Raw genomic sequence first — 60,107 nt, 5'->3', positions numbered from 1 at the left:
GGTCAGCCTGATGGGGAATCTTGGGATGATAGCGTTAATCATGGTTGAAACCCAACTTCATACCCCCATGTACTTTTTCCTAAGCCAGATGTCCATTGTAGATATTGGATATTCCACAGCCATAGCTCCCAGGCTGCTATGACCTTGGTAGCAGAGACGAAAACCATTCCTTTCATTGAGTGTGCGGCACAACTATTCTTCGTCTGTTTCTTTGTGACCAGTGAATGTTGTCTCCTGGCTGTGATTACGTATCACTTTCTCGACTGTAACTGTCACGACTACTTTCCTGGATGTCCTAATATCCTACATGTGCATCCTCGTGGCCATTCTCAGGATCCATTCCGCCAAGGGGAGACGCAAAACCTTTTCCACCTGCACCTCCCACCTGACAGTCGTCACTATGTTTTATGGGACACTGATATGTATATAGTTAAAATCCAGTTCCAGCTATTTGATGGACCAAGACAAGGTTACCTCTGTGTTTTATGTCCTTGTGATCCCCATGTTGAACCCCCTGATCTACAGCCTGAGAAACAAGGAGGTAAATTTCAGGTTTCAGAGTAGCAGCCGTGTTAGTCTGTATTCGCAAAAAGAAAAGGAGTACTTGTGGCACCTTAGAGACTAACCAATTTATTTGAGCATGAGCTTTCGTGAGCTACAGCTCACTTCATCAGATGCAAGGAGGTAAATGATGCCTTTAAAAGGGTGTTATATAGGAAGATTTGTTCTTGGTAATTATAATCATTATTATATTTTAACCAATAAACAGCAGATGGCAGAATGAATTCTCTGTATCATTATCCTTAGTTCTCTGACTCAGCTACTCTATGTGACGTTACATTCTATTGGACTGCGTACAGAAAATATAATGTTAGAAATTGCTGTTTTCAAGATCCACGAATGAGGGTCCGTGACACTACGTAGAATTGGCAAGATGCTCTGGCATTTGGCTTAAAGGACAATTGCTGTTGGTCCCAAAACCGATCCCTGGGGAACTCCACTGGTAACTCCCTCCAGCCTAACAGTTCACCTTTCAGTATGACCCGCTGTAGTCTCCCCTTTAACCAATTCCTTATTTCTTTCAATTTTCATATTGATCCCCATCTTTTCCAATTAAACTAATAATTCCCCATGTGGCACCATATCAAACGCCTTACTGAAATCTAGGTAAATGATAAATAGCGTGGAGGGAGAGGAATTATTTAAACTCAGTACCAATGTGGACACAAGAACAAATGGATATTGTGGAAGAAAACAAGTTCATTCTTTTAGTTTGGATGCAAGAAGTTAGAGAGAGTTTTATTTTTAGGCAATTGCAAGAAGGAAGACAGCCGTTTGGACAGGGTGTCTGTTTTTTATGCTAATTTTTAAAGTATAAACACAGTAAAGCAAGTATTAATACCGTTTTATTCACATAAAGCTCTCCTTTGTTTATACATTTTTAAAAATATTTTATTTCTTTTAAACATTTTTTACTACAATTACATTTTATTATTTTAAGGCAAGGTTAAAAACAGCTTTGCTTTGCAATTTTTGTTCGCTTACACCAGTTTTGCCTTGATAAGTTTTATGTTATTAGGGGTTAGAGTTAGCCTGACTTTTGCTTTTTTTTTTTTTTTTTAACGGAACTAAGATGGCTGCCCTTAAATCCTCTTTTTTTTACTTTCACACTCCCACCTTTAGTGCTTTTAGCACAACCATCATTTTTAAACTTTTATTTTTTAGACCTTGTATTTTTGATTTTAGATTAAAAGGATCAGGTTTAGCCCCATAACTTTTGGTTGGATGTAACGATAATGCGTAATTAGTATGAACATGAAAGGTAGTTTTGTTCTTTTTTATAACAACATATTTTTAAATTAAACAAAAACATTGTTTTTATTGTAATAGTATGCTGGGGTTATTTTGTAGACCTTAGTTACATAGCACAATACATTATAATTAGTTCATTAGATAAATGCTTTATAGACGGTATGAAAGGCATGTTTTTTTAATTTGATATATAATTTGAAGCACATGGATTTGGCCTTGTAATTTAGGGATTTTTCTGAAGCTTTGGTAGGAGAGAGTGTAGGTTTTGGAATTAGTCGGGTATTAAGGTGGCTTAATTAAAGGGTATTTAAAGCCTTAGATTTAATTATAGGACTTTATTTGCAGGCCAATAGATAATGATTTTTTGCAGCAGTGGTGAAATTAAAATGTATGTTTTGCAAAATGGTGACCTTAACATTTACACAGCTGTAATTAGCTTGGAAGAGCAGGTGTTTTGTTAGGGTCGCTTTTTGTTTTCTACTTTTTTAACAAACGCTGTTATAAACCATGACAATTTTTTTTGGCTTTAGCTTTTGTGCGCACTGAGGCTGTGGGGGCTTTAAAGACTAAAAATGTTTATTGGCTTTTTATTTTTATGTAAACACTGGGTGTTATTTTAGGAGCACTGACTATAAATTGGCTAGGCATACCAGGGGAATTATTTTTTTTAATATTATGGTGAATTGTTTCATGTTATATGCGTTTTTTTACGGACCCGCAGGGTTTGGTATCCTTTCACCGGCCCGTAGGCTTGGAAGGAGCACTGCGCGTGCCTGCAACATTACCCTGAAAACGTTTAAGTTTGTTTTTACAGCCACAAGTTAGATGGCACTTTTGAAGCACTAGGAAGGGCAGTGGGCCAGGCCTGATGCTTAAGGTCACTTTGAATGGCCGTTAGCTGGTTATTTAGGAAATTTTGAATTTTTGAACATGCCAGATTTTACTGCAATTTTTTTTTTGCCTTAGTGATATTTAATACCATTTTTATTAACAACTTTTGGGTTATTAATCTAAGGGCGGAGATTACATGTAATTTACCCATTTTAGCTTGTGCTTGGGTTAACTGTGCTTTAGTAAAAAGACATGTGGCCTTTTTTAAGTTGCCCTGATTTTTTATTATGTTGTTGGCTTTTATAAATTGCTGCTGCACTATTGGCACCATTTGACAGGTTTTTTGACGAGTACATGTCGCAGGCACAAAGAACCCTGAAAGCATAAAGATCTTTGGCCCAGAAACATCACGCAGGTACAGCCATGTAGGCCTCATTCCTAATATTTCTGGGGCTAGCAACCCCACACAGCAACTAGGTCTTAAACGTACAGGAGAATCCATACTGTTGCTAACCTGGAGACCATCAGCTCTAAAGCCTTCTGGACAGCCTCTGCTGGTTCCTTCACTCGTGCCATTTCTTAAGTGTATCCTGAGGCCTAATAATTTTTAGGTGAGCGACACCACACAGGTACTCCCCTACAGGCTTGAAGCTTTACAAACCTTAGGTGCACTTACCGCACAGTGGTGCCGACTCTCAAAATGCTATCAGTGAATAAGATTAATTATTACACAGTAATTATGTGGTGTTAGCAACTGAACAATTACTAGGCCTTATGCCTCTGTATTACACTGGCTTTGTGTGTGTGTGTGTGTGTGTGTAAGCACACGCGAGCATGAATGTACGACCTTCCAGTAGCAGGCTTGGGGAGCAGTAGCAGTCAAGCCATGGATTAAAGTTAAAGGGAATCTCATTCAGCTCAGATAGTATGGACCTGAGGATTGGCAGAAATGGTGCCAGGATGGGCAGGAATGGGATCCCTAACCCTCTGTTTGCCAGAAGCTGGGAATGGGTGACAGGAGATGTATCACTTGAGATGACCTGTTCTCGTCATTCCCTCAGGGGCACCTGGCATTGGCCACTGTTGGAAGACAGGAGACTGGGCTAGATGGACCTTTGGTCTGACCCAGTCTGGCCGTTCTTATATTTTAAGAGGAGACACACGCGCTTTGCTCTGCTAACCGAATGGCAGCTTTTTTGGAGCAGTTGGGATAGATATAAGTGACCTGAAAGCTAAACAGGGGCAGAGTCAATTTTATAGTTTTTAATATAGCATTAATTACTATTACTTGGTATTTTAGCACATTTCTTTTAGTAAAGTACCATACCACATTTGTTGTTTAAATAGTTTTATATACTTTTAAGAAGCATCGACATGAATAGCATAGGAAGGGGTATATTGCAATACAGTACAGATTAGGTTATTAATTACTGGGACTATTTTAGTACAGGTAAATTTTTGGTGGCAGAGCACACTTTCCTTAAAATATGAATTTGATTATTTAATATTTGGGTAACCAAAAACAATAAGGACCCCTTTTTTATATATATCTACTACAGACCACTGGAATGACCATTATATTATTATAAAACCCAGTAATTTTAATTTTACATTTTTTAGGCTTATTTGTAGTAATATGATATACTTTTATTTTTATTGACCAGTTTGTTTTTTATTTAATTGTTTGCTTATATGGGATATTTTGAACCTTAAAAATATTTTTAAAAGCAATGTTAAAATAGGTGTCAGAGTAACAGCCGTGTTAGTCTGTATTCGCAAAAAGAAAAGGAGTACTTGTGGCACCTTAGAGACTAACCAATTTATTTGAGCATAAGCTTTCATGAGCTACAGCTCACTTCATCGGATGCATACTGTGGAAACTGCAGAAGACATTATATACACAGAGACCATGAAACAATACCTCCTCCCACCCCAATCTCCTACTGGTAAGAGCCCATCCAAAGTGACCACTCCCTTTACAATGTGTATGATAATCAAGTTGGGCCATTTCCAGCACAAATCCAGGTTTTCTCACCACCCCCTTCCAAAAACCACACACACAAACTCACTCCACAAACTCACTCTCCTGCTGGTAATAGCTCATCCAAAGTGACCACTCTCCCTACAATGTGCATGATAATCAAGGTGGGAAATTTCCAGCACAAATCCAGGTTTTCTCCCCCCCTACCCCCCCCCCCCGCACACAAACTCACTCTCCTGCTGGTAACAGCTCATCCAAACTGACCACTCTCCTTACAGTGTGTATGATAATCAAGGTGGGAAATTTCCAGCACAAATCCAAGTTTAACCAGAACGTCGGGGGGGGGGGGGTAGGAAAAAACAAGGAGAAATAGGCTACCTTGCATAATGACCTCGCCACTCCCAGTCTCTATTTAAGCCTAAATTAATAGTATCCAATTTGCAAATGAATTCCAATTCAGCAGTTTCTCGCTGGAGTCTGGATTTGAAGGGTTTTTTTTGTTGTAAGATAGCGACCTTCATGTCTGTAATTGCGTGACCAGAGAGATGGAAATGTTCTCCAACTGGTTTATGAATGTTATAATTCTTGACATCTGATTTGTGTCCATTTATTCTTTTATGTAGAGACTGTCCAGTTTGGCCAATGTACATGGCAGAGGGGCATTGCTGGCACATGATGGCATATATCACATTGGTGGATGTGCAGGTGAACGAGCCTCTGATAGTGTGGCTGATGTGATTAGGCCCTGTGATGGTGTCCCCTGAATAGATATGTGGGCACAGTTGGCAACGGGCTTTGTTGCAAGGATAGGTTCCTGGGTTAGTGGTTCTGTTATGTGGTATGTGGTTGTTGGTGAGTATTTGCTTCAGGTTGGGGGGCTGTCTGTAGGCAAGGACTGGCCTGTCTGCCAAGATTTGTGAGAGTGTTGGGTCATCCTTCAGGTCAATTAGGTCATCCTTCATGTTTAAATAAGTTACTAAAGTGGGAAGGCCTTGACCATTGGATGTTAGACTATATGGTATTGTCTGTACTTAGATGTGTTACGGGGTGATAGTATAGTGGAGAAAATGGCGGGGGCAGTGGCAACAAGGTGTTTTTGGTATTTGTTATTTAACAGCCAATCAGAAAGGACAATACATGCTGAAGATACTTATTTAAAAATACAGGGCGCAGCCTGTGGAATAAAGCCCCACATTTAATTAATACCACATTTTTAAGCATGGGTTTTACAAGGTTCTTTTGGCCAGTGTATAATTTTTGTTTTTTTTACCAGGGTTACTTTTTAATTTTTTTTGTAGTTAGGAATTTTTGGATTTGGGCAGTTTTGGCAGAGCGACCTTTTTTGTTGTTGTTGTTGTTGTTTGTTGTTTTGAAGCAGTTGTGGTTTAGTACCATACAGGGGAGAGGTTACCAGCACGTTACCCTGCAGTGGGTTGGTTTTTTTAGCAAATGCTGGCTGTATGGTAATTTCATTAGTGGACAAGGGAGAGGTTACTGGCACTTCACCTTGTTGGTTTTGTTTGTTTATTTGTTTGTTTTTTGCTGTCCAGAAGGAGGAAAAGCAATACCAGAAGGAGGGACAGGCTGATTAGTAGTTGAAGTGGAGTTATTTTGAGGCCGAGGGGCTTTTTTGCAGGGAGAAGCATGGGTTCAGGCAATGAGTTCCTGGCAGTGTTGGTAGTTAGCAGGACTTGCTAAGGTCCTTTTTAGGGTGGAGCCAGGGCAGTTTTGCGTTTGATGGACCTGTACGTAGACCCAGTTACCTGGTTTTTAACCAATGGCAGGTTGTTTGAGGTTTCTTGGAGCAGGACTTTTTTTACCTGTGAATACAGAGACCTAACGCATTTTATTAATGCCTGGCAGTGTTCTGCAGATTTTCTGGCTGTTTGGACCCATTTTAAGCTCCCACTTTTTTCTTGGGGCAGTTAGGTTTTAATAAATCCCCTTATGTATTTTAGCTCATTTGACTAAAATGTTTATGGCTAAATGATTTTAATTAAATCACTTTTTTGCCTGGATTTATTTGCAGACCTTTTTTGGGGGAAGGGCCAATTTTTTTTTTAGACTGGCTGCAAAAAAACCAAGAATTTCTTTTTTTTTTCAGCATTTTGTAAAATTTAACTGCTTAATTTTTTTAACAATTATATAGTTAACTTTAGTTTTTTAAAATTACTTATTGTTTAAAATGACTCAACTTAGATTTTATGATTTTAATTATTGTTTTAGGGATTTAAATTTTTGATGAATATAATTAGCTATGCTTTTAAAGTTTTTAACTTTTTTAAAGACAATTTTGTGTTGCTTGCTTGGGCCCGATTTTGCTTTTTTTGTTGAACCGTTCCTTTTTATGGGCACAAGCCTTGTTTTACTACCACTTTAGCAAGGAGGGTGGACTTTTTAACTAGCCCCCACCTCTTTGGGTTATTTTTTTGGAAACATTTTTATTTCTAAGGGCTACCCGAGTGGTGGCATGTGAGGCTGGCCACCTGGGCAGAACGCATGGCCAATTGGCGTTTGTCACTGTTTCATGTTTTTTACGGCAGACACACGGCCATTGAGGCATATGCTGAGCACACATGGTTAAATTTTCACATGTTCCTGAAGGGCTGGTACTTGCTTAGCCAGGGCTTTCAGGCGGGCGCGTTCTGCTTTTTTTGCCTGGAAGTTTTGTTTTAAGGCTTGCAACTTGTTTTGGGCGGAGGTTTGAGTTGCTGCTTGGATAGTGATTTATGCTTTTAGTTGCTTCATTTTTTTTGAGCTGTTGGGTACACATTTTTTTAAATTTTTTTTGTATTGCTTAGTTTTGCTATGACTTGGGGTAGACCCACCTGCACCCTTTGTTTGCAGCCCGGGGTGGAGAGAGGAATGCTAAACCATTTTTTGGTTTTTAGGCATACTACAATGGAGAGTGGGGCTTATTTTTAATTATGCAATTTTTAACCTGTAATACCAACAGTGCCAAACAAAGCAAACGTGAAATAACAAGGATAAAACAGATAGATGGTGTGCACTGTTCAGGGCTTTTTCCCTTTGCAATTTTTTCTTAAACGGTCTCAGATTTTTTGCTACCAATTTGCTTGTGCCTTAGTTAATTAGGCTAAGACCACAGGATCGCAGGGGCAGAGATGAAGAGCACACACCATGTGACTGAATTTTAAATCTTTAATAATAAAATAATACAGTGGTGAGTGCAGGAACTGCTTTTATGTTACTTAAAGGAAGAAAAAATGGTAATACTTAAACCCTGACCCACTTTTATAGGTGTACACACGCTGCCCGGGCTGGCCAGCCCTGGGGGTAGGAGAGAGAAAGAGAGGTGGATGGTAGGTTGTTTTGTGTATAGATTGTTCAGAGGTACGTTGCAAAATTCTGTAACTTGCTTTTCCTTTTGGGAGGGATTTTTATGCCCTGGGTTTTTTGGGGCATTCCTTTTAGAGATCTTTGCTTGGTATTTTAGTTTAGGCCGGCTGTTTGTGGCCTTTTTAGCGTTTTCAAACCATTCTGGCTTTAGGGTTGTAAAGGCAGACTGTTGGGTTTTACTAGGCGGCCAATCTTTGCAAATGTAATTTTAGGTTTGCAACTTATTTGCTTTTGTTTTATGTGTGTTTATATTTTTTTTTTACAGCCAGCTGGTGCTGAAAGCAGTTTTTTGTGCTTGGCTTGGTCTCTGTTTGATTTTTGAATGCAGGGCAGTTTTTTATATTTTTAGGCCAAATTGAATTTTTAAATTAACCCTTCCCCGTGCCCCTCCCCCCCCCTTTTTTTTTTTTGCATTTAGCTTTAACTAATTGGGGATATGAAAGAGCTGAGAGGGTTAACAATATACTTTGGGTAGGGAGGCATTTGGTTGCATTACATTTAGTTTTTAAATTTTGTACTTGAGTTTTTAATTTGGGGCGGGGAGTTTTTTAGCTTTTGCACTTCGTTACGAATTACACCTGGTAGGACACACACGCAAATGCTGCGAATTATACCTGATAGGTCACGCACAGTTCGAATCTAGGCTGAGGCACATAAACAAAGTTCACAACTGCAGAGTTCCCAAAAGACACAAAGTTTATTATGCTCGAGCGTGGTGCCCCCCTGCTAGCCAGGAGGGGACCCTGAATACAGATTATACAAAGGTTATATACTTTTTAGCAAAGCATGATGCCCTTGTGCATCGGAAACCTTAGCCAATAAACAAACCCTTGTCTTATCTACCATCTATCCCTGCTTGGTGCATTCCTCATGCTATACCAGTATGTCAATTACACAGCATTGTCCTAAAGCCATGCATCAGGAACCTTTATTATCGGGATGGGAGGCCTCACATCAAGGCCAAGAGACAGGGAGTTAGAGACTGACAAAAACCAGATACTGGGAGCCAAGGCAGGCTGGAGACAAGGAGGAGGATTTTCACAGGGATTCAGTATCTAAGGATCATTTCTCCTGGTGTATGATGTGCTGGCATTTAAACAATGGTGGGCCCCAAACCAAAATGAAGTCACATGTGCTAACTTTTCCTTCACAACTTGAGACTTATGGAGGTTTTTGTAGCTTTTTTGGGGTGTATGATTTTATTTAAATTGATGGTACCTTTTAGTGGGAATCGTTTAGAGGGATTATTATGTAAACATTTTAATTTTAATTACACAAGGGAGTATTTTGTTCACTTAGCGGCTTATAAACTGGGGAAACTATTTTATTGTGTTTGCTGCGTTGCGGCTTATAAGCTAAAAAGATTTTTACATACATTAGAGAAAGGGTTTGCAGGGTAGCAGCTGATAAGTAGGAAAGGCTTTTACTTTTTTGCACTGTTTGCTGGGTCATGACGTTTGGCTCACACCCCCCCCCCCCGCCCCATTATGTTTAGAACTTTTTTACTTAGAGAGTGAGGGCCCTGGTGTGCCTGAAGTTAGCTTAAGTCCCAGACCTGGATAGCGGCATTTACTTTTTACACATTTATTATTTACTTTTATTGATTGATGGATTGATTTTATATTTAGATGCTATTTTTTAAACTACAACCTTAATCTTTTAAGTTTGGATGTAATACACCCTTATTGAGGCAGCAAAATTTATTAGCGTTGATTAGGTTTGACCTTAACCTTATATTGGGGCATGGAAAAAAGTTTTTCAGCACCACTTTGCATTTGGCCTTGATGCATAATGAATAAGTTTGCATGGCGTGAGCCCAAAGGGACAGGCGGCCCCTTGGTTACTTTTTGTTTTGTTTTTATACCCCAGTATAGATTTTTAAAGGTTTTTTACATTTTGTTTGGCGCTTTGGGGTTTGAAGGGGAACGGTTTGTCATAGTTGCTGCTGTTTTAGTTGGGCGTTGCTATCCGAATCACGGCACCAAATTGTGGAAGAAAACAAGCTCTTACTTTTAGTTTGGATGCAACAAGTTAGAGACAGTTTTATGTTTAGGCAATTGCAAGAAGGAAGACATCCGTTTGGACAGAGTGTCCTTTGGCAAATTTTTAAGGTATAAATAATGTAAAGCAAGTATTTATAGCTTTTTATTATTTATGTAATAATAAAGCTTTGTTTTGTTTATACTTTTTTATATTTTATTTGTGGCAAAAATGTTAAATAATTACAGTTTATTGTTATTTTAAGACAAGGTTAAAACCAGCTTTGCTTTGCAATTTTTATACGCTTACACCAGTTTTGCCTTTATAAGTTTTGCGTTAGAGTTAGTCTGACTTTTGCTTTGTTTTCAACAGAACTAAGATGGCTGCACTTAAATCCCTTTTTCTTACTTCCACAGGAAGTTTAGACTTGAAATTAGACGAAGGTTTCTAACCATCAGAGGAGTGAACTTCTGGAACAGCCTTCCAAGGGAAGCAGTGGGGGTGAAAGACCTAGCTGGCTTCAAAATTAAGCTTGATACATTTATGGAGGAGATGGTATGATGGGTTAACATGATTTTGGCAATTAATTGATCTTTGACTATTTGTGGTAGATGGGGCCCAGTGGCCTGGGATGGGATGTTGGATGGGATGTGAGTTACCGTGAAAAGAATTCTCCTTCGTATCTGTCTGGTGAGTCTTGCCCACATGCTCAGGGGTCAGCTGATTCCCATATTTGGGGTCAGGAAGGAATTTTCCCCCTGGGCAGATTGGCAGAGGCCCTGGGGTTTTTTTGCCTTCCTCTGCAGCATAGGGCACGGGTCACTTGCTGGAGGATTCTCTGCACCTTGAAGTCTTTAAACCATGATTTGAGGACTTCAATAGCTCAGACGCAGGTGACAGGTTTATTGCAGGAGTAGGTGGGTGAGATTCTGTGGCCTGCACACAACACTCACCGTTAAAGGCATGTGTTCCGTATGGCTGATGTCAGGTGTGCAGTCCAGAATAACAGGATAATATCTTGCTGAGTTAAAATCTCCCACAATCTCCTGTTTGACTTTTGTTGCCAGTAACTTTATGATCTCATTTTGAATTGTTTTCCAAGGCAGTAGTGTGTGTACATTTCTTGGGTGATGACACTTCTTAGAAGCTCCTGGAGTACAGCACCAAACTCAGCCATCAGCTCCACAATTTTAAGGAAGTTTCCATTGTTTGGCACATACAGCTGATCTGAAATGCCACGCAGTGCTAAGTTTTAGGTAGCAAGCATTTTCACAGTGGCAATGAGCCTTTTCCGAACATTTTGCCAGTAGAGAGAGACTGATGCAATCTTCTCTTGATGCTGATCATCTATGGTGGCCTTTAGCCTTAGTCTCATCTCAAGCTCTTTCCACCTATGGAATGCTCTCTGGTGATTTGCTGCCTTCTCATGGCATGCCAGATTTCCAGCCAGATTTTTCCAGTCCTTTGTTTCTGTAGAACCCAACGTGGCTGGAACATTAGACCGGAAGAGTTTGCAACAAAAACAGTGTGCAGCATTCTCGGTTTTTCAATACATAAGTCCTGGCCTCTCCACTTTGTCACCATTGGGGATTTCATGCCAGTAATGTGTTGGATGGAAACTACTGTTTTCATTGTCTTTTTGGGAACATGAAGTTTTTCACTTGCTGTGGCCCAAGCAGTACAAGGAAGTCCCTCAGGCTACTGCTCAAGTGGGTCCACAGTCTTGGATCATGTAGACTTAAGGAACTCAACTCAGCAGCAGCAGTTTCTTGCGCCTCCACCACACTCTTCTCTGATCTACACTTTTCTTCAGGAACATGCATGGTTACATCCATTGGAGATGCAGATATGGATGCTGCAGTAGCTGCCAGGTCACCTGCACTCTGACTAACTGGAAGATCAGGTATCTCCTCACCACTCACACCCTTACTGGGGCCGGAAGGCTCACTGTGAACATTTGTGTCTACGTATTTCAGGAGAGCTCCTTCCTGCTTAGGTAAAGAAAGCAAAAGAAGCTTTTCTCTTTTTCTGAATGCTGCCTCAGAGGGACGTTTTCTTCTTTCACTCATGACTGCTGTTCTGTGCCAGCTATAGTGGCTCTCAACACTCAGTTGAAGGGGACAAATAAGCAGGCTGGTAGCAGGGCCTGAGTGAGGGAAGATATCAGCGTCTTAAGGGCCTAACTGGCTCAAAGCTGACTTCCTGTTCTCCTCAAGTGGGTTCAGGGAAGCAGCAGGAAACAGGAAGCTCCCTGAGAAGCTGGGGTTAATCAGTCCAGGCTCCTGGGCATGCTAGAGAGGTACATAAGAGGCTCCTCCTCCTCTCTCTCCCTGCAGCTCCTGCTGCTTTCTGTGATTCTCTCTCACCTTTTCTCCTGCCTGCCTGTTATGTCTCTTGTACCCTCCTTCCTCCAGCACAGCACTCCACCCTCTCTGTGCATCTCGAGCAGAGAGAATCCACATGCACCAGCAGCAGACACAGTTTTCTACACTCTGGGTCCTAGTGGCCTTGTGATGTGAGGCACGGGTCTGAGACTTAGGGCTCCTGGGTTCTGTGACTCTGGAAGGGGGTGAGGTCTAGTGGGTGGAGCTGGATTGGTTGACAATGAGTGAGCAGAGTTTGTGCTGAAGGACCCTGGTTCAATCCCCCCCCAATTCCTGTGGTGTCTACATGTGGCCATGACTTTACTTACCTATCAGTGTAGGTTGTTCAGACTATTCCTGGACACATGTCTTACATGTGCTGCTAGCCATCCCTGAGATGTAGGTCCTTCATCCACAAAAGGACATGGCATATCAAGGTCAATCCAGCAGCTCCCATCTGGTCTTCACCTCCACAATGGATGGCAAGCCCGAGCCCGACGAAAGAAAGACAGGGTGGTGTTATTCAGGGGTATCTGCTGGAGCTCCTGTCTCCCCCGCTCTATCTCACTCCCCCGCAAACAAAGGAATTTCCAAAGATACCACTAATCATGGATGAACAAAGCAGCCAAGATGAGGTCAGTGTGGCTTGATTTACTGAGGAGACTGGTTCTAAGGGAAGAACAGGTTTCTCCCCTGCTCTAGGGAGATTCCCATCGGAAAAGTATCTGATGGCGGGGGTGGGGGCAATGCAAGCCCCCAGCCCCTTGAATGGCAGGAAATCAGGACTCGGGGAGTTAAGGGGTGTCTCTGTCCTGCTGCAGGGAGCAGGCCTGGAGAGCAGAAAGGGCACTAGTGACGTTGTAGGAAAGACAGTGACTTCTACCTGTAAAGGTGTCTGAAGCTTCTTGCAGACACTAGAGTCAAAGATCCTCACACCTCCTTTGAGGATCCTTTTCCCTAGGAATAAAATAAGGAGAATGACGTGTGAAGCCCAGGTCTGGGATCCAGGGAACAGGCAGGATCTCAGCCAGGCTACGCACCAGGAACCTGATCTTTATCCCAAGAACCACAATTACCCAGATGAGGTTTTCTTCCCCATTTGCTTTCAGGTTATTTACTCACAGGATTCATTCGTTTGCTTTGCCATGTTTCCACTCTCTGCATCTGTTCATTGGTTTAAGTAACATTCTTTCAGTTTGTGCTTCTGTTTCCTCTTATTACAGGGTAGCATCTGCTTAGCACCTTCAAAAAATAAATTAAACACAAAATCCTGATTCTACAAGAGGAAAGTTTCTGAGAATTTGGCTGCAGAACTTTAGTGTCTGCATATTTCATTCACTATTGTTTATTCCGGTGCAGGTCTGATGCAATCTGCCCACCCAAGAATGCCCCCATGAAGCACAGGGTGCCCTTACAATACCAGTTAAAAGAGAGGAAGAGAGTAGATTAATAGCAGGGAGAAAAAATCCAGTGCATCAGCACTTCTCTGCATCGTTGCAGCACCAGTCTCGGGAGCAATACAGGTTAAAAATCCCCATTGTTCTTTCCTCCTCGAACCACATCCGAGGAGAAAAAGGCCTTCAGACAATTGTTTCCTTACACTCTAAATGGGTGAAATTCAGCCCTGTGCAGACAGCCAGGGAAAGGTCTGTGCATCACAGAGGGTTTAAGTGGTACTTCACTGCACAAGTGCTGTGAGAGGAGAGGACGTACCCCAAAAACTCTGTGGAGAGTTGGCCGGAGGTAGGCTTTTCCAATTCTGTGTGGAGACCATGCTGCCGAAACCTCTCCAGGTTCGGGTGTGGTGAGCATGCTGCTCTCGGTTCTCCAAAAAAAGAAGTCTGTCACATGAATAGATGACACGGTGTGGATCCACAATGTCACCAAATACATCACTGATGAAGTGTTGCAAAGGCAGGGGACCGTTAGTTAGCTCAAATGGCATATCAGACAGTTAAAATGTCCAGAGTGTGCTTTGAAATCTGTCTTCTATTTGTGCCCTGCCTGATGAGTGTTAGATTGTAAATCCTCGCAGATGAAGTTGGATGAACAACTTTGCAGATTTCCTGCGAGCCAACAATTGTGGGATTCCCAGCAGGGGGTTATGATTCCAAATGATCATTTTTTTCAGGGGCTGATTGTCTAGAGAGGTGTAGTAGAGTCCCACATTTCTTCTTCCCCAAAAGGCCCTGGGCACCCCTGCGAAATGCTTATTTGCTCATAAACTCTGAGGACCAGTTTTCAGGCCTGTACGCAGGGAGAGCCACTAATTCTGGTTCCACCAATGTACAAATACTAGTGAAGGCAACTTTCAAGCAAGGTTGCAGGTCAAGAGAGCAGTCATAGTCCTGGTACAGAGGCAACAAGTCCCCATTTCTTTCAAAGGTATCCATGTAATCCAGGTATTGATCAGGAATGCCGGGTGTCCGAGACAAGAAGGTGGAGTAGGTCCAGGGGCGGAAGCTGGTTCAATGAACCCCCGACATTTTCAGTCATTTCTGTTGCGCAACTCCAGCAGGGACATCATCAGGTGAGGCTCATGTAATGAGGTCATTGTTCACATCTGGTGTGGTGTGACCCTGTTGCATACAGGCCACTTACTTGCGGAGATCCTGCTTTTCTCCAAAAAGTTGCACCACCTAATGTCACGTACTGCACCTGATAATTAGGCACAGGGGTTGGAGCGCAGGTCACAGCGAGGTGCAGGATAGGCTGAGAGTAGTGCTAGAATCAAGGTCCAGGGACACACCACGGTCCAAACCAAGATCAGAATCCATTGACAAAGCAGAAGCAGAACCAGAGCCAGAGTCTAAATCCCTGCCAAAGGTCAGAGCCGGATAGTCAGAGAGCAAAGATCCGCCAAGTCAATGTCAAGCCAGAGTCCAGATACAGGCCGAGGGTCAAAGTCGGGTAGCCAATGTCCAAGTGCTTGAGGAAAATCAGGAGGAGAAGGCAATGCTGGAGTGGGTCGGTGGAGGGCCTGGAGCAGGGCTAGAGAAGGGCAAGGAGAATATGGAACCAGGATGGGTAGCCAACATCTGGAGCTAAGAAGGGTCAAGCCAAAGTCATAATCAGAGACCGGAGCCAAGGGTCAAGCCAGAGTCAACAGAGTCAACAGAGTCTCCCGGAGGAGAGGGCAGGACAGGGTGGTGCATGCAGGCAGGAACCAGGATGACTTACAGGTTCTCCTAGGCTCTGCCCAGCTGGATCCCTAGAGACCCCTCATTGGGGCGGGGGGTCTCCCTTTCTAGGAATAAATGGAGAGCAAGATGTCAAAGATGTCTCTGGCCCTAGGATCCAAGCCAAGGGGAGCTACCACCCAGGCATTGTGCTAGGACCCCATAAACCTCCCTGTTCATTTCACACTCAGAGACCCCCCCAGCAGGAGGGGAGAATAAAGGGCAGAAACTGAAGTTGTCCCTCGGGGAAAGGGACTAGCCTGGGACCCAGTCCAGTTCCCAGATCTACCCCCAGGAGTGTGTGACCAGGATCTCAGCCCTTCCTCTGTGTCTCATACCCCACCTCCCAGATGGGGAGGATCCTTCCTTGCCCCAAGGTGCTAGGGGGGAGTTTCATTTGTGGATGGGAAGGGTTCAGATACCATGTGTGTGTCTTGGGCCCCAGGTGGGGGATGGTCAGACATTCACTGCAACGGGGTGACATGGGCCATAGGGAGGTATGATCAGTGATGACAGGGAAGGGGCCCCACATCGGCCACCCCTCCCAGACTGCAGTGGTTACTGAGGATAACCCCTGGCCCTGAGGATGCTCTCATTTCTGGGCCAGCCCCACAGCCCTGACAGCTTGATGCTTCTGAAACTGGCCTCTGGGCATGGGGGAGGGTCCATATCTGGCCTGGCCCCAGATCCAGGGATCTGGGTGGGACATGGTGACAAGAGCGAGGTGCTTGGCCTGGGTTTCTCTCAGTGCTGTGGGGTTTATGTCCACTCCCTGCAGCCCTTCTCCCCCAGGCCCAATGAGAAATAGCAGTACCTGCGGCAGGGAGTGGGAGCTTCTGGACATGGGAAGGGGGGGGCCTTCAAGGCTGTCCCACTCAGCACAGCCCCTGCAGCGCTTTGGAACCTGGCGCAAGCACCGGATATAGAAGAGGTGGGCCATTATCATCGCTGTAACCTCCTCCTGCTGCAAGGGAACAAGAATCAGTCAGAGATTCTGACATACATGGCAACGAAGGACATTAACAGCAAAGTGAACCATCAAAATTTCCACCCCAACTTTCCCCATGTCTGAGGGATGGATTCTCTCACTCAACCCCCGAGACTACATCTTGTCTCCTCCCTAGTGACCTCCAACCCCTCTCCCACTGTTGTGGAATGAACTTCTGTCCCCTTCCTCTCAGCACCACCGGGAGAGCTGTTCTACGTCCCAAACCAGCCGGGGATTAAACTCCGCTCCCCAGAATCCCCTCAGCCTCCCTCTCCCCATCCAGCTGAGGGGCTGGAAGGCTCTGGGCAGTAGTGCTGTGGGGTGAGAGGACACCTTTCCCAAGGGCCCCACCCCTGTTGTTAAGATGACGCCATGGAAAGTAGCTGAGGGGAATGGGGCACTTCAGCAGCCTCTGCTGACTGACTTCTCCAGTTCCCCCAGAGCAGGTGGTGGCTGGGATAACATGATACTAGGGCTCTAGGAACCAGCCTGAGGCCGGGAGGGGTATGAAACTCTCACAGGGGGAGTTGGCAGCCCCTAGCATGAGCAATAGCAGCGTGTCATGTTGATGTGACACCTGTTTGGAAATAGCCGAGCTGGGTCTGCTCTGCTTTGAGCTGCTCAAGGGAGAAGCTTGATCCTAGCAATAGCACCTGCCCGGGTTCATCCTCTCCTTGCTCCCAGGTCAGAACATGGGGATGGGATGGGAGTGACTGTCAATGGCTTGGAGGTGAAAGGCCCTGGGGATCCCTCCCCAATTGATCCTTCTTTAGTTACCTCGTTCCCTATCAGCTGGCCAACTTCCCTCAGGATGGAATATGTCAGCACCAGCCCAGCCCTGGTAACACAGAGCTGGGGGTCATGGATGGCCAGAAGCATCGCCTGGAGGAAAGATCTTTTCTGGCCTTCCATGAAGATCTCTCCAAAGGCCTAAAACCAACAGCACCAGAGCCCTTGTCAATTGCCCAGAACCAGGCTCCAAATCCCTTTAGCATCTCACAAGGTCGATAAGAGTCCTGGGGCAGCCAACCTTTGTGGAGCTATCTCCTGTAGCTCACCTGCTAGAAGTTAGGGGCCTTTTTGATCTGCTTCCATTCCTGCTCCTCACCAACAATCCCACGAGCGTCACCTACGGTGCTGTCATAAATATAAAAAGGCATGGTAAACCCCTTTAAAATCCCTCCTGGCCAGAGGAAAAATCCTCTTACCTGTAAAAGGTTAAGAAGCTAGGATAAGCTCGCTGGCACCTGACCAATATGACCAATGAGGAGACAAGATACTTTCAAAGGCTGGGAGGAGGGAGAAAAACAAAGGGTCTGTGTCTGTCTGGGTGATGCTTTTGCCGGGGACAGAACAAGAATGCTTGTGGCACCTTAGAGACTAAACCAATTTATTAGTCTCCACAAGGTGCCACAAATACTCCTTTTCTTTTTGCGAATACTGACTAACAGGGCTGCTACTCTGAAACCAGAACAGGAATGGAGTCTTAGAACTTAGTTAGTAATCTAGCTAGGTATGTGTTAGATTATGATTTCTTTCAATGACTGAGAAAATAGCTGTGCTGAATAGAATGAATATTCCTGTCTGTGTGTCTTTTTTGTAACTTAAGATTTTGCCTAGAGGGCTTCTCTGTGTTTTGAATCTAATTACCCTGTAAGGTATCTACCATCCTGATTTTACAGAAGTGATTCCTTTTTACTTCTATTAAAAGTCTTCTTGTAGGAAAACTGAATGCTATTTAATTGTTCTAAGATCCAAGGGTTTGGGTCTGTGGTCACCTATGCAAATTTGTGACGATATTTATCAAACCTTCCCCAGGAAGTGGGGTGCAAGGTTTGGAAGAATTTTTTGGGGAAAGACGTGTCCAAACTACTTTTTTCAGGAACCCAGATAAAGTTTGGTGGTGGCAGTGGAAGTCCAGGGGCAAAGGGTAAAATACTTTTTACCTTGGGGAAATTTTAACCTAAGCTGGTTAAAGTAAGCTTCAGAGGTTTTCATGCAGGTCCCCACATCTGTACCCTAGAGTTCAGAGTGGGGAAGGAACCTTGACAGGTGCCGTGATTCAGCCCAGAAAAGGAGCGCAGTGTCCCTCACCTGACGCCCAGGGCAGGTGCAGGTCAGGTTCTGCTCCCTGACTCACCATGGTGCCTGGCAAACTCCACACCCTGCCTGTGCTTCCAGAGGTGCAGGGAATCCAACAAGGACCTGTTCCAGCACTTGCTGGTGTGAGCTTCCCAACTCACTGACCCAGGGGCTCCCCTCTCAGACACTAGGGTGTCAACCAGGGAGACAGTGAGCAGAGCCAGATTCCTGGAGATACAATCCTCTGTTAACTCAACCCCCTGAGGGGATCCCTTTTATGCTACGTAACCATGGATCCATGCAACACACACAAGTCTGGACTATTAGCAAGGCTCCAACCCAACCCAGGGTCCTCAGCCTCTTGCAGCTGAACACTCTCTGCTGGAAATAAGTATCATAGAATATCAGGGTTTGAAGGGACCTCAGGAGTTGATCTAGTCCAACCCCCTACTCAAAGCAGGACCAATCCCCGACTAAATCATCCAGTGAATTTTTGCCCCAGGTCCCTAAATGGCCCCCTCAAGGATTGAACTTAGAACCCTAGGTTTAGCAGGCAATGCTCAAACCACTGAGCTATCCCTCCCCCTCCATAACACACTCACTGCAGGGGGAGACAGCTCCACACCTGAGATACTGAAATGCACAGGCAGAGAGACCTTACCTCTTTGACGCTGGCCATGTTCCTGTAGGCCAGGCTCTCGGTGTCTTGCATCCAGTCCCGACACCACAGATCGCTTGCCGCTCTGATGTTCACCCCTGGGGGAGAAAGACAGACCCATTGGGGAGGTTTGGCATCCAGCTTTAGTGCCTGTTTCCTTCTGTTCCCTTTCCTGGGTGAACACTGGCTGGGGTCCTCATGGCATCCATGGCCCAATGGACTCGCAGGGTCCCCACCAGGTGGTTAATACCTCAAGGGGGATTTGTCTCATTCATCACAGTAAACATGTGACCCTTACGGTCACTGTGCTTTGGGAGTGGGTGCCTGTTAATGGTGGAATCTAATACTGAGACCCCCACATTCACTCAGGATCTGGCCCTAGCTACCCAATTGGTGACATCTGACAAGCTTTGTGTCTTTCCCCCGCCCTCACGATGGCTCTTTCCCTCCATGTGTCTCAATAGGTCCGTTCCTGTCCCTGCACCAGCTGGCAGCCCCCTGGTGAGCTCATTTCCCTGGACTGGGTGACAGAGCCAGGCTCTGAGGTAAAGCAGCCAATTTCACTGGCATGTTCATCCCCTTCCTCTCTCCCTGAATTAGGGAGATAAGTGTGAGTCATCATCTAAGCTGGGGTCAGTCTCAGAGGAAGGAACTTCTTCCTGTAAGGAAAAGAAATGGAGGTAAAAAAGAAAAGAAAAAGAAAGAAATGGAGCCTGCCCATAGGAGAGCGAAGGAGGCTGAAAAAAGAAAAGAAAAGGAGGCAAAGGAACAAGAAATGGAGGTGAGGAAAAAAGAAAGGAAGCATGCTGAGGAGGAGAGGGAAAAAGAGAGGAAGCCTGCACTGGAGATGGAGAAGGCAAAGACTCAGCAGAATATACTAAATAACCCTAACAATCCAGATATGGCAGCAACTATGTCCACAGTATAATGAATCCAGTGATATTGCTGAATATTTTCTCACCTTTGAGAGACTGTGTACACTCCATCAAATTCCTGAACCTCACAAGATGACCACGTTGGCAGAAAAATTGACTGGAAGAGCTCTGGACATATTCGATAAGATGCTGAATGAGGAGGCTTCGAACTATAATAAATTCAAGGATTTGGTTTTAAAACAATTTCAAGTTACACCTGAAACATACAGAGTAAAATTTAAAGCCCTTAAAAGAGGACCTGGACTAAGTAATGTGGCTTATGTAAGCCAGATAACAGATCTATTTGATAAATCATAGCATAGAAGAGTTGGAAGGAACCTTGGGAGATTATCTAGTCCAACCCCCTACTCAAAGCAGGATGAATCCCCAGTTTTTGCCCCAGATCCCTAAATGGCCCCCTCAAGGATTGAACTCACAGCCCTTGGTTTAGCAGGCCAATGGTCAAACCACTGAGCTATACCTCCCCCCGAATGGCTCAATGGATGGGATGTAACTAGCTTTGGAGGAATACTGGATTTGATAATACAGGAGCAATTCTTGAATATGTCCAAGGATGGTAGAACACAGTGTTTATGGGATTAAAAAATGGACTCAACAGGAAGTTTTGCTTCTTATGCTGATCAATACAAGCAGTCCCAGACTGCCAGACAGGCGGGGCAAACCAACACAAAACAGGTGGAGGGAGGAGAGAGGAACAATCCTGGTCGCAGTTGGAGCGGATACCAGAAGGGACACCCTCTGACCACACCCTACTACCAGTGGCAGCCCAGGGCCCCAACTACACCCCAAGGAACACTCCAGACACCTTATCGTCCTGCCACACTGTTCTACAGCAATCCACCTCCACCCAGTGACCAGTCAGCTTGGCGATGTTTTAAATGTAACAAGACGGGGCATGTAAAGGCCAACTGCCCAAAGAACCCCAACAAATTACAGTTCATTGCACCGAAATCACACCAGAGGTCCTCAGGCAGAGATGCCTCCCAGATACCCTTGGAGCAGAGGGAAACTGTGAGTGTGGGCGGGAAGAAGGTCACTGCATGGAGGGACACTGGAACACAAGTGACGGCTATCCATGTTTCCTTAGTGGACCCGAATTTAAATGACACAGAGGTCCAAGTGACGATTTAACCCTTCAAGTCAAACTCTTTTGACTTGTCTACAGCCAAGCTGCTGGTCCAGTACAAGGGTTGGTCAGGAACATGGACTTTTGCAGTCTATGATAATTATCCCATCCCCATGCTGTTGGGGGAAGACTTGGCCAATCATGTGACGCAGGCCAAGAGGGAGGGAGTGGTACCCGCAGCCAGACTAAGCAAGCTCTCATGCCTAGCTCTGTTCTGGAGACTTCTACCAGGACCCGCTCAAAGGTGATGGACCCGCACCCCATACCTAAGTCTGCAACAGCAGTAGTGAATCCAGTCAGAGAGACCCAGAAGGAGCCAGTCCCAGAACCAGAACCAGGGGAACAACCAGAACCAGATCCATTGCCAGCACTGAATCCAGTACTTGCAACCCCAACGCCAGAGGGCACCACCGAACCTGAACCGGCAGCAGCCCATAACCCCACACAAGAGGCTCAGCTGGAGCCTGAACCCCAACATAGCGCACCAGTGAAGAGTGGTTCACAGTCAACGAAAAACAGCTCCATCACCTGCAATGCTTCCAGAGGGACAAAGCCCAGGTCCACAATCCAATAAGAAACTGATGTCTCCAGATCAAAGCCTCCAGAGAGCTTGGACGGCGACATGAAGCAACCCACCACCTCTCAGCTCTTCTAATAGATCCAGGTTTGTTGTAAAAAAAGAACTTTTATACAAGGAAACTCTTTCTGGTGGACACCAAGAAAACTGGCATCCTCAGAGACAGTTGGTAGTTCCAACTAAGTCCCGGGTAAAGATATTAAGTGTAGCCCATGATCATCCTAGTGGCCATGCTGGGGTGAACAGAACCAAAAACCATTTGGGAAAGTCGTTCCACAAGGAGGGAATGGGCAATAACATTTCTACCTATGTCCGGTGTTGTGAGGTATGCCAAAGAGTGGGAAAACCCCAAGACCAGGTCAAAGCCCCTCTCCAGCCACTCCCCATCATTAAGGTTCCATTTCAGCAAGTAGCTGTAAATATTCTGGGTCATTTTCCAAAAAGGACACCCATAGGAAAGCAGTACATACTAATTTTCATGGATTTTGCCACCCAATGGCCAGAAGCAGTAGCTCTAACCAACACCAGGGCTAAAAGTGTGTGCCAGGCACTAACAGACATTTTTGCCAGGGTGAGTTGGCCCTCCAACATCCTTACAGATGCAGGAACTAATTTCCTGGCAGGAACTATGGAAAACCTTTGGGAAGCTCATGGGGAGAACCACTTGGTTGCCACCCCTTACCACCATCAAACAAATGGCCTGGTGGAGAAGTTTAATGAAACTTTGGGGGCCATAATACGTAAATTCGTAAATAAGCACTCAAATAATTGGGACCTAGTGTTGCAGCAGTTGCTCTTTGCCTATAGAGCTGTACTCCATCCCAGTTTAGGAGTTTCACCATTTTAACTTGTATATGGCCGCAAGGTTAAGGGGCCATTACAGTTGGTGAAGCAGAAATGGGAGGGGTTTACACCTTCTCCAGGAACTAACATTCTGAACTTTATAACCAACCTACAAAACACCCTCCGAACCGCTCTAGCCCTTGCTAAAGAAAACCTACAGGATGCTCAAAAAGAGCAAAAAGACTGGTATGATAAACATGCCAGAGAGTGTTCCTTTAAAGTAGGGGACCAGGTCATGGTCTTAAAGGCGCTCCAGGCCCCTAAAATGGAAGCATCGTGGGAAGGGCCATTCACAGTTCAGGAGCACCTGGGAGCTGTTAATTATCTCGTAGCATTCCCCACCTCCAACCAAAAGCCTATGGTGTATCATAGTAATTCTCTAAACCCTTTTATTCCAGAGAATTAAAGGTTTGTCAGTTTACAGCCCAGGGAGAAGATAATGCTGAGTGGCCTGAAGGTGTCTACTACGAAGGGAAAAGTGCTGGTGGTGTGGAAGAGGTGAACCTCTCCATGACCCTTGGGCGTATGCAGCGACAGCAGATCAAGGAGCTGTGCACTAGCTGCGCGCCGACGTTCTCAGCCACCCCATGACTGACTGAATGGGCATACCACTCCATTGACACAGGTAATGCTCACCCAATTAGAGCCCAGCCTTCCTGGGTGTTTCCTCAAGCTAAAACTGCTATAGAATGGGAGATCCACGATATGCTACAGATGGGGGTAATCCACCCCTCTGGCAGTGCATGGGCAGCTCCAGTGGTTCTAATTCCCTAACCAGAAGGGGAGATATGTTTTTGCGTGGACTACCGTAAGCTAAATGTTATAACTAGCTGTCAAGGTTCCTTCCCCACTCTGAACTCTAGGGTACAGATGTGGGGACCTGCACCAAAACCTCCTAAGCTTATTTTTACCAGCTTAGGTTAAAACTTCCCCAAGGTACAAATTATTTTACCTTTGCCCTTGATCTTATCGCTGCCACCACCAAACTTCTAACAGGGTTATAATTTGGAAAGAGTCCGTTTGGAAACGTCTTTCCCTCCTAAATCCTCCCAAATGTTACCCCCCCCCCCCTTTTGGGGAAGGTTTGAGAAAAATCCTCACCAATTTGCATAGGTGACCACAGACCCAAACCCTTCGATCTTAAGAACAATGAAAAAAGCATTCAGATTCTTAAAAGAAAAATTTTAATAGAAGAAAAGTAAAAAGAATCACCTCTGTAAAATCAGGATTGTAAATACCTTACAGGGTAATTAGATTCAAATCATAGAGAACCCCTCTAGGCAAAACCTTAAGTTACAAAAAGACACAAAAACAGGAATATCCATTCCATTCAGCACAGCTTATTTTTCTCAGCCATTTAAAGAAATTAGAATCTAACACATATCTAGCTAGATTACTTACTAAGTTCTAAGACTCCATTCCTGTTCTGTCCCTGGCAAAAGCATCACACAGACCGAGAGAGAGAGAGGCTTTGTTTCTCAATCCCCCCAGCTTTTGAAAGTATCTTGTCTCTGCATTGGTCATTTTGGTCAGGTGCCAGCGAGGTTATCCGAGCTTCTTAACCCTTTACAGGTGAAAAGGTTTTTCCTCTGGCCAGGAGGGATTTTAAAGGTGTTTACCCTTCCCTTTATATTTATGACACTAGCCCAAACAACTATCCAATGCCACACACAAATAAAGAATTGAAGAAACTGGGACTGGCCCAGTTCATCCCTATCTTGGACTTAACCCAGGGGTACTGGCAGGTACCACTAAATAAATCCGCCGAGAAAAGGTCAGCCTTCATCACACATATCGGGCTGTATACATTTAATATGCTCCCTTTCAGGCTACAGAATTCACCCACCACCTTCCAAAGACTTGTAGATGGTCTTCTAGTGGAATTGGAAAGATATGCAGTTGCCTACCTTGACAATGTGGCCATATTTTTGATTCCTGGGCAAAACACCTGGAACAGCTACAAAAAGTCTACGAGTGCATAAGGGAGGCAAAACTAACTGGTAAGGCTAAAAAGTGTCAAATAGGCCTAAACAGAGTAACTTACCTTGAACATCAGGTTGGTCAAGAAAATATCAAACCCTTACAGGCCAAAGTGAATGCTATCCAAAAGTGGCCTGTCCTAAAGTAAAAAAACCAGGTCCAATTCTTCTTAGGTTTGGCAAGATATTACAGGCGATTTGTACCACAATACAGCCAAATTGCCAATTTCAAGTTACACCTAAAACTTAAAAAGTAAAATTTCAAGCCCTTAAAAAAGGGCCTGAACTAAGTAATGTGGCTTATGTAAACCAAACAACAAATCTGTTTAGTAAATGGCTCAACAAATGGGCTGTAACTAACTTTGAAGGAAATGTATATTCCTGTTTTTGTGTCCTTTTGTAACTTAAGGTTTTGCCTAAAGAAATTCTCTGTTTTAAATCTAATTACCCTGTAACGTATTTACAATTCTAATTTTCAAAGGTAGTTCTTTTACCTTTTCTTTAATTAAAATTACTCTTTTAAAAACCTAATAAATTTTTCATGGTTCTTAAAATCCAAGGGTTTGGCTCTGTGTTCACCTGTACCAAATGGTAAAAATCATTATCAAGCCTTCCCCAGGAAAGGGGGTGTAAGCTTTGGGGAAACATCTCCAAGTGGTCTCTTTCCCTGTCCTTTGTTTAAAACGCTTGGTGGTGGCAGCATACTGTTCAAGGACAAGGCAAAGTCTGTACCTTGGGGAAGTTTTTAACCTAAGCTGGTAAAAATAAGCTTAGGGGGTCTTTCATGCAGGTCCCCACATCTGTACCCTAAAGTTCAGAGTGGGGAAGAAGCCTTGACAGGCTGTTACTAGTCCCCCACCACCTCTTTCCTTCCCCCCATCCCCTGCATCTCCCCTCACCTGCAAAGAGGGAACCTTCAGCCTCAGGGCTGTCAGACCCTACAGAGGGGCTTCTGGCCCTTCGGGTGTAGATGGAACTGCTGGCCCCCGTGCCAGAGTCACCCAGCTCCTGCTCTGGGCCGGCTGGGGGCTCCTTAGTGGCCAGGCTCGTGGATGGGTCCGGCTGGGCACTGGGGTGCGGCTCCTGGCTCCTCTGCTTCCTGTAAAGGAAGCCGCAGAGCCACCTTGCCCAGCTCCCGCCCTCTCCTGGGTCCCTCCTTCAGAGCATCATCCTGGGACACCTCCATTTGGGACCAGAAGGTGCCTCAGGGCATGCTAAGGGAGCTGGTCTCTTCATCTTCCTCCAGAAGGCCAGGGAGCTCCTCCTCCTCGCCTGGCCACTGATCTCTTCCCCGCCCGCGGGGACAGAGGGGCCACTCTCCTCCTGGGAAAGCCAGCCACTGCTTCCCATTGGCTACAGAGCCACCAGCCTGGCCTTCCTCCTCAGCATCCCCTTCAGCCTCTGCATCCTGGGACTGAGTGGGGAGCAGCCGTGAGTCTGGGTTCAAGGCAGCCTCTCATTAACATGCCTGCCTGTTCCTCCGTCCACTTCCCCTCCGCTGAGGCACTTTCTCTTCAGCACACACCCCACCCCAGGGCATGGGGGCTGCTGTCCACACCCACTGGCAGCAGCTCACAGCACAGGCTGCTCCTAACGTTCTCCCTCACCAATAAGAAAAGGAGGACTTGTGGCACCTTAGAGACTAACCAATTTATTTGAGCATAAGCTTTCGTGAGCTACAGCTCACTTCATCGGATGCATACTGTGGAAAATACAGAAGATGTTTCTTTTTATACACACAAATCATGAAAAAATGGGTGTTTATCACTACAAAAGTTTTTCTCTCCCCCACCCCACTCTCCTGTTGGTAATAGCTTATCTAAAGTGATCACTCTCCTTACAATGTGTATGATAATCAAGGTGGGCCATTTCCAGCACAAATCCAGGGTTTAACAAGAACATCTGGGGCGGGGGGGGGGTGTTAGGAAAACAAGGGGAAATAGGTTACCTTGCATAATGACTTAGCCACTCCCAGTCTCTATTCAAGCCTAAGTTAATTGTATCCAATTTGCAAATGAATTCCAATTCAGCAGTCTCTTGCTGGAGTCTGGATTTGAAGTTTTTCTGTTGTAATATCGCAACTTTCATGTCTGTAATCGCGTGACCAGAGAGATTGAAGTATTTTCCACAGTATGCATCCGATGAAGTGAGCTGTAGCTCACGAAAGCTTATGCTCAAATAAATTGATTAGTCTCTAAGGTGCCACAAGTACTCCTTTTCTTTTTGCAAATACAGACTAACACAGCTGTTACTCTGAAATCCCTCACCAATGGAGCCCTGTGACACCAGGAGAGTCTCGTCCTTTCAGAGCAGTGGGGCTCTCTGTTAGTTTGGACAAGCAGCTCCCTCCACCCCAGAAGGTCCCGCTCCCTCCCAGGCCAGGGAAAGAGCAGCACCCGGACAGTCCCCAGCGAAAGTTCACAAGGTGCCAATGCTTGGAGGGAGGAGTCGCCCTCAGTTCCCACTGATTTCACTGGTTGCGGTTGTGGGTGTTCAGCACCTGGCAGGTTCTGCCCTCCCCAAAGACTCTCGACATGGGGAACAATCTCCTGCAAGGGAAGGGCTGGGAGCCCTCTTGCTGGCCCATTCCCACCACACTGGGGATGGCTCTGGAGAACTCCACTCACTTGCTCTAGATGGGAAAGCGCTGGGTGGCAGATACTCACCGAGGCCTAGTCTCTTGTCCTCCTCCTCAATCTTCTGCACCGAGGTGGGCTGGAAAGGGTGCTGCCCAATGCCCTGGCAGCAGGGCAGGGGGTAGAAGACTGGAGATCAAAAGTGGCTGTGAAAAGAAGATGATGTTTTATTGTCAGGGGATGGATAAACTCAGCCTAGCAACCGGGAGTTCACAACACTGACCTACGGCCAGCAGCACACCTCCCATCTCCAGGTCTCCTTGTACCTCAAGCACATTCCTGAAGCGTGACAACCCAAGGGCTGTAGGGGAGTGTCCCCAGCCCCACTGATGGAAACAGAGGCCTGTGCAGGAGAAGCCACTGCCTCAGGGTCACGAAGGGAGTCAGGGATAGAGCTGGGGATGGCGCCTTTGTCCAGGCTCCTGCACTAACCACTAGAGGAACACGCCCTTCTAGAGCTGGGAAGTGCCAGCGGGACTCGATTCCCAGTCTCCCTGGCTCTGAGTGTGACCTGTTGTTGTGACTGAGGCAGGGGGTTGGGAGTCTGGACTCCTGGCTTTCATTGGTAATTTTCCTCTATTCCCAGTCTCCCTGGCTCTGAGTGTGACCTATGGAGGTGGTGGAATCTTCATCCTTAGAGATTTGTATGACCCAGCTTGACAAAAAAACCCATCTATTTTAAATTAAGAGAGAAATTTATGACAATCTCTTAGATAATTTAAATAGAAGAGGAAAAATAACATGAAGTGGAACATGTTCACTGCCAAGTTTTAAAGACAGTCACACCACTGATGTGATAGCTAAGGCCCTGGAAGCAAAGTTAGCTGAAACACTAACCCAGCTTTGGACAGCAATAGCTTCCTTGGAAGGTGCAGAAACTATTGTCTTCCTTTCAGTTTATTCAAAGAGTTCAGTTCAATGACTAGTTCGTTGAAATTCAAGAAAGCCATTGGGAGTTCACAAAACAGGCAAGCTTCTTTTCCTCCCTCAATCTATGGATAAAAACTAGGTATCAGGGGATGGATCTACGAGTTCCTAAATCTAGAAACATGTGGAGACAAGAACGTATCATTTCAGTTCACTAACCACCCTTCAAATTTCCTTTGTTAAAGAAATCCGTTTTAAATGCAAAATATTTTCATACAACTTTTTTTTTCTTATGCTTCTCTTTCTAGCTCTAGCATGACTTTGGTGTGTGACCAAAGAAAGGTCACTCCTTTTCTCTCTCCCTCTGCATCATGGGGATGGAGAAAATTCTCTAAATCCAATAAGGCAAGAGATTTGAGCATGTCTGGCATTTTAGAGTCCTTGTGCGCTAAAGGACTATGAGTGATGTTTGGGGCAACAACCCCGATGGATTTGATACTTGTCCCCCATTCCAAAGCCAATAACACATCTCTGTATTTTCAATCATGAGTTAGACATTCTCAACACCCCTCTGTCTCCCGCAGCCCTCAGGTGTTCCTTGGATTATGGAGGCTTGGTTGCTAAGTGGACTGGAATTTTTCTACTGGCTTCCTGGGTGTTCCTAGCCAATGAGGTTCTCAGTCTGGCCTCTGAGGCCCAAACCCCCAGATACAAAAGATCAGGATGGATTGATTTTACTCCAAGTTTTTGTATTTGTATTTTTGAATTATTTTCCTAATGAAAGATTGATTCTCATGAAATTTGTAGAGCTGACAGATGACAGAATAATGAGCAATGATCTCAAGTTGCAGTGTGGAAGGCTTGGATATTAGGAAAACCTTTTTCCCTGGGAGGGTGGGGATGCCTTTGAATCTGCTAGGATAGAGTCCCCCATCTTCTACTTAGAGCCTATGTTTTTCTTACCTTCTACACAGATAACAATTTCTTTCCACAAAATCCAGATTGAAATTATAAAAAAAATCCCAGAGAATCTCCTCCACACCAACCGTCTCTTGGTCCGCACCGAGAGACCGCGAGATGGAGGCTTGCTGCAGCAAGGCTACAGTGGTCTCCGAGGTTCCCCCTGCCCCGCACCCCTGTCCTGCCGGGCTGTTGTCAAGGGAGCTTTGTGGGGTCACACCCGCCTCATCATCTTTGCCCAATAGGTTGAGTTCCTGCCAAAGGCCTTTGTGAAGTCACTGCCACACTCACATTTCCCTTGCAGGCCTGATGTCTGCCCCTGACCAGCCTGAATGGATGTTTGAGCTGCACCCTGGATCTCCCCGCTTGCTCATTATTGATTCTGGGGAGCAAGCAGGCCACCCAGTAAAACAGCAGAGTATATTCCTCACTCCACACTGGGTTTCCCATACAGATATAGATTGTGAAACTATTTGATCTCCTAATCCGGCCTCTATTTCACTGGCTATGAAATTTCACACACTTACCACCATATTAAGCCCAATTGCTTGTAATTCATGAAAAGGCACCTTCCAGAATGATAACCAGTTGTGAGGTGAGGACACCAGGAAACAGAGAATCCACCTCTTCCCTGGGTAATTTATTCCAGTGGTTAGTCTCCCTCACTGTCAAAAATGTTTGCCTTACGTCACATTTGAATTTCTCTGGCTTCAGCTGACAGCCGTTAGTTTTTGTTGTGCCTTTCTTGGCTATATTGAATTAGCCCTGCCCTGTGAAATCTGATTTCCTCAGCCAGGAGAACCCAGTAGGGTCCTCCTAGCTGTTTGTCTGCTGGGTTGGGGATATCAGATGCACCAGAGGCATGCAGAAGTGAATGCACTGCATCAGTCGGGCGTTGGGCTCAGGGGTTTGGTCTTGGCAACTTCTGCCCCAGCCACGTCTCTGGGTTCCCGGGTTCAGGGCTTCTGACCCCCCTGGCTGCAGCCAGGGCTGGGGTGTTGAGCTCAGGACTTTCATGCCCCTACCCACTCCTGCCAGCACTCTGGGTGCCTGTGCTCAGGGCTTCTTCCCATCATCTGCAGCTGGAGCTCGGGGCTTCCCTTGCAGTTCCTTCTGGGGCTCAGGGGTCCATTTTTTTTTCTGGATGACCCCAAATTGGCCCTTGCTTTAAATTGCCAGGGGACTAGTAGGTAGGAGCCCCCAGTTGAGATGCTCCCAGCAACAGGGATCCACCTCCACATCTGGAAACCTCCTCTAACTTCAGGAAGATTGTTGGCTACTGAACTCAGAGCCCAGGTCTGAAGGCAGCACAGAAGTGAGCATGGCAATGCTGTGACCCACCCCCCCGCCCACAACAAACCTGAACTCCCCCACGATCCCATTTTGGTCGGGACCCCCACCAAACGAAATGTCATTGAGAGGAATGTGTTCCCAAGGGATGTGTCCATTTCAAGGAATCAACATTTCCCAGCTGAAAAAAGTGTTCTGCTGGAAAACTTTCAATGTTTTTCAGAGGGGCAGCCCTGTTAGTCTGTATCAGCAAAACAATGAGGAGTCCTTGGGGCAGCTTAGAGAAGAACACATTGATTTGGCCATAAGTTTTTTGGGCCAGAACCCACTTTATCAGATGTGTGGAGTGGAAAATACAGTAGCAGGTATAAATACACTGCACATGAAAGGATGGGTGTGGCCTTACCAAGTAGAAGGTCAGTCTAACGAGACAATTGAATTAAGGGTAGGATACCAAGGGAGGAAAAATCACTTTTGTCATGGTAATGAGGGTGGCACATTTCAAACAGTTGACAAGAAGGTGTGAGTAAGAGTAGAGGGAAATTAGTAGGGGGGAAGTTAGGACCTTTGGCTGCAGAATTTTATTTCATTTTTTAATGAGATTGTGTCTTTTATGTTTTGTGGCACACAAGCAGAGAAGTTAGAGAAACATAAAATATTCTTGCTGGAACTTGCAATGTCTCGCTAATTTGTTTCTTAAGACCAGAACAATAACACATAAGAACCCCAAAATCAGAAGGAGAGAAGCTACCTATAACAGAGAGGCACAATTCACTGGGTACCTGCTGACTGACTGCTGCTAAGCCCTCACTGAGCTGCCTAGCATGCATGCGCGACCAAAATTTAAAGTCGCAGTATTCAATTTTAACACAACCACAAATACACCAGAGCATCCAAATTTTCTGTTTTACAAGGTCTCTCCTTGTTTTGGAACACTGAGTTCTAAACATGCCCTGGGGAATTTAAATCAAATTTCAGCTACTAATTTGCATGTGTGTGGAACAATCACTAGTGTGCACTCAGTGTTATGTTGTTGGTTTCTTTAGAATATTTGGGGAAACAGGAGCACTGGGAAAGCCTGTTTCCCCCCCCTCACCACCACACACACACACACTGCACATTTGCTGCCCACTGGTGCTGCCTGAGCAGTAGCATTGTGACATCAGAGATAATCCACCACTCAGCGCTCCCTGCCTCCAGCTCCTTGTCACACCTGGGGAGAATGACTAGCCCCTGGCTGCCATGGCAACAGCTGCCTTTGACAACTGATTGCCCCCTTCTTACCAGAACATCATCACAGAAAGGAAGTTTGTAATGAAACAGGACCAGATTTGGATAAGCAGGACAGTCTCCTGTTCTGCTTATTTGGGTTTGTACTGTGGTATTGTACAGTGTTTCTTTTCAAAGAGAAATTGTTTGCTACTTTCCTTAGTAAAGGGTATGTGAAAATAAGATGCAAAATTCCAGCTCTTTTTCTTGGATATTGTTTTTCTGCTTCTTACAAATTGAGGACTATAGCTTAGAACTTTCACTGAAACTCAAGTTGCATAAAATGGGTTTTATTTTAATACAGTTTAATTCAACTACTTTCTATACTCTGATCAACACAGCACTGAGAGGTGAAAAGGGACCTTCAGAAAGATAAGGATGGCAATAAAATATATACTGAAAACAACAGATGAGTAAGAGCTTCATTGTTTAAACAACACTTATATAATAGATTTTCTTTCTATTAAAAAACTAAGAAAAATTAACATACCCAAAATCCTTCATTTAACATTTTTAGGTTAGCTTTCATCTATAAATTATACCATCAAATAATTAGGAAATAGAAAGTCAAGGTTTTAAGAAGGATTAAAAGGTTACACAGTTTAGGGCATTCTCAGGTTAGCAAATGTCCAAATAAGTGTTGCCCTGGCACCCTTAATTCAGTCATCTTGTGCCTTTGCATGATGATGCCTTTTTTAATTATATGATCCCACGTTATTTTTTCCCTCAGAACCCCTAAGTAACTGTTAAGGTTAAAAAGTATCAAAGAGGCCTAAACAGAGTGACTTACCTTGGACACCAGGTGGGTCAAGGAACTATCAACCCCCGTCAGGCCAAAGTGGGTGTTAGGATATAGATATTCAGGCCTGTCTGCAAAGGCCTGTACTTTAAGAATTTAGGTGTATTCTTATCGCTTGGCTACTTCTAGAGGTATAAAAGAAAGAAATCACTGTCTGCCGGTGTAAGGGCCTTCTCTTACTGTGACAGATTGAGGCCCTGTTCTTAGGCTAAGGCCTTTGGCTAAGCAGCAGAGGCAGCCATAAGCTAGGAAGCGAACAGTCACATCCTCACATTCAAAACTAGTCACATTGAAATAAGGTGCTATTGGGCTGTTAGGCACTATCAGGACAGGATTGTATTCCTATCACCTCCAGAGAAAGGGAAGTGCCTAGAAAATGTAAAAGGAAACTTAGTTTGATAGCATCCTGTCTGGCAAGAACTCACTTATCAATAGCTGGGATGTGAAATCCTCGCTTCTGTGTTGTCTTGTCATTGTAGTTCCCACTTTGCTATTGTTTGTCTGTATAATCTCTGTCTGGTTCTGTGATTGTTCCTGTCTGCTGTATAATTAATTTTGCTGGGTGTAAACTAATTAAGGTGGTGGGATATAATTGGACAATATGTTAGGATTGGTTAGTTAAATTTCAGGAAAATGATTGGTTAAGGTATAGCTAAGCAGAACTCAAGTTTTACTATATAATCTGTAGTCAATGAGGAAGTGAGTGGGTGTGGGTGGGGGTGGGCATGGGCATGTGGGTGAGGGAAATGGGAGCAGGGAATGGGGGTAAGAAAATTGGAATCATGTTTTGCTAAAGGGGGAAATGGGAACAGGGAATGGGAGTAAGGAAGTTGGAATCATGTTTGGCTAAGTGTAGGAATGGGAACAGGGACACAGGTCTAAGGCTCTTTGGTGTCAGAGCTGGGAAGGAGGACACTAAGGAAGGAAACTGGAATCATGCTTGCTGGAAGTTCACCCCAATAAACATTGAATTGTTTGCACCTTTGGACTTCGGGTATTGTTGCTCTCTGTTCATGCGAGAAGGACCAGGGAAGTAAGTGGGTGAAGGAATAAGCCCCCTAACAGTGGGTGCTATCCAAATGTGGCCTGGCCCAAAGTCAAAGAAACATGTCCAATCATTCTTAGGCTTGCCTGGATATTACAGGCGATTTGTACCACAATATAGCCAAATCACCGCCCCACTGACAGACCTAAACAAAAAGAAATAGCAAAATGCAGTTCAGTGGACTGAAGTGTGTCAGAAGGCCTTTAAATAGCTTAAAGCGACACTCATGTCTGACCCTGTGCTAAGGGCCCCAGACTTTGACCAACAGTTCCTAGTAACCACTGATGCATCCGAGCGTGCTGTGGGAGCAGTTTTAATGCAGGAAGGACCGGATCAGGAGTTCCATCCTGTCATGTTTCTCAGCAAGAAGCTGTCTAAGAGGGAAAACCACTGGTCAATCAGTGTAAAGGAATGTTACACCATTGTCTACACTCTGGAAAAGCTACACCCATATATCTGGGGATGGCGTTTCCACCTGCAAACCCGACCATGCTGTGCTACAGTGGCTTCATAACACCATGGGAAATAACAAAAACTTCTTTGGTGGAGTTTAGCTCTCCAAGATTTTGATTTCAACATACAACACATTTCAGGAGCTTCTAACAAAGTGGCTGATGCACTCTCCCGTGAAAGTTTCCCAGAATCAACTGGTTAAAATCATCCTTGAGATGTGGAAAATATTGTTAGTCTTTATACGGTTAGTAGTATATTTAGAGGTGCATGTGTCCTATTAACTCTGTTTTCTCCTAGAGCTCCAGGAAGAAATCACAGCCAGTGTTTCTGTGATTTGGGGGCATGTCATAAATATAAAGGGAAGGGTAACCACCTTTCTGTATACAGCGCTATAAATTCCTCCTGGCCAGAGGCAAAACCCTTTCACCTGTAAAAGGTTAAGAAGCTAAAGTAACCTCGCTGGCACCTGACCCAAAATGACCAATGTATGGACAAGATACTTTCAAATCTGGAGGGGGTGGGAACAAAGGGTCTGGCTGGCTGTGTGTTGCTTTTGCTGGGAACCAATCAGGAATGCAGCCTTCCAACTCCTGTTAAGTTAGAAAGTAATCTAGCTAGAAAATGCTTTAGATTTCCTTTTATGTAATGGCTGGTAAAATAAACTGTGCTGGAGGGAATGTATATTCCTGTTTTTGTCTCTTTTGGTAACTTAAGGTTTTGCCTAGAAGGATTCTCTTTGTTTTGAATATGATTACTCTGTAAGGTGTTTACCATCCTGATTTTACAGAGGTGATTCTTTTACCTTTTCTTTAATTAAAATTCTTCTTTAAAGAACCTGATTCATTTTTCATTCTTCTTAAAATCCAAGGGTTTGGGTCTGTGTTCACCTGTACAAATTGGTGAGGATTTTTAACAAGCCTTCCAAGGAAAAGGGGTGTAGGGGGAATTTTGGGGGAAGACAGCTCCAAGAGGTCTCTTTCCCTGTTCTTTATTTAAAATGCTTGCTGGTGGCAACATACTGTTCAAGGACAATGCAAAGCTTGTACCTTGGGGAAGCTTTTAACCTAAGCTGGTAAGAATAAGCTTAGGGGGTCTTTCATGCAGGTTCCCACATCTGTATCCTAAAGTTTAGAGTGGGGAAGGAACCTTAACAGGAGCTCTTATAAGAAACAGACCCAAAAATCAGGACTGTCCCTATAAAATCTGGACATCTGGTCACCCTACTTCGAAAATAAATAAAACCCAGCTGGAAGGGCCGGCGAGACTGATCTGTTGTGAGTGCAGCTGGGGAGCCTGGAGGAGGGAGAGATGGATGGCAAGGTGCTGCAGAACCACTCAGGCCACCATGGGGTGCTTGGGAGGAGGTCATGAGCAGGGGAGGAGTTGGGTTTGGGAGGAGACTGGTCTACAACAGTGCTAAACGGGTACCCTGAATTAGTGCACCCACCAGCTTTCCTGGTATTTCAAGTTCTAGACTCCAGCTGGTTGGAAGGTGACTGCTCAGAACCATCCATAAGTCACATTTAATTGGGCTGCGAAGTTTCACAGACACAAGGTCATGTTCTCAGAGTTCAAATAAATTGGAAAACCAGCATCGTACATTGCAAATGGCACCCTGGGTCGGCAAACAGCTTGGCTTAACAGTGAAATCCTTGCTGATCTTAAACACAAAAAAGAAGCTTACAAGAAGTGGAAGATTGGACAAATGACCAGGGATGAGTATAAAAATATTGCTCAGGCATGCAGGAGTGAAATCAGGAAGGCCAAATCACACCTGGAGTTGCAGCTAGCAAGAGATATTAAGAGTAACAAGAAGGGTTTCTTCAGGTATGTTGGCAACAAGAAGAAAGTCAAGGAAAGTGTGGGCCCCTTACTGAATGAGGGAGGCAACCTAGTGACAGAGGATGTGGAAAAAACCAATGTACTCAATGCTTTTTTTGCCTCTGTCTTCACGAACAAGGACAGCTCCCAGACTACTGGGGAGGAGGTGACCAGCCCTCTGTGGAGAAAGAAGTGGTTCGGGACTATTAAGAAAAGCTGGACACGCACAAGTCCATGGGGCTGGATACGTTGCATCCAAGAGTGCTAAAGGAGTTGGCGGATGTGATTGCAGAGCCATTGTCCATTATCTTTGAAAACTCATGGCAATCCGGGGAAGTCCTGGACAACTGGAAAAAGGCTAATGTAGTGCCAATCTTTAAAAAAGGGAAGAACGAGGATCCTGGGAACTACAGGCCAGTCAGGCTCACCTCAGTCTCCAGAAAAATCATGGAGCAGGTCCTCAGGGAATCAATTCTGAAGCACTTAGATGAGAGGAATGTGATCAGGAACAGTCAGCATGGATTCACCAAGGGCAAGTCATGCCTGAATAATCTAATTGCCTTCTATGATGAGATAACTGGTTCTGTGGATGAAGGGAAAGCAGTGGACATGTTATTCCTTGACTTTAGCAAAGCTTTTGACACTGTCTCCCACAGTATTCTTGTCAGCAAGTTAAAGAAGTATGGGTTGGATGAATGCACTATAAGGTGGGTAGAAAATTGGCTAGATTGTCAGGCTCAACGGGTAGTGATCAATGGCTCCATGTCTAGTTGGCAGCCAGTATCAAGCGGAGTGCCCCAAGGATCGGTCCTGGGGCCAATTTTGTTCAATATCTTCAGTAATGATCTGGAGGATGGTATAGATTGCACCCTCAGCAAGTTTGCAGGCGACACTAAACTGGGAGGAGTGGTAGATATGCTGGAGGGTAGGGATAGGATACAGAGGGACCTAGACAAATTGGAGGATTGGGCCAAAAGAAATCCGATGAGGTTCAACAAGGACAAGTGCAGAGTCCTGCACTTAGGATGGAAGAATCCAATGTACCACTACAGTCTAGGGACCGAATGGCTAGGCAGCAGTTCTGCAGAAAAGGACCAAGGGGTTACAGTGGATGAAAAGCTGGATATGAGTCAACAGTGTGCCCTTGTAGCCAAGAAGGCCAATGGCATTTTGGGATGTATAAGTTGGGGCATTGCAGCAGATCGAGGGACATGATTGTTCCCCTCTATTCGACATTGGTGAGGCCTCATCTGGAGTACTGTGTCCAATTTTGGGCCCCAAACTACAAGAAGGATGTGGAAAAATTGGAGAGAGTCCAGCGGAGGGCAACAAAAATGATTAGGGGACTGGAACACATGACTTACGAGGAGAGGCTGAGGGAACTGGGATCATTTAGTCTACAGAAGAGAAGAATGAGGGGAGATTTGATAGCTGCTTTCATCTAACGGGAAAGGTGGTTCCAGAGAGGATGGATCTAGGCTATTCTCAGTGGTAGCGGATGACAGGACAGGGAGTAATAGTCTCAAGTTGCAGTGGGGGAGATTTAGGTTGGATAGTAGGAAAAACTTTTTAACTCGGAGGGTGGTGAAACATTGGAATGCATTACCTAGGGAGGTGGTGGAATCTCCTTCCTTAGAAGTTTTTAAGGTCAGGCTTGAGAAAGCCCTGGCTGGGATGATTTAATTGGGGATCAGTCCTGCTTTGAGCAGGGGGTTGGACTAGATGACCTCCTGAGGTCCCTTCCAATTCTGATATTCTATGATTGTATGAACATGGCAGGTACCATTGTGGGAGCAGGGATGCTGCATGCCGGGGACCAATTCATGCTCTCCGCCACACTCTTACAGCCCCATGGGAATCAGTGATGAGAATGATGGAGGTCTAAATTAGCTGTTACCACTTAAGGAAGTGATCTCAGAGGCATTGTGGACAGTTCTCTGAAAACATGCACTCAATGTGCAGGGGCAGTCAAAGAAGTGAACAGACTGCTGGGAATAATTAAGAAAGGGATAGATAATAGGACAGAAAATATCATCTTGCCTCTATAGTAATCCATGCTACACCCACATCTTGAATACGGTGTGCAGATGTGGTCGTCCCGTCTCAAAAAAGATATATGGGATTTGGAAAAGATTCAGAAAAGGGCAACAAAAATGATTAGGGTTGTGGAATGGCTTCCATATAAGGAGAGATTAATAAGACTGGGGCTTTTCAGCTTGAAAAAGAGATAGCTAAGGGGAGAAATGATTGAGGTCTATAAAATCATGACTGGTATAGAGAAAGTAGATAAAGAAGTGTTTTTTACTACTTCTCATAACACAAGAACTAGGGGTCACCAAATGAAAAGTATAGCCAGCAGGTTTAACACAAATAAAAGGAAGTATTTCTTCACATAATGCACAGTCAACCTGTGGAACTCCTTGCCAGAAGATGGTGTGAAAGGCAAGGCTATTACAGGGTTCAAAAAAGAACTAGATACATTCATGGAGAATTGGTCCATCAATGGCTATTAGCCAGGCTGGGCAGGGATGGTGTCCCTAGCCTCTGTTTGCCAGCAGCTCGGAATGGGTGACAGGGGGTGGATCACTTGATAATTACCTCTTCTGTTCATTCCCTCTGGGCACCTGGCACTGGCTACTGTTGGAAGACAGGACACTGGGCTAGATGGACTTTTGGTCTGACCCACTATGTCCATTCCTACGTTCTTATGTAATGATGTTAAACCTACTCAGGGCCTATTCAGCACAATATAGCCACAAAATGGTGCAGTCTGTCACAGGTGGTCCCTGATTTTCTTCAAATGCTTTCACGTCTATCCACAGCTCTATTCCATAGCTTGTCTCTCCTCCTTTTAATGGTCATTTCTGAATCAGACAGTGGATTGTTTTCAAAGAAGCTGGCCTATGGAATCCTTCATGTCTCAGTCCAGAGTTTAGGATATTTACCACAGAGGAGGAAAGGAAGGGGCAGGTCTTTGGGAATTCATATGAAACAAATTTCTTATTAATTCAACTCCCCTCCCTTCTATCTCCTTTTCATGCAAAAATGCCCTGCGCTATGAATGTCAGATGTAGTATCTACTAGAAAGGACAGAGACACACCACACAAAAGGTGTCCTGATGGCTCAGTTATAGGAATGTTCTTATTGAAAATGGTAACCATTTTCTACATCTGTTTGAGCCACATCACTGGACTCTTCCTGATGGGTGACATCTTATTCCTGCAGTAGTGAATGGGACAGCTCATGTGAATCAGCATTCACCAACATAAATAAGGTATTTGCAATGTATCTAAAGCACATATATGGCTCCAGCTACTGCAACAATTGAGTATCTCACAACCTTTTAACGTATGTGTTCTCAGAATACCTCTGTGAAATAAGGAAGTGCTATTAACCCCATTTTACAGAATTTTAAATGAGGGGCTAAGTGACTTGTCCAAGGTCACACAGCAAATCTGTGGCAGAGATAGGAATTTAACTCGACTTCTAAATTCCAGGCTAGCACCCAGACTGCCGGCCCTTCCTTCCTGTTTGGCCTTTTGTTCTCAGTATTGATCAAAGTATTTGTTCACCTGCTGCAACACTAGATATGCTCTTGGGTATAAACATAATGACGATAATCAAATATATTGGGAATATGTAAATACCAGCATCTGAAGACATACCTTGAACATCAGTTGCAATGGGCATTGTTAGCAGAGAAGTATAGTTTTGTGTCTGTAGAATTAAACTTTATGCTCCTTAACCCTTTTGCTGCTGTTCTTTGGGAACTCTCTTTTCTTGCAGCTAGTGAGACTGAGAGAGCCTTGCATTGTATCGGTGCATCTTGGCAAGACCCCCAGTTCCTGGCTCAGGATGGGAGGAGATATAGGCAGAGATGACTCTTCCCAACAAGGAAGAGTTAAGTAGTGCATCAAATTCTATGCCTTGATCTGAAGTCAATGGAAAGCTGTCATTGAGTTCAGCACCTTTGGCTCAGGCTCTTATGCCATCGTTAAGCCAGTGAAGTCTATGGAGTTATTTGAGATTTATACATGTCTTGTTAAGACCAGGCTTTCGCTCAGTGTTTCCACTTCCACACTGCTATGGGATGTGCGAATAGCTGCTGCAAGAAATGTCATATTCTGAACAGAGATAACAGGGTTATTGTTCTGTATCATTATAGGTCAGAGATCAAGATGTGTTGGGAAGACATAAAGAGACTCAGATTCCTGGATTTTTTTAAAGTGGCTTAAACATGCTGAAAGGAACAATACCTTCATCTACTTGAACTTCCTTTATAAGACAGGCACAAGTCCCTCATCCCTTAAGTTATCCATTGAGCCCATGAATTCTCTTCGAGCTATAGTATATGATTTAGAAAGATATATCGCCTTGATTTTAAGACATTACGTGATGGAACATCCGCCACAGTAATAAGTAATTTCTTCCAATAATTAATTACCCTGAGGAAGAAAAGGTGCACCTCATATCTTCACTGAGTTTATTTAGCTTCCAGCCACTGAATCTTATGCCTCTGTCTGCAGAATTGAAGATCCTTACCTATTGGAAATCTTTGTCCCACACAGGCACATATATTGCATGCTTAAGGCACTTCTTGACCTTCCCTTGGATAAACTAAGTAATAAAAATAAGATATATCAGTAGAACTCCTTATTTTCAGGGCCAGATCCTCATTTGCTGTCATTTGTGCAGCTCCTTTGACTTCAAGTGACTTCAATGAAAGTATACAACAACCTAGGGTCTGGAACTCAGTTCCTAAAACACAAGCCAATATTTGAGGTGTATAAGAAGAATTTTAACTGTCAGCAGTAGAGCTGTGCAGAGGACAGTCATTGCCAGGGGATGTTGTGAAGGCCAAAAGTATAACTGGGTTTTTAAAAGAATTAGATAAGTTCTTGGAAGATCGGTCCATCAATTGCTATTAGCCAGGATTGTCAGGGACGCAATCCCATGCTATAGATGTCCCTAAACTTCTGACTGACAGAAGCTGGGAGTGGATGACAGGGGATGGATCACTGGATAATTGCCCTGTTCTGTTCATTCTCGCTGAAACATCTGGCATTGGCCATTGTGGAAGACAGGTCACTTGGCTAGATGGACCATTGGTCTGACGCCGTATGACTAGTCTTATGGTTCTATGTGATGGGCTGGGTGATGCTTTCTGTTAAGATGGCTGGTGCTGGTAGCTGGGTGTGGCTCTGTTCTTTGCCCCCTTCCTCTGCCTGCACAGCTCTAGGATTCCGCTGCTTCTGTAGGCCATGCAGGAGGCTACTCAGCCTTTAAAATTGCTCTGTCCCCTGCCCTGGGTCTGAGCTGTGTTTTGGGCTCAGATAAAACCAAACGGTGTATGGGTGAGGGCAGAAAGGGGGTGGCAGCAGCCAGAGGCAGAAGAGAGCAAATTACAGGAAAAAGTGGGGAAATGTTTGACTGGGTCTGAAAGGCAGCAGGCCTAGGGGTTAGGCTGGGATTCCACAGATTAGTTCAATCTCTCCATTTCCTGAGGGGAGCTCTGCTGCGTCATACGTATGAAATCAAAGAATCTTAGCAGGAGCCTGGCAGGTGGTTGAAACTTGCCCGTAGTTCAATGTTCTCACTTTTACAGTCGTGACTGGAGGTGCAAACCGAGACCAGAGCCCCATTGTGCTGAACACACACCCACACCACAGTGACTCACTAACTCTCTGAGGACATGTCTACACTGCAGTGTAAGCCCTGGGCCAGTAGAACTCACATTTGCAGAGCCTGAGTTTGTTAACGTCGGGTTTGAGAATCTACACTCATTTGTAACCCCAAGTTAGGGATTGTTGTATCCTGGGTCCCAAACTGGGGCTCCAGCATCCACACGGCATTATGTGATCCCCATTTCAACCACCCAGATCCCAGAGTTCCCAGCACGCTTCCAAAATGTGACCACTCTAGCACTTTGTTCGTGGTGCAGTGTGGGAACACTTTACTGTCCAGAGGACAAAGAAACCCAGCCTTTGGGATACTTTTGGCTGACTCCCAGAGCAGGAGTCCAGAGGGGCTGCATCTACACTGCTCACCACTAAAAAACATAAACCCTGGGTCTTAGCTTGACTCAGGCTCAGACCTTCTATCACTGTGGGTCCTCAGACCCGGTCTTTGAGCCCTTGGTTAGTGCAATTTATGTGGAGATGGAAGGGGGCTTGAGTTGACTTGAGCATGAGTTCAAACCCTGGGCTTACGTTGCAGTGTGGACTTACCCTGAGGTGACTGGTGCTTCAGGTTTTCACTGTTGTAATTCGCCGTGCTGAAAAGTTTCAGAAATGGCCATTGATTTTGGTGCCCAACTTCAGTCCCCTCGATCCCTCATTTCCAGAAATAAAAGATCCATCACTCCAGCTGAAGTAAAGGGGAGCTGCAAGTATTCAGCGCTTAGGAAAATAGGGCGCAAGGTCTTTTACATTGAGATCCCAATAACGGTGGCATTCACCAACAATGACTATCCTTGAAAATGTGCCTGTAAAATGTGACTGTAAAAATGTGTCTCTAAAAATGAGTTTAGGAGTCACATTTAAAGATCAGGTAGTTTAGGTGACCAAAGAGTTGTGTGCGTGTGTGGGGGGTGGGGGTGGTGTGAGTACTGACAAAATATTATATCTGAGTGAGCATTCATGACATTCTCCCTTTCAACAGACACAGTTTTCAATATAATTACACGCACACAAGTGTCTCCAGGAAAACAGATGAATTGGGCTGTGGATCTGATTGAAGCAAAATCACAAAATTTATTTGAACAAATATCTGTTAATGTTTTTGGAGTATCAAACCAGCCCTGGTTATTGCTCATGAATCCATTGTTGCAGTGTGAACTTTCCCTTTTATTCAGTAATTCTAAACAGTATTCGAATCACACTATTACATTTTACACTGAAAAATCAATTTCAAAGTATTTTACTATAGGTACAGGGGAGCCAAACCATCATTTAATAACCGACATGGCCTTTTTATGCACATAAGGTGTCTACTCACAAAAAGCATCTCTGTCTGAGGCAGCACTTAAATACGTTTAACTTTACACATATGGTTAGGTCCCATTGAAGTCAAAGGGAGACATACTTAAACATGTGCTTATGGACTTTCTGAATCAGAGCACATGGCCTAGTTTACACTAAGGGAACAGGTCAATCTAAACTATATAATTTAAGTTTTGTTAGTAGTATCACTCAAATAGGCGTAGCCTAGATCTACTTATTGCTAGGTCCACACTTCGCTGAGGCTACAGAAGAAACTCTCCTGTTGACTCCCCTTACTCATCTCATTCTGGTGGAGTACCAGAGTCAATGGGAGAGCAATGGGGGTCGATCCAATGAGTCTTCACTAGAGCTGCTAAATTGTCCCCCAGTGCATAGATCGCTGCAGCTTTGATCCACCCCATAGTGGAGAAAAGCCCTATGTGTGCAGAGCAGCCGTTAAAGAATTTGGTTTTCCTATTAAGACACCCTTTGGGGGAAAATGGGCCCTCAATTTTGTCTCTATTGCTCTCCTCAGGGCATCCATCACATCCTTGTTCCTCAAGCTGTAGACGAGGGGGTTCAGCATGGGGATCACCACTGCGTAGAACACGGAGGCCATTTTGTCTGTGTCCAGCACGTAGCTGGTGCTGGGTCGGAAGTACATGAAGAGAATTGTCCCGTGGAACATGGAGACGGCCGTCAGGTGGGAGGTGCAGGTGGAGAAGGCTTTGCACCTGCCGTCGGTTGAGTGGATCTGCAGCACAGTTGCAATAATTAAGATGTATGAGATGAGGATGGTCCCAATGCTGATCACCTCTATCAGACTGCCAAAGAGGAAAACAAGTAGCTCGTTGACAAAGGTGCCAGAAGTGGAGAGCTTTAGAAGTGGGTTGATATCACAGAAAAAATGATTCAGGATATTGGAGTGGCAGTAGGACAATCTTAGCAAACCGCTCGCGTGTATCACAGAGGTCAGGAAGGCCCATAGATATGAACCAGCTGCCAGCCATAGGCAGTGCTTTGGTGACATGATGACTGTGTACAGCAGCGGGTTACAGATGGCTACACAACGGTCGTACGCCATTACTGCCAGCAGAAGGCACTCAGAGATGACAAACAATATGAAGCTAAAACATTGGATGATGCAAGCTGTGTAGGAAATAGCTTTCCTCTCTGCTAAGAAGCTCATCAGCATCTTGGGAGCGATGACTGTGGAGTAACAGGCATCCATGAGGGACAAATTCTTGAGGAAGAAGTACATGGGGGTGTGAAGTCGGGGGTTGATCCTGATTAAAACCATCATCCCCAGATTCCACACCAGGGTGATACAATAGATCACTAGGAACACTGCGAAGAGGGGGACCTGCAGCTCCGGACGGTCTGTCAGTCCTGTGAGAATGAACTCGGTCACTGCCGAACAATTTCCTCCAGCCATCCATTCAGCCTTGGGTGCTCGCTGCGGGATCAACCATAAAGGAAGGCATTAGTTCTTATGCGAATGGTGTATGCTAATATAAAGAACTGTGGTCATATGCACAGAGACCCTTTGAGTCGTGGAATGGAACCTGTAACAACTGATGGGAAAACCCAGAACTCCTTCACTTCTTCTGAGGGAAAAAAAAAATCCTTTATCTCTAGGAAAGTGCATAACCCTGCAATTTAGTCTGATTTACACATTTTGACCCTGATTCGGCTGATATTTTAATTTCACTGATCAGTGTAGACTTAGGATCCGTGGATCTCCAGTATACCTGGGAACAATAACATGGGTAGGAGGAAGACACAGTTTGCATCACACTGTCTGGTTATTGGGTGACAGTTTTCAGCACCGAAATTTGCCTTCATATTTTTAAATCATTGGCGTCCAGGCAGTACAACAGGATACACATGCATTCATTGAGGAAATAGTTCAAAAATGGAACTTCCAAATGTAACCCTTCTGGACACTGCAGCCATGCTGACTAAGTCCTGCAGCTTCTTGTTCTTTGGCTGCTGAAAAATTACCACACATACACTTCTAATGATCAGACTAAAAGTGTGTAGCCAGGCGTGAATATTTGTGAGAAAATTAACCACACTGAACATATTTTCAGAAACATATATTTATAATGATAAGAAAAAAATATTGTCGGAATAGATTTACCTTTTAACCTGTCTTTATAGAGATAAGAATAATAATATTCTATTATGATTAGTGAGTTGGGATCAAACTGCCTGTAAACCTGTTTCATCCTATGTCAATATCCTCAATGCATCTCTTTCCTCAGCCCATGTCACAATAGTGATTGCCAAATCATATAATCGTTAATTGTATTTAGCTCATGTCACACATTCCAGTTTGTGAAATTATGAGATTGTTGTGGGTCTCATTAATAACACCCCTGGCAAGGTAAAAGGTAGAGAACATCGAGTGATCAGCAGGTATGTATGTGTGGTATGTTTATTGTGGCCAAAGATGAAGAAAAAGTGCGTGCATGTGTGTGTGTGTGTGTGTGTGTGTGTGTGTGTACATATTTACACACATGCCGTACATAGACACACGTGTCATTTATTTCTTTACCCACTCTTTGGCTTTGGCCAAATAGCATGCCAGTCAGTCGGCATTCAGACAAATATTACAAAGAAAATGATTATTCAACTTCAAAGGCAGCTTGGTTAATGTGCAGTTCTACAGAAGGTACCAAGGAAGAAGGACTTGACTTCTTTCATCAAATGTGTCCAAGCAAAGAACCATAGGTCATTTAGGGCTTCATCCTGCATGGATCTTGCCTCAGTCCAGCAGAACATTTAGGCAGCTGCATTATCTTTTCATACAATCATAGAAACGTAGGGCCTGAAGAGGTCATCTAGCCCATCCCCTACCGCTTCTAAACCTTTCATCATTTTTGTTGCTGTCCTCTGGGCTGTCTCCAATCTATCTCCATCTTTCCTGTAGTGGAGCACCCAGAATTTTAAACATATTGATTTCAATGGGGCTTCTTACAGTCTTAAAGTTGCTTCAAGTTAAGCATGTTCTTACGTTTCTTTGGATTGGGGGCAGCGTGCTCAGTACCTTGCTGGTTTGAGCTTGTATTATGGGTGAGCTGAGAAGTTGGGAAATGTCTGTAGATCCTAGGAGTGCTGTTAAGCAGAATTACAAAGAAACTGGAGGGATCTGACAGCTTTATATAGCATAGTATATGGATCTGGATGCTTAAGGGATACTAACATCATGCTTCAGGGCTTAAATGAATCTCTAACTATTAGAGTTCAGGGCGAGATGCGGGGAAGGGCTGATTATGCCACGTCTCACTACTGAAGGTCATTAAACCTTCTTTTGAAACATCTGGTACTACCCACTATCAGAGACAAGACACCAGATGGAGCTCAGCTCTGTTCCAATCTGGCAATTACTGTGTGTTTATTCAGTGTTTCATAAAAAGACCGGTGAAGCCAAATGCCCCTGCAGACCAAATTCCTTCTCAAGAGAGACTCTGAACCAGAGATCAGATAGCTTAATAGAAATTTGCTATAATGTAACTATTTCCTACCCCCACTTTTAAAGGAAGAGCAGGATTGATGCTAAAAGAGCTCTCCTGCCTGTTCATACAGCTCAGATCTATCTATCTGCAAGCAAAAAGTTCTCTCAAAAGAGGCTGTCGAATTCCCCTTTATATACTTCAAGGAAAGATGGAGTTAAAAACATCAGAGAAAAGAGGAATGTAAACACATTCTACATAATGCTCAGCAGAGCAACTGAGCTGGCCATATCACTGAAAGCCCATTCAATTCACGGAAATGATTTCTTTTCATTGGACTCAGCTCACCACAACCAAACCTCCACACAGCAGTCAGAGAAAAAGCTGAGCCTTACACTGTGCCTTGAAAACGCAGAGTTTTGACCTGTGTACCCAGGGAAATGACCTCCAGGTTTAGAAGAGCCCCCAGTGAGAATGCTCGACCATCACTCCCCACATATTTAATCTTGGCCACACTGAAGTCTGTGGCAAAATTCCCATTAGTTTCAATGACCCAGGATTTCTTCTTAGGTGTAATATCCCCTGCAATTTAGTGGACAGCTGTATTGGGAAACATCTGTGCTTGGGCTGAGTTTCTCATGACAGAGAACATGTCAATAATCCACTCAGAAAGTCACCCAAGGTACGGATTATGAGAGAAAAGTCGTGTGAAAGACTCAGAACAATCTCCTTTCTGTTCCCACATCTTCTGATGTCCTCACCAGAGAGCAGTACCCCTTCAAGACTATAATTTTATCCTGAAAGAAAAATATGTCTGCATTTCAGATTCAAATAATCAACAAGTTGACTTCTGGACATTTCTGTCTTGGGCAAGGTGACCTGAAAAGAGTTATTTCCTGATTTAAAAACAAAAGGAGATTTCAGTTCTATTGTAATGGTAATAATGTTCACTCCTACCTTCTGAGAGATGTTGTCTTTCTTGATTTCAAAGTATAGGATGGAAGTGTGTTTATATTTGGCATAGTATTGTTTTGGGAGAGAATCCCTCTAGCACTTTTTAGCTCTGATCATCAAGACAAGCATGGGCAGACTCATTAAAATATACCATATTTCTCTTGGGGACAGGGGATAATCACATGTAGATGCATTATCTTTAAAAGTTTTGCAAAGGTTTTTGCCACTGAGGAGATATGGGCTCTGTGGCTTATGTAGAACCCATCCCCTTGCTCCCTGATCCAGCGCCTGTCATACGAGGCAGGTTGGAGCAATCCAGGAGAAGGTCAAGGTATGGCCAGCCTGTACTATTATGTGGTTACACTGTGCTGGTGTAATGGTCCTGAGTAGGTTTAACATCATTCTCATCATTGATTGCCAAGGGGCTGTAACAGTGTGGCAGAGAGCATGACTTGTTCCCTAGTATGCAGCAAGCCTGGTCCAGCAATGGTACCTGCCATGTTCCATTCTTTTTGCCAGCCCAGGGTGCTACATGCAATGCATGATGCTGGTTTTCCAATTTATTTGAACTCTGGGAGCATGACCTTGTGCCTGTGTAACTTTGCAGCCCAATTAAATGTGACTTATGGATGGTTCTGAGCAGCCGCCTTCCGACCAGGTTGGAGTTTAGAACTTGAAACATCAGGAACGCTGTTGGGTGCACAAATTCAGGGTTCCCATTTGGCCCTGTTGTAGACCAGTCACCTCCCCCCAAACCCCACTCCTCCCCTGCTCATGACCTTCTCCCAAGCATCCCCTAGTGGCCTGAGTCTATCTATACCACCCTACCATCCATCTCTCCCTCCTCCAGTCTCCACAGTTGCACTCACAACAGATCAGTCTCACTGGCCCTTCCAGCCAGGTTTTATTTATTTTCCAAGAGACAACGAACCAAAAGGAGAATAACAACATATGGCAATTTTGCTGCTGGCCTTAACCTTGAAGGAAAGACCCCGAGAGCAGAGACTATTGCCAGACTCTGTCTCTAGCCTTCCTTGCTGCTCCTTCCTTTCTCTGCAGCTCCTGCAATTCTCTCAGCCACTTCCTCCTCTGCTGCCAGATGATCAGTTAGAGAATCAGCTGATCCGTGTTCAGGTGGGCCTTCTTAGCAGCTAGGGTTGGCTGAGCTAAGGCCTCCAGTCCTTAAAATGCCAAGCCACCTCATTACAGGGCTATTTACGGGGACAGGCCATAATCAACAGTCTAGTCCTTTTCTACATCACCACCCTCCCTTTCTGCTTTACCAGTACAGATAGCAGCAATACCATGGGTGTTTCTTTCTCTCATTCCCATTCTTCGTGTGTTTCCATATGGTTCCCTCTGCATGGAACATCCTCACCACACAAGTTCCCCAATGCACCACCCTTTCTTTAATAATAAATAATAATAATTAATAATAAATGACTTCAAATGAAAGAGAGAAAAAGATATTCCCAGTCCTTACACATCCTGGTTTCTTTGTATGTGTCCGTCTTCCTTAGATCATAAGGTCTTTGTATTAGGGAGTATCTTTAGTTTTTCTGTCTTGTAAAGTACACACTATTGACAATGAAGGGACAAATAACAGATATGACACAAACAAAAAATACCCTTTGTCATAAAAGGTTGGTCTCATCAGTGTTGTAAGCCATAAAAAATAGAAAATACACAAAGGATTAAAAGGTTTCAAAGTCAAGCACTTTCAAGTTAGGAAATACCAGAATGAGCGTTGCCCACACAACATTAACTCTGCAATAAATGAGGCAGAGATCCTACAGACAACAGACTCCTTCAATACACAGCCCCAGAGCAGAAAATCTTGTGGACTGAATAAGGCGGGGGTCCTGACGGGAAAAAAATAACATGGGATCATGTAATTAAAATCTGCATCATCACGCAAATGCATAAGACGACTGAATTAAGGGTGCCAGCACAACACTTATTGCACATTTGCTAACCTGAGAATGCTAAAAGTTGTAATTTTTTAATCCTTTTTAAAACCTTGACTTTGTATATCCAAATTATTTAATGGCTTAATTTATTGATGAAAGCTAAACTAAGAAACATTAAATGAAGAGTTTTTGGTTTGTTAATTTCCTTAGTTTTTTTTTTTATAGAAAGAAAAAACTATTATATAAGTGCTGTTTAAACAATGAACCTCTTATTCATCTGTTGTTTTCAGTATATATTTTATTGCCATTCTTATCTTTGTGAAGCTCCCTTTTCACCACTTAGTGCTGTGCTGAAAACAGTATTGAAAGTAAATAAATTAAACTATATTAAAACAAAACTCATTTTATGCAACTTGAGTTTCAGTGAAAGTTCTAAGCTTTAACCCTGAATGTGTAAGAAGCAGATAAACAATATCCAAGTAAAAGAGCAGGAATTTTGCATCTTATTTTCACCTATCCCTTACTAAGGAAAGTAATACACACTGGCCCTTTGAGAAGAAACACTGTACAGTACCACAGGACAAACCCAAATGAGCCCAGCAGGTGGCTGTCCTGCTTATCCAAATCTGGTCCTGTTTCATTACAAACTTCCTTTCTGTGATGATGTTCTGGTAAGAAGGGGGCAATCAGTTGTCAAAGGTAGCTGTTGCCATGGCAGCCAGGGGCTAGTCATTCTCCCCAGGTGTGACAAGGAGCTGGAGGCAGGGAGTGCTGAGTGGTGGATTATCTCTGATGTCACATTGCTACTGCTCAGGCAGCACCAGTGGGCAGCAAATGTGCAGTGTGTGTATGGGGTGTGTGTGTGTGTGGAAATAGGCTTTCCCAGTGCTCCTGATTCCCCAAATTTCCTAAAGAAACCAACAACATAACACCTAATGCACAGTAGTGATTGTTCCAAACACATACTAATTAGTAGCTGAAATTTGATTGAAATTCCCCATGGCATATTTAGAACTCAGTGTTCCAAAACAAGGAGAGACCTTGTAAAACAGAAAATTTGGATGCTCTGGTGTATTTGTGGTTGTGCTAAAATTGAATACTGCGACTTTAAATTTTGGGTACGGTTCCTGGACGTACTTGCATGCTAGACAGCTCAGTGGAGGCTTAGCAGCAGTCAGTCAGCAGGTACCCAGTGAATTGTGCCTCTCTGTCATAAGCAGTAGCTTACATTCTCTCCCTCTGATTTTGGGGTTCTTATGTGTTATTTTTCTTGCTGGAAGTTTGCAATGTCTTGCAAACTTCTCTGCTTGTGTGCCACAAAACCTAAAAGACACAATCTCATTAAAAAATGAAATAAAATTCTGCAGCCAAAAGTCCTAACTTCTCCCAGACTAATTTCCCCCTACTCTTACTCACACCTTCTTATCAACTGTTTGAAATGGGCCACCCTCATTACCACAACAAAAGTGATTTTCCCTTCCTTGGTATCCTACTCTTAATTCAATTGTCTCATTAGACTGACCTCCCACTTGGTAAGGCAACACCCATCATTTCATGTGCTGTGTATTTATACCTGCTACTATATTTTCCACTCCATGCATGTGATGAAGTGGGTTCTAGTCCACGAAAGCTTATGCCCAAATAAACTTGTTAGTCTCTAAGGTGCCCCAAGGACTCCTCATTGTTTTTGCTGATACAGACTAACATGGCCACCGCTCTGAAAAAAATTTTCCAGGAGAACATTTGTTTTCAGCTGGGAAATGTTGATTCCTTGAAATTGACACATTCCTTGGGAACACGTGCATCTCAATGACATTTCGTTTGGTGGGGGTCCCGACCAAAATGGGATCGTGGGGGAGTTCAGAGGTTGTTGTAGGGTGGTCACAGCATTGCCACGCTCACTTCCGTGCTGCCTTCAGACCTGGGCTCTGAGGGCAGCAGCCAAGAATCTTTCTGAAGTTAGAGGAGGTTCTAAGATGTGTGAGTGGGTCCCTGCTTCTGAGAGCACCTCAGCTGGGGGCTCCAACTTACTAGTCCCCTGGCAAATTAAGACAAGGCCCAATTTGGTGGCATCCTTAAAAATGGAGCCCTGAGCCCCAGAAGGAAGTGCAAGGGAAGCCCTGAGCCCCAGCTGCAGATGCCGGGCAGAAGCCCCGAGCCCAGGCACCTAGAGTGCCGGCAGGAGTGGGTAGGGGCATGAAAGTCCTGAGTTCAGCATCCCAGCCCTAGCTGCAAGCACAGGGGTCAGAAGCCCTGAGACCAGGCACCCAGAGATGTGGCTGGAGCAGAAGTTGCCAAGGCCAAACCCCTGAGCCCAACGCAGGGCTGATGCAGGACACTCTCTTCTGCATGCCTCTGGTGTGTCTGATATCCCCAGCCCAGCAGACAAACAGCTAGGAGGACCCTACTGGGTTCTCCTGGCTTGGGGGATACCAGCAGGACGGGAAGATCGGATTTCACGGGGCAGGGCTACTTGGATCTAGCCAAGAAATGCACAACGGGAACCAACGTCTGTCAGTTGAAGCCAGAGAAATTCAAATGAGACGTAAGGCACACAGTTTTGACAGTGAGGGAGACTAAACCCTGGAACAAATTACCCAGGGAAGAGGTGGATTCTCTGTTTCCTGGTATCCTCACATCACAACTGGCTATCATTCTGGAAGGTGCCATGGCTCCTTTTCGTGAATTACAAGCAATTGGGCTTAATATGGTGGCAAGCGTGTGAAATTTCATCGCCAGTGAAATAGAGGCCGGATTAGGAGATCAAATAGTTTCACAATCTATGTCTGTGTGGAAAACTCAGTGTGGGGTGAGGAATAGACTCTGCTGTTTTACTGGGTGGCCTGCTTGCTCCCCAGAATCAATAATGAGCAAGGGGGGTGATCCAGGGTACAACTCAAACATCCAACCGGGCTGGCCAGGGGCAGACATCAGGCCTGCAAGGGAAAGGTGAGTGTGGCAGTGACTTCACAAAGGCCTTTGGCAGGAACTCAGCCTATTGGGCAAAGATGATGAGGCGGGTGTGACCCCACAGAGCTCCCTTGACAACAGCCCGGCAGGACAGGGGTGCGGGGCAGGGTGAACCTTGGAGACCCCTGTAGCCTTGCTGCAGCAAGCCTCCATCTCGCGGTCTGTCGGTGAGGACCAAGAGACGGCTGGTGTGGAGGAGATTCTCTGGGATTGTTTTCATTACTGTATTGATTGTGTGGAAAGAAATCATCATCTGTGTAGAAGGTAAGAAAAAATATAGGCTCTAAGTAAAAGATGGGGGAGTCTATCCTAGCAGATTCAAAGGCATCCCCATCCTCCCAGGGAAAAAGGTTTTCCTAATATCCAAGCCTTCCACACTGCAACTTGAGATGATTCTTGTTCTGTTGTCTGCCAGCTCTACGAATTTCATGAGAATCAATCTTTCATTAGGAAAATAATTCAAAAATACAAATACAAAAGGCTTGGAGTGAAATCAGTCCATCCTGATCTTTAGTATCTCGGGGTGTGGGCCTCGGAGGCCAGACTGAGACCCTCATTGGCTCAGGACATGCAAGAAGCCAGTAAAAAAATTCAAGTCCTCTTAGCAATCAAGCCTCCATAATCCAAGGAACACCTGAGGGCTGCGGGAGACAGAGGGGTGCTGAGAATGTCTAACTCATGATTGCAGATGCAGAGATGTGTTATTGGCTTTGGATGGGGGACAAGTATCAAATCCATCGGGATTCTTGCCCCAAACAACCGTCACTCATTGTCCTTTCGAGAACAAGGGCTCTAACACGTCTGACATGCTCAAATCTCTTGCTTGCTAGGACTTAGAGAATTTTCTCCATCCCCATGATACAGAGGGAGAGTGAAAAGAAGTGACCTCTCTTTGGTCACGCACCAAGGTCATGCTGGAGCTAAAAAAGGAAGCATAAGAAAAAAAGTTGAATCAAAATGTTTTGAATTTAAAACGGATTTTTTAAAGAAAGGAAATTTGAAGTGTGGTTAGTGAACTGAAATGATACGTTCTGGTCTCCACATGTTTCTAGATTTATGAACCAGTAGATCCATCCCCTCACACGTACTTTTTATCCATAGATTGATGGAGGAAAACAATTTTGCCTGTATTGTGTACTCCCATTCCTGAATTTCAACGAACTAGTCATTCAACTGAACTCTTTGAATAAACTGAAATAAACTGCACCTTCCAAGGAAGCTACTGCTGTCCAAAGCTGGGTTAGCGTTTCAGCTAACTTTGCTTCCAAGACCTCAGCTATCACGTCAGTGGTGTGACTTTCTCAAAAACTTGGCAGTGAACGTGTTCCAATTAAATAATTTAAAAAGAAGAGGAAAAAATAACATTAAGAGATTGTCATAAATTTCTCCCTTAATTTAAAAGCGATGATTTTTTTTTGTCAAGCTGGGCCTTACATCTCTCTAAGGATGAAGATTCCACCACCTCCATAGGTCACACTCAGAGCCAGGGAGACTGGGAATCGAGTCCCGCTGGCATGTCCCAGCACTGGAAGGGAGTGTTCCTCTTGTGGTTAGTGCGGGAGCCTGGACAAAGGACTCCTGGGCTCCATCCCTGGCTCTATCCCTGACTCCCAGTGTGACCCTGAGGCAGTGGCTTCTCCTGACAAGGCCTCTGTTTCCATCAGTGGGGCTGGGGACACTCCGCAACAGCCCATGGGTCATCACGCTTCAGGAATGTGTGTGAGGTATGACAGGTTTCAGAGTAACAGCCGTGTTAGTCTGTATCCGCAAAAAGAAAAGGAGTACTTGTGGCACCTTAGAGACTAACCAATTTATTTGAGCATGAGCTTTCGTGAGCTACAGCTCACTTCCACGGTATGCATCCGATGAAGTGAGCTGTAGCTCACGAAAGCTCATGCTCAAATAAATTAGTTAGTCTCTAAGGTGCCACAAGTACTATCTTCTTTTTGTGAGGTACGAGGAGACCTGGAGATGGGAGGTGTGCGGCTGGTTGTAGGTCAGTGTTGTGAACTTCCGCTTGCTAGCCTGGGTGTATCCATCCCCTGGCAATAAAACGTCATCTTGTTTTCACAGCCACTTTTGATCTCCAGTCTTCTACCCCCTGCTCTGCTGGCAGGGCATTGGGCAGCACCCTTTCCAGCCCACCTGGGTGCCAGAGATCGAGGAGGAGGGCAAGAGACTAAGCATCGGTGAGTATCTGCTACCCAGAGCTTTTCCATCTAGAGCAAGGGAGTGGAGTTCTCCAGAGCCATCCCCAGTATGGTGGGAATGGCCCAGCAAGAGGGCTCCCAGCCCTTCCCTTGAAGGAGATTGTTCCCCACGTCGAGAGTCTTTGGGGAGAGCAGAACCTGCCGGGTGCTGAACACCCACAACTTCAATCAGTGAAATCAGTGGGAACTGAGGGCGACTCCTGCCTCATAGGATGGGCATCTTGAGAACTTTCACTGGAGACTATCTGGGTGATGCTCTTTCTCTGGCCTGGGAGGGAGCGGGGACTGCTGGGGTGGAGGGAGCTACTTCTCCAAACTAACGGAGAGCTCCACTGCTCTGAAAGAACGAGACTCTCCCGATGTCACAGGGCCCCAGTGGTGAGGGGGGACATCGGGAGCAGCCTGTGCTGTGAGCTGCTGCCAGTGGGTGTGGACGGCAGCCCCCATGCCCTGGGGTGGGATGTGTGGTGAGGAGAAATTGCCTCAGCAATCAGAGGTTGGCAGGGTGCAGGCAGGCACGTTAAAGAGCAGCTGCCTTGAGTCCAGACTCATGGCTGCTCCTCACTCATTCCAAGGATGCAGCGGCTGAAGGGGATGCTGAGGAGAAAGGCCGGGCTGGTGGCTCCGAAGCCGGTAGGGAGCAGCCGCCGGCTTGCCCAGGAGGAGAGTGGCCCGTCTGTCCCCACAGGCGGGGAAGAGGCCAGTGGCCAGGCGAGGAGGAGGAGCTCCCTGGCTTTCTGGAGGAGGAGGAAGACACCAGCTCCCTTACCATACACTGAGGCACCTTCTGGTCCCAATTGGAGGTGGCCCAGGGTGATGCTCTGCGGGAAGGACACAGGAGCGGGTGGGATCTGGGCAAGGCGGCTCTGCGGCTTCCTTCAAAGGAAGCAGAGGAGCCAGGAGCTGCACCCCAGTGCCCAGCCAGAACCATCCACCAGCCTGGCCACTGAGGAGCCCGCAGCTAGCCCAGAGCAGGAGCTGGGCGACTCTGGCATGGGGACAGCAGCTCTACCTACTCCCAAGGGGCCAGCAGCCCCTCCGTGGGGTCTGACAGCCCTGAGGCTCAAGGCTCCCTCTTTGCAGGTGAGGGGAGACCCAGGGGAGAAGGGGGAGGACAGTGGTGGTGGGGGACTAGTAACACCCTGCGCCCATTGGCTCCCCAAGGTGCCAGGACTGAGCCACAGGAGCCCCACTGACACCACTGGGAGTGGCCCAGCCACATCCGGTGGCAGGGGATGCTGGGCAGTGTCAGGGGAGCTCCAGCCTCCCCTGATGATGTTGGGATGGGGGCTGATGGCCACGGGGCCCTGAGGCTGATGGGGCTGAGGGCATCTCTGGGAGGGACAGGGTGGGGCCCTCGATGCCGTGGGGTTCCTTGAAGAGGAGGGGGGACACTGAGCCATTTCTCTACCCTGCATTCCCACAGCATCAGCACAAATGTCCCTTTCTCCTTCTCTCCCTGGTGCAGAGACCCTCAGTGCCCAGCTGGAGGAGGTGGAGATGAGGCGGAGGAGGATGTGTCCCCTGAACAAGATACCATCAGGGTCATCCAGCAGCACCTCCAGGACAGAGCTGAGGTAGAAAAATCTTCAAGCTGCGCTGCCCCCAAGTCTGTCTTTCCCCTTGTTCCATCCCCACCCACACTGGGGGGTCTTGTCCCAGAGAATCCGTGACCCTCAATGGGGGGAACTTCTCTCCTGTTATCTGGTACCCCAAAGTGGGGGTGTTTGTCTCTCGCAGGCCAAGGTGTCCGCTCCCCGCAGACACTGTCCCAGTTACAACCCCGTCTGTGCAGGGCAACACTGGTTTGGGGAAGCAGGGCGGCTTTCCCTGTCCAACTCCATGGGGTTCCTGAGCCCGGGAGCTGGTGTAGGTGGGGTGGGGAGGTCCCTACCTAACCGTCTCTCTCTCTGTCTCTACCAATCCCACTCTTAGTGGGTGGAGGACAGGGAGAAAAAGCTCCACTTCCTCCAGGCTGTCCCACGTCTGTGCTTCTCGGCACAGCAGCAGGGGCGGGACACTCTGGAGCCACAGTTCTCCAAAGCTGCCCTCGTGGAGAGCATTGCGGTGAGTGGGATCCTGTGCCTGGCCCCTGGGGTGAGGAAGCCAGACATGGGAGGAAGAGTTCGTGGGGCTGGAGTGGGGAGCAGAGCACAGGGGTTCCTGGGACTGAGGGCTGGGGAGCAGGGAAGGGGGAAATTCTGACTCTGACGCTGATGGGGAGGTGGCACTAGGGGAACTGTAAGGCCGGAGGGGCAGCTGAGACTGAGGGGAGGGAGGAATTGGGTGGGAGAGGGGGAAGGAAGGGGTAAGTTTGATGGATGGGAGGAAGGAGGGGCCCAGCTGGTTGCGGGTGGGGGTGACACTCACTGTTTCTGCAGCGCACTGTGGCCTCCTCCCGGGGAAGCACCTGAGGGTCTGCGCTGAGTCTCACATGGGGTTTTATCTTCTTGGGGTCTGTCAGGAGCTGATTGAAAATCTGCTCATGGTGTCTGAGCTGAGCTCCATCGTCTCCAGCTCCGTGGCCGCGGTTTGCAGCCTCAGGTACCAGGACCCTCCCATCCAGCTTCCCTAACCCTGGTGCTGATCAGGTCCAGAGCCGGTAGCCCCAGATCCTCTCCAGCCTAGATTACCCCCAGCCGTGGCTGTTTGCATCCTCCAGCAGAGGAGGTGGGAACATCCCCTCTTTCCTGGCTGGGGGGTGATTTCACTCCCGTAACGTTACAATGGCCATAGGGAGGGATCGTTGCAGGGGAGGAGGGTCATGTGCATGTCCTCTCTCCTGCCAGCAAACTGAAGCCGCCACTTGCCCTGGAGCTGGAGTCACGCCTCCTGCGGGCTCTACTCTACACCATCTTCACCATGGGCACTGGGCAGGACACCACCCACTTCCGGGTAGGTCATGATCCTTCTTCTCTGTCCCAGGAGTAGGAGTGGCCTCTGGTCCCTGCTCCCTAGTTTTGATGGAGCTGCGGAGAATAGGGGAGGGGTGAGCAGAGCTGGGAACAGGCTCGGGCAGGGAGGGGTTGGGGGGAACAACACAAACTGTCAGGGAGGACCCCTTCCCTCCAGAGGGGATTGCGTTACCCCTCTGTGGCTGATCTCAGCCTTCCCTCTTCTCCTCACTCTCTGCTCTGCTGCCTGGACTCTCCCGGGGATCCTACCTCCCACCCATTGCAGTTTGGCTGTCCCAAACTCTGCTGGGTACCAGGCCCTGCGCAGAGAACTGCTAAGGGCAAGGATTGAAGAGCCAGCAGATTGCTAAGTGACCCTGCAGTGATGTGAATGGCAGAGGCCAGGATGTGCCTTTTGGGTCTGGCCAGGGCTCCCCAGAGAATCCTCCAGATCCCCTGACTGGGGTAGCCCCATGTCCCATGACTGATGGGTGCTCCCTCTTCTTGCAGGCTCTGCACAACACCTATTCAGAGAGCCTTGGACACCATGCTTGGGGGCCTGCTCACCGAGACCCCCACCACAGACAAGCTGCAGCACCTCTTTAAGGTGAGCAGAATGGGAGGGTCTGGGGGGGTGGAATTTCCCATGAACCCCGTGGGAGGGCTGCAAAGGAGAGACTGGAAGAACCATGTTTCCATTGTGTCCTCCCCCCTTGTTCCCAGGTGGCCACAGTTTCCCAGAGCCGTCAGTGCAGTGCAATGTTGGGACCCTTCCGCCATCCGGGGTAGCGGTGGCGGGGAAGGGGCGGGGGCAGAGGGAAGGAGCTGGGACTGTCAGCCAGAGCTCTGCACGGTTCCATTGAGCACTAACAGTGAGCACCAGACCTGGCTGGGGACTGAGAGGCTGAAATCCCTGAGTGATCTGGGACACAGGCCTCTGAGAAACGTTACTGGCTCCTTTCTAGGGAGACCCTGAGATACAGGAGGAGCCTTAGGAAATCAGCTCTTCTCTCCTAGAGACACAGCAGTTCCTGGAGGGATTGACCTCATGGTCCATCCATCCATCCATCCTACCAAGGCCTCTGGATCTGGGGGCCCAGGGCATGTTCCTTGATCCTGATGGGCTGGTCATGGATCAGGGGTACAGAGCAAATAGAGCAGCCCCAAGGCCGAGCTTTGTCCCAGGCTGGAGGGACACTGACAGCTTGTGCCCAGCAAGACATAGGCAGTGTCATGAACCCCCACATGAGGAGTCAGATATTCCACCCTAAACATAAGGCCTCAGCCCCGTGTGGAGTGGGAGAGGCTCGTTTGTAGAGCACGTACACCTGCTCGCTGACCCTCCCCACCTTCTTCTCCAGCAGCATGTCCATTTTTCGCTCGACTCCGGGAATACCAAGGAGAGAGCTAGGGCCATAAGGAGCAACGCTGCCCTGCTCCGATTCACCACCTCCCTCTCTGGATTTGACGTAAGTGACCTTTGATCCCAGCATCCTGCAGAGCCAGGGCTTGAGTCAAATTCCTCATCCCCTGGTAAAGTGGTCCCCCCTTGCTCCTTAAGGGACTGCGACATTCCAACGGCCACTGGCTGGCAGGGTCGTGCCTGGCCTCAGTGCCCTTGTTACTCCGGAGAATCCTGGCAGCGAGTGCTCATTGAGGTCCCATGCCCTGGTCCCTTTACTCCAAGCTCCCTTGGGGGGCAGAGAGAAAGAGGGCTCCAGTTCCTCTCCCCCAGCACCTCCTACAGAAGGATGGGAGCAGAGCTCTGGCCCAGGGGAGCTGGGGAGCTGAAGGCAGAATGTTGATGGATTCCCCCCTTCTCCTCCTCCACCAGACCTCCTCCGATTTCCCCAAGGCAGACAATTTTGTGCTGCAGCTGGGTCTCTACATCTCTGACCCAGCCAACGACATCAGTGGGCAAGCCTGGGATGGGTTTAGGCCGTATGTAAATAGATGTATTGGCCGCAGAGGCTCCTGCTGCAGAGGAGGGGTCAGAAACCCAGCTGGGCAATGGGACCCCGTAGAAGTGAGTCCCTTGGAGACTAGCTCCAGCTGGCCATTGGGACACCAATAGAACTAAGGCCTCTTCTCTTAGACCAACTGCAGCAGGGCAGAGGGACCCCGATGGAAAGAAGGCCCCTGTTTTGGGCCCCCCACTTACCGGCCAAGGGACCCTACAGAAAGAACCCTCCTCCTCTGAGACTGACCCCAGCTTAGATGATGACTCACACTCATCTCCCTAATTCAGGGAGAGAGGAAGGGGGTGAACATGCCAAGGAAATTGGCTGCTTTACCTCAGAGCCTGGCTCTGTCCCTCAGTCCAGGGAAATCAGCCCCCCCAGGGGGCTGCCAGCTGGTGAGGGGACAGGAACAGAGCTGTTGAGACACACGGAGGGAAGGAGCCATCATGAGGGCAGGGGACGGACACAAAGCTTGTAGGATGTCACCAGTTCGGTAGCGAGGGTCAGATCCTGATGTCAGTGGGTGTGGGAGGTTCTCAATATTAGACGCTACCATTAACAGGCACCCACTCCCAGAGCACAGTGACCGTAAGGGTCACATGATTACTGTGATGAATGAGACAAATCCCCCTTCAGGTACTAAACCACCTGGTGGGGACCCTGTGAGTCCACTGGGCCGTGGATTCCACGAGGACCCCGGCCAGTGTTCACCCAGCAAAGGGAACAGAAGGAAACAGGCACTAAAGCCGGATGCCAAACCTCCCCAATGGGTCTGTCTTTCTCCCCCAGGGCTGAACATCAGAGGGGAGAGCGAACTGTGGTGTCGGGATGGGCTCCAAGACACCGAGTGCCTGGCCTACAGGAACATGGCCAGGGTCGGGGAGGTAAGGACTCTCTGCCGGTGCATTTCAGTATCTCAGGTGTGGAGCTGTCTC

General features: G+C 46.1%; 1 protein-coding gene across 1 annotated transcript; it reads right to left on the bottom strand.

Moving 5' to 3' along the window:
- Positions 1–43,251: 43,251 nt before the first annotated feature.
- Positions 43,252–44,250, bottom strand: LOC311522621 (olfactory receptor-like protein COR4; the record flags this gene model as incomplete). The annotated part of the gene is made up of 1 exon (XM_084632085.1): positions 43,252–44,250. One exon carries the CDS (start codon positions 44,248–44,250, stop codon positions 43,252–43,254), a length of 999 nt encoding a protein of 332 aa, XP_084488211.1.
- Positions 44,251–60,107: the final 15,857 nt, after the last annotated feature.

The sequence above is a fragment of the Lepidochelys olivacea genome (assembly GCF_965140295.1).
Source record: "Lepidochelys olivacea isolate rLepOli2 genome assembly, chromosome: 6".
Classification (NCBI taxonomy): Eukaryota; Metazoa; Chordata; order Testudines; family Cheloniidae; genus Lepidochelys; species Lepidochelys olivacea.
The sequence above is the reverse complement of the archived record's forward strand: the minus strand, read 5'-3'. Positions and strand labels throughout refer to the sequence as shown.